This window comes from Mesoplodon mirus (genome assembly GCF_964341445.2).
Source record: "Mesoplodon mirus genome assembly, chromosome: 4".
In the NCBI taxonomy this organism is placed as follows: domain Eukaryota; kingdom Metazoa; phylum Chordata; class Mammalia; order Artiodactyla; family Ziphiidae; genus Mesoplodon; species Mesoplodon mirus.
In genome coordinates this window covers 9,347,675-9,419,763 of record NC_138979.1, presented here as the reverse complement: position 1 = coordinate 9,419,763, position 72,089 = coordinate 9,347,675, and the positions used below count along the sequence as shown (strand labels likewise).

Sequence of the window (72,089 nt, the reverse complement as noted above, 5' to 3'; positions counted from 1 at the left end):
AATCAGCTATTCAACTACTTTAAAAAATATATTTTATAGTCATTTTTTCATGTTTTAAATATTTTGATTCGACTTTAAATTTTCTAAAAAAACACATAATGTAAACCAAATTTTTCTTGCTCTTCAAGAAAATTACAATTATTATGTAATGATGATGATGATAGCATTTATTATGTGCTGGCCAGTAGGCTGAGCTCATCTGTATTTTCTCATTTTGTTCTCATAGCAAACTTAACATGCAGATAGTATGGTATTCAAATTATGTGGATGAGGAAAGTGAGTCTCAGAGGCGTTATCAACTTGGGACTGCTATGACAAAAACCCAAATCTGCTTGACTCCAAAACCATGCTGGTTATCACTGGACCATAACATGGTGTTTCCAGAGCTGGGTAACACTATCTGCGAAAATACTGAGTCCAAAGAAAGTCCTAAAGTCTCATGTGACTTAGAATTCCAGACTTTAGAGCCAGCAGTGACCTTAAACTTCACTGAAGCTAACCTGTTCCAGTAACTACGTACACACTCACTTGCTCAAGCTAGAAATAAGGGCCTTTTCCTCATTTTGCTCCTGTCCATCTAATCTGTCACCAATCTTGCTAATTTGACCTATGGAATGGAATATTTTCCATTCTGTTTATATTTCTTCAGCTTCCTGGTAACTGCCTTAGTCAAAGACGATACTGTCATCTCCAACCTGAACTACTCTCACAGCCATTTAACTTTCTCCTTAAATCCTCTCACTCTCCCCAGCTCTGCTACTCGAAAGTGTTGTCTGTGGACCAGCATCAATGTCACCCAAGGGCTTGTTAGAAACACAGAATCTCAGACTCTCAGGCTTACTTCGGACATGTAGAACTAGAATCGACATTTTCAGGTCTCCAGGTGATACCTCTGCACATTGCAGTAGAGTGATTTCTGCAGTCTTTTAGGCAATTTGCTAGGGGTCGGGGTAGGGTGGATGGGGGGGAGGGAGGAGGGAATGCAACTCCTGGATTTATTAAAATTGGTTAAGAATAAACCAGGGTGAGAAAAGCAGGTCTGCAGTACCACCAGAAGCTTTGAAGCCAGCAGACTCAATTTAAACTTTTTGTTCAAATTATCAATTCCTCCCCTCCTGATATCATCTTTTATTTGAGGCACCCACCTTTCCTCGGGGAAAGCTGACCAGACTGTATGTAGCTCTATCCTTAATTACTATTTTCTTCAGGGGCTTTGGTTTTCTTCTCTTCTTTTTTTTTTTTTTTTACATCTTCACTATCAAAGTGCGGGGCCTCGTCGTCAGGGCAACTGGTCCTGGCCTTTTCACAATTTTCCCAACACTGTAATTTTGCTGGCTTCCCTTTATTCTCACTATTGAAAGAATGAATATCATTCTACAGCTCCTATGGCTTCCCCCTGATTTGTCCGTCTCTCTATAAGTTTGCATTGCTCTTCTGGCTAAGCGTTTATACGAACTCATCTTCTCTCTACTGGTTGACTTTGTTTCCTTTCCTACCCTTCTGACTTCTAACGGAGTCCTTCTCTGAATTCCTCCTCTGACTTGCTATCAGCATTTTAAAATATGTTTGGCTCCTCACAACTCCCTGCTTCCGGCTCTTCCGCTGAATTGCACTGCACGTGTATTTCAAAAAGTTTAATCCGGCTCCTCATAAACTTTGCAGGGATTCGTCCGCACCTCCTTGCTGCTGGCAAGTTTGGTTCTGTTTTGCTTTGCTCTCCTCTGTCACGTACTACCTCTGAACACAAAGGTCTCTTTTCGTTCCTCCAACTAATACATATGCTCCTACATGCTGTACCTTTCGTCCTCTTCATATTTCTGTCTAACCATCACCTCCTTGGAGAGAGCTTTCCTCTCTCTCTGCTATCCTTTCTTAGAGAACCCTGAAGGTAACACAGTAGGTAATCATCTCTAAGTGTGCATGTATTTGTTTGTTTAGACTTGAGATCCCATAAAAACACAGTCTGTTTCTATTTTGCTCATCACTGTATATGCCATGCGGATTGTAATCTATCATATCTATCTATCTATCTATCACCTATTTTTTCTAAGGAAAGGATCCAATCCAGTTTCATCACTTGACAGATGAGAAAACTCAAGTCCAGAAGCGTTAAGTTGACTGGATAAAGGCTACAGTCTTGGGTGTAGCAGAGCCAGATTTTCTGGCTCTCAATGCAGTATGCTTTTCATTACACCTCCACTGCACATATATAGACTCAGCAATCTAAGACAGAGCCCTACTAATTGGAAATGACTTGGGAGATGTCAGCTTTGATTGCATAGCTTAATTCACCACTCTGAAGTGATCATGGACACTGGACTCCACTGGCCAACAAAGGCAGCAGTGTGAAAATGGCTGTATTTCATTGACTGAGGCCGGGAAGTCTGAGATAAATAAAGAAGGAACACTGCACTGACTCATGAATCCATGCTCAGCGAAGTTGGTGGAAGTGAAAGGAATAGTGGTAAACCAAAATCTGACTCACCAGCCACCAAGTCTGATTCCTCCTACTGGGGCATATCTGCTCTCAGGCTCCACTGGCCCACTTCTAAGCAAGACAAGAGATCCAGTATCACACCCTGTCAGCCTCCATCAGCCTTGCTGGGTGATGGCTGTGGATGAGGTGCAGCGAGGAATGTGCCCCTCCCTTCCTCTACACGCAGGAGAGGCAGATCCAACAATGCAGGAAAATGAGGCTGAAGAGAATATTTTTTTCCTAAGAACAAAAAATAAAATAGTTTTTAAACACCAAACTGTGGGATGCACTTAATCTTACTTACAAATTTGCTCATCAAATTAAGAAAATGTCTTTGTTCTAATAGCATGGATTAGCATGTTCTAACAGCATGGACTGGGTCAGGTCAACATATGTCCATTTCTCCAAGAACGAGCAACAACAACAAAAAGTCAAATAGAATAAGAGAGGCACTGTGCTCAGGAATTATAATGCCAATACCACCACTAAATACTAAAAACAAGGAAAATATTTCTCCTAAAAGGACCCAGTTTATGATCTTGAGAGCCAACACAGAACAATGAAGACAGTATTTGAAGGCTTTTGGCAAAAGTAGGTAAAAAGTCAGCATAAAACCAGTTATACTGCTAACCTAATTCATCTAGGACATCTCCTGTGCTTCCTGCCGAGGGCCATGATTTTGGGGCTGGGTTAGCATGGGGTCTAACCTGGCATGTGATAAGCACCGTGGGTAAGTGGCTGCAGCTGTGAGGGTCAGCGCATTGCAGTGGAAAGCAGCGAAGCTGGAAATGACACGGACTGCACGTGTGCACCTCTGCCATTCATCATCTGTTGCTGAAGACCCTCTCCTCCACTGAATCAGGCAACCACCCTTGCTCTAAACCAAAAGCATATGTGGTAGGCACGTCCTTCTCAGCAGTGATAAGGACAGTTGCTTGTGTCATGGGATTGGCCATTAACAAACTCAACACATCCTGGGGGTGTCCCTGCACGGAGCAGGCTCTGTAATGAGGGTTAATTGTGGGGTTAATAGAATGATAAACTTTGCTATCCTCAGCAGCTGCAGGTAATACTGTAGCACAACCATTCACACATGGAACTAATTTAGGAGCTGCCCCAACCTAGGCACCTTTAAGGGCTAATAATAGAGAGCACATAATTGCATGTGTGGTATAAACAGCCTTTTAATTATAGATCCGAAAAGCTCTTCTTCCTGCTACATGATTCAGAGCATTCATGACTGGCCAGTACGTGATTTCTGAGGAATTAAAACCAGATTAGGAAGAGTGTTGCAGCCAAGCATGCTCTTCTATGATAAAGCCTAATGAGGGTTAATTGAACTTTCCTGTTCACCAAGTGCTTACTCAGTGCTTAGCGCTCTGTGTGTGTGTGTGTGTGTGTGTGTGTGTGTGTGTCTCACTGGTGAGAGGTTAGACAGTTCTTGAAAAACCCTGCCAGATATACATTGCTCTGTTTCAGTTTGAAAGATGACACCATTAATACAGACTACTAATTCTGAGCGTCTGTGCAGACCCAGGCAAGAACAGTAGTTTTCACTTACAGAGCAAGAAAGTATAATACAGGCAACAGAGAGTCAGTTTAGATTTCTTTTTGATGAATGCTAAAAGCCATGGAATAAACCATAGAGAGGATAAATAGCTTTCCTTGGCACTTTCCTGACTGTTAGCTTCAGGCTGGTAAACAGATAGGATGGGAAGAGTGGTCACGGAATAGGCTCTCCCCATGGTTGTATAGTGTGTTTATCTACTTCCCCAAATGACACACGTGGGAAGGACACAACAAAGGATGTGGCTGAGCTTCCAGAGGTAACGTTGAACATTTTGTACAAACAGCGAGTGGTAGCATTTGTTCCACCAAAGAGAAGATGCTATGTTGTGGTCAAAAAACAGTGAACTCGGTGGAGAGTTACAAATTCCACTTCAAGTAGAGTGTATGTACTCCCTACTCCTCAAGTCAATTTGCCAAATTACTTGAGCTCTCTGGATTTCAGTTCAGCTATTTAGTAAGATCATTCTTTAGACTGATTACATGATACAATACTTCTCCCAGATTTTCAAGAAAATGAGTTAGTCATTTGCTTCACTGCAGACCACAAAATTTTGGGACAAAGGAATGATGTCTCTTTATTAAAACTCTATGAAAAAGACATCCCTTTGTTTTAGGATTTATTGGTTAAGTACGTTTAAGTCAAATCAATGATTTTATTATACAACTTATTGGGACATTTTATAAGCAATTACTTTGAATGAACATGTGCAGTTTTACAAAAACTAAAGCCTATCTTTTTCAACCATATTCAATAAATACCTAACATGCTACTGTTTCTAAATTAATTCAACATCTAAATTGAATCTCCATTCCTTGTGTCTTCGATTTTGTTTTAAATCTTACAATAGCGTCTAGAAATATTAAATAACTTTTGAACTTCTAGGCTCGGACCCATTTATGACATTCTTTCCCATACACACATAAACTAATTCACTTATTGACTTATCCGTTAATTCATTCAACACATTTGCTTTTTGGTTTTTGCACACTGTGCGTTTGGCACTGTTCCAGGAGCAGGGTGACTCTGAAGAGAACAAAATAAAGTTTCTGTTCTTGTTAAGCTTACATTCTGGTCGGGGGTGGGTAAGTTGGGGAAGGAGATTATGTATATAATAATACAATCATATATAACTATGTTTATATATCTCATATATATGTATATTTACATATATATGTGTATATGTGTGTCTAAGTATGTATGTATGTATCTAATTACACACCTACCTAACTTCAGATTTGTGGTTACTGCTAGGCCTCTGTGAAATTTTAAAAGGTTCCCCTTTTTGGCAAAAAAAAAACCCTTTTAAGGTGTTCTTCTGGGTTGACTTCTTATGGAGCTAGAGGAAAGGGCTTGGCCAGCAGAGTGGGCGCAGCCCTGGGCCCTGGCTTGCCTCCTGCCCCAGGGCCCATTTATCAGGCACAGCTGGGACCACCATACCTGGTGGGCCTGCTGGGAATGATCTGTGGGAAAGCGCTGTTTAACACAGGCCGTGAGGGAAGGACTCTCGGATAAGGTGGTATTTAGGCAGAGACCTAGGGGGCGAGGAAGCAGACCCTGCAGGTCTCCGGAGGAAGTGCATCTAGCCTGAAGGAGGCGTTTTCTCAGAAGAGCAAGGGAGCCAGTGAGTCTGCGTCACACTGAGTGAGACGGAGCAGGGAATTCAAGTCGTGAAGAGACACTGACAAGCCTTTGGATTTTATGTTATGTAACATGGAAAGCCACTGACAGGTTTGGCGCAGAGAAGTGATACGATCCCACTTATTTTAAGAGGATCCCTCTGAGCTATTGCACAAAGGACACACAATGGGGGTGGCAGGTGGAAGCAAGGAGGTCTGTAAGGAAGCTATTGCAACAGTGCAAGTGAGAGGTAATGGTTTGATTAAAGATAATATTGGAGGGACTGATGATAATCAGTCATAACCTGAATATATTTTGAGGAAAAAAAATGAAAGAATGTATATATGAGAGAAAGAGGGGACCCAGGAAGTTTCAGGGTTTATGAAGAAGCAAATGAATGAACACAGAGTTGCCACTGATGGAGATGGGGAATACTGGCGTTTGGAGCAGGTTCTGTGGGAGAAATCAAGAGTTTGGTTTTGAACATACCAAGTTGAGCTGCCTCTGTAGATACCCATGTGGAGATATCAAGTAGGCAATAATATCTAGAGTTCAGGAGAGAGGTTGGAGCCAGAAAGCACAGTAATGGCCTCGTGTTGTTACCACTTAGGTAGATCAAGTCTTCCAGCTGGTTCTACATGACCCTGTTCTGGAAGATTTTCTTATCTGGAGTTCATTCACACACAGTCAGTAGCATTTAAGAAAACCCCTTAGGGTAACTGAGTCTTTCAATTTGTTTAGAGAATGTGGAGGCTGTAAAAAGTTGTTTTGCTTTCCTTCTCATTAAAAAACACGACTATTCTATCAGGGTTGCAAGTCAGCACATGAGATGTGATGAAAAGCATGTTCCCAATTAGGAGGCATTCCACGGCCTTCAGAGAGAGGGTATACCATTCTTCCAGGAATATGCTAACCTCCAAAAGGTCTGTGTCTGAAAGACCGAGTGTGACACAGCCTGTTCTCCCTTCTCGCATCTTCCAAGTACATCCATCTTTGGTGCACAGTCCAAATCACACCTCCTGCATCAATAATGCCTTTGACAGCCATGTTAATCATGCCTGCCTTCTCCTCTGATCTCCTACATCACCTAGTCTGTAAGCTTATACTTAGTCTTTTCTGACTGTCCCGTGGCCTCTGTTTGAATGGATATGCCCCTTAATAGGCTTGTGCCTTCCCGAAGCTAATCTCTTGGCCTCAGTTTCCTCATTTGTAAGGAAGCAGAAAGCCTAGCATGGACTCTATGACATGAACCTACAACATGCAGCCTTGCAGATGTGCTATATTCTAACATTAGTGAAAAGTGTTCTAGATTATTGCTCAACAAATGATGGATATAATTTCATGAATATGTACATATAATTATTTTTACTCCTTTAGTATTTTTATGAATCTTGTCTTTTTTTTCCCCATCTTTATGGTGACATATCATGTAATAGCATGCAAGAGCTCACATGTTGTGAGAAGAATTAAAAATGAATAAATAAAAGAGAGACTATTTTTGAGGTAATTATATATTACCTCAAAAGAATAAAATATATCCTTTTGAAATGGCAACTTACTTGGAAAATTTTGGAGGACTCACTAATTTGGCAATACCTATGCTGTATCCCAAAAAAAAAAATGACTACATCAAGTAAAAGCATTCAAAGAAATTAACCTTCTTATGGATTTTTGCATGAATAGTAGCTAAACTCACATTTAAAAAATTTATTAGTCAGATACACCAGAAATACAGCTACACGTGGAACAACTCCTACAGAACACCTACTGAATGCTGGCAGAAGACCTCAGACCTCTGAAAAGGCAAGAAACTCCCCACGTACCTGGGTAGGGCAAAGCGGAGAGATTCCCGCACAGAGGATCCGTGCCAACCGGCACTCACCAGCCCGAGAGGCTTGTCTGCTCGCCTACCGGGGCGGGCGGCGCTGGGAGCTGAGGCTGGGGCTTCAGTCGGAGCGCAGGGAGAGGACTGGGGCTGGTGGCGTGAACACAGCCTGAAGGGGCTAATGCGCCACAGCTAGCCAGGAGGGAGGCCGGGAAAAAGTCTGGACCTGCCGAAGAGGCAAGAGACATTTTCTTCCCCGTTTGTCTCCTGGTGCGCGAGGAGAGGGGATTAAGAGCGCTGCTTAAAGGAGATCCAGAGACGGGCGCGAGCCGCGGCTGAAAGCGCGGACGCCAGAGACGGGCGTGGCACACTGGGGCTGCTGCCGCCGCTGCCACAAGGTCTGTGTGCGAGCGCGGGAGAATGCATGGCACGCCTCGGGCTGGTGCAACGTCACGCCGGCCTCTGATGCCGCACACTCGCCCCGCCTCCGTGCCCCTCCCTGCCCCCCCCCGGGGGCCTGAGTGAGCCAGAGTCCCCTAAGCAGCTGCTCCTTTAACCCTGTCCTGTCTGAGCGAAGAACAGATGCCCTCCGGCGACCTACACGAAGAGGCGGGGCCAAATCCAAAGCTGAGAAGCGGGAGCTGTGAGAACAAAGAAGAGAAAGGGAAATCTCTCCCAGCAGCCTCAGAAACAGGGGATTAAAGGTCCACAATCAACTTGATGTACCCTGCATCTGTGGAATACATGAATACACAACGAATCATCCCAAATTGAAGAGCCAGGAGTCAGTGCTGTGCCTCTGAGGTGGGAGAGCCAACTTCAGGACTCTGGTCCACAAGAGACCTCCCAGCTCCACATAATATCAAATGGCGAAAATCTTTCAGACATCTCCATCTCAACACCAGCACCCAGCTTCACTCAACAACCAGCAAGCTACAGTGCTGAACACCCTATGCCAAACAACTAGCAAGACAGGAACACAACCCCACCCATGAGCAGAGAAGCTGCCTAAAATCAGAATAAGGTCACAGACACCCCAAAACACACCACCAGACATGGACCTGCCCACCAGAAAGACAAGATCCAGCCTCATCCACCAGAACACAGGCACTAGTCCCCTCCACCAGGAAGCCTACACAACCCACTGAACCAACCTTAGCCACTGGGGACAGACACCAAAAACAACGGGAACTACAAACCTGCAGCCTGCAAAAAGGAGACCCCAAACACAGTAAGATAAGCAAAATGAGAAGACAGAAAAACACACAGCAGGAGAAGGAGCAAGATAAAAACCCACCAGACCTAACAAATGAAGAGGAAATAGGCAGTCTACCTGAAAAAGAATTCAGAATAATGATAGTAAAGATGATCCAAAATCTTGGAAATAGAATAGACAAAATGCAAGAAACAGTTAACAAGGACCTAGAAGAACTAAAGATGAATCAAGCAACGATTGAAAACACAATACATGAAATGAAAAATACTCGATGGGATCAACAGCAGAATAAATGAGGCAGAAGAACGGATAAGTGACATGGAAGATAAAATAGTGGAAATAACTACTGCAGAGCAGAAGAAAGAAAAAAGAATGAAAAGAACTGAGGACAGTCTCATAGACCTCTGGGACAACATTAAACGCACCAACATTCGAATTATAGGGGTTCCAGAAGAAGAAGAGAAAAAGAAAGGGACTGAGAAAATACTGGAAGAGATTATAGTTGAAAACTTCCCTAATATGGGAAAGGAAATAGTTAACCAAGTCCAGGAGGCACAGAGAGTCCCATATAGGATAAATCCAAGGAGAAACACGCCAAGACACATATTAATCAAACTGTCAAAAATTAAATACAAAGAAAACATATTAAAAGCAGAAAGGGAAAAACAACAAATAACACACAAGGGAATCCCCATAAGGTTAAAAGCTGATCTTTCAGCAAAAACTCTGCAAGCCAAAAGGGAGTGGCAGGGCATATTTAAAGTGATGCAGGAGAGAAACCTGCAACCAAGATTACTCTACCCAGCAAGGATCTCATTCAAATTTCATGGAGAAATTAAAACGTTTACAGACAAGCAAAAGCTGAGAGTTTTCAGCACCACCAAACCAGATTTACAACAAATGCTAAAGGAACTTCTCTAGGCAAGAAACACAAGAGAAGGAAAAGACCTACAATAACGAACCCAAAACAATTAAGAAAATGGGAATAGGAACATACATATCGATAATTACCTTAAATGTAAATGGACTAAATGCTCCCACCAAAAGACACAGAGTGGCTGAATGGATACAAAAACAAGACCCATATATAGGCTGTGTACAAGAGACCCAATTCAGACCTAGAGACACATACAGACTGAAAGTGAGGGGATGGAAAAAGATATTCCATGCAAATGGAAATCAAAAGAAAGCTGGAGTAGCAATTCTAATATCACACAAAATAGACTTTAAAATAAAGACTACTAGAAGAGACAAAGAAGGACACTACATAATGATCAAGGGATCGATCCTAGAAGAAGATATAACAATTGTAAATATTTATGCACCCAACATAGGAGCACCTCAATACATAAGGCAAATACTAACAGCCATAAAAGGGGAAATCGACAGTAACACATTCATAGTAGGGGACTTTAACACCCCACTTTCACCAATGGACAGATCATCCAAAATGAAAATAAATAAGGAAACACAAGCTTTAAATGATACATTAAACGAGATGGACTTAATTAATATTTATAGGACATTCCATCCAAAAACAACAGAATACACATTTTTCTGAAGTGCTCATGGAACATTCTCCAGGATAGATCATATCTTGGGTCACAAATCAAGCCTTGGTAAATTTAAGAAAATTAAAATTGTACCAAGTATCTTTTCCAACCACAATGCTATGGGACTACATATCAACTACAGGAAAAGATCTGTAAAAAATACAAACACATGGAGGCTAAACAATACACTACTTAATAACGAAGTGATCACTGAAGAAATCAAAGAGGAAATTTAAAAATACCTAGAAACAAATGACAATGGAGACACGATGACCCAAAACCTATGGGATGCAGCAAAAGCAGTTCTGAGAGGGAAGTTTATAGCAATACAATCCCACCTTAAGAAACAGGAAACATCTCAAATAAACAAACTAACCTTGCACCTAAAGCAATTAGAGAAAGAAGAACAAAAACACCCCAAAGTTAGCAGAAGGAAAGAAATCATAAAGATTAGATCAGAAATAAATGAAAAAGAAATGAAGGAAACAATAGCAAAGATCAATAAAACTAAAAGCTGGTTCTTTGAGAGGATAAACAAAATGGATAAACCATTAGCCAGACTCATCAAGAAAAAAAGGGAGAAGACTCAAATCAATAGAATTAGAAATGAAAAAGGAGAAGTAACAACGGACACTGCAGAAATACAAAAGATCATGAGAGATTAGTACAAGCAACTCTATGCCAATAAAATGGACAACCTGGAAGAAATGGACAAATTCTTAGAAATGCACAACCTGCCAAAACTGAATCAGGAAGAAATAGAAAATATGAACAGACCAATCACAAGCACAGAAATTGAAACTGTGATTAAAAATCTTCCAACAAACAAAAGTCCAGGACCAGACGGCTTCACAGGCGAATTCTATCAAACATTTAGAGAAGAGCTAACACCTATCCTTCTCAAACTCTTCCAAAATATAGCAGAGAGAGGAACACTCCCAAACTCATTCTACGAGGCCACCATCACCTTGATACCAAAACCAGACAAGGAAGTCACAAAGAAAGAAAACTACAGGCCAATATCACTGATGAACATAGATGCAAAAATCCTCAACAAAACACTAGCAAACAGAATCCAACAGCACATTAAAAGGATCATAAACCATGATCAAGTGGGGTTTATTCCAGGAATGCAAAGATTCTTCAATATATGCAAATCAATCAACGTGATCCACCATATTAACAAATTGAAGGAGAAAAACCATATGATCATCTCAATACATGCAGAGAAAGCTTTCGACAAAATTCAACACCCATTTATGATAAAAACCCTGCAGAAAGTAGGCATAGAGGGAACTTTCCTCAACATAATAAAGGCCATATATGACAAACCCACAGCCAACATCGTCCTCAATGGTGAAAAACTGAAACCATTTCCACTAAGATCAGGAACAAGACAAGGTTGCCCACTCTCACCACTCTTATTCAACATAGTTTTGGAAGTTTTAGCCACAGCAATCAGAGAAGAAAAGGTAATAAAAGGAATCCAAATCGGAAAAGAAGAAGTAAAGCTGTCACTGTTTGCAGATGACATGATACTATACATAGAGGATCCTAAAGATGCTACCAGAAAACCACTAGAGCTAATCAATGAATTTGGTAAAGTAGCAGGATACAAAATTAATGCACAGAAATCTCTGGCATTCCTATACACTAATGATGAAAAATCTGAAAGTGAAATCAAGAAAACACTCCCATTTACCATTGCAAAAAAAGAATAAAATATCTAGGAATAAACCTACCTAAGGAGACAAAAGACCTGTATTCAGAAAATTATAAGACACTGATGAAAGAAATTAAAGATGATACAAATAGATGGAGAGATATACCATGTTCTTGGATTGGAAGAATCAACATTGTGAAAATGACTCTACTACCCAAAGCAATCTACAGATTCAATGCAATCCCTATCAATCTACCACTGGAATTTTTCACAGAACTAGAACAAAAAATTTCACAATTTGTATGGAAACACAAAAGACCCCGAATAGCCAAAGCAATCTTGAGAACGAAAAGTGGAGCTGGAGGAATCAGGCTCCCTGACTTCAGACTATACTACAAAGCTACAGTAATCAAGACAGTATGGTACTGGCACAAAAAATGATAGATAGATCAATGGAACAGGATAGAAAGCCCAGAGATAAACCCACGCACATACGGTCACCTTATCTTTGATAAAGGAGGCAGGAATGTACAGTGGAGAAAGGACAGTCTGTTCAATAAGTGGTGCTGGGAAAACTGGACAGCAACATGTAAAAGTATGAGATTAGATCACTCCCTAACACCATACACAAAAATAAGCTCAAAATGGATTAAAGACCTAAATGTAAGGCCAGACACTATCAAACTCTTAGAGGAAAACACAGGCAGAACACTCTATGACATAAATCACAGCAAGATCCTTTTTGACCCACCTCCTAGAGAAATGGAAATAAAGACAAAAATAAACACATGGGACCTAATGAAACTTCAAAGCTTTTGCACAGCAAAGGAAACCATAAACAAGACCAAAAGACAACCCTTAGAATGGGAGAAAATATTTGCAAATGAAGCAACTGACAAAGGATTAATCTCCAAAATTTATAAGCAGCTCATGCAGCTCAATAACAAAAAAACAAACAACCCAATCCAAAAATGGGGAGAAGACCTAAATAGACATTTCTCCACAGAAGATATACAGACTGCCAACAAACACATGAAAGGATGCTCAACATCTTTAATCATTAGAGAAATGCAAATGAAAACTACCATGAGATATCATCTCACACCAGTCAGAATGGCCATCATCAAAAAATCTAGAAACAATAAATGCTGGAGAGGGTGTGGAGAAAAGGGAACACTCTTGCACTGCTGGTGGGAATGTGAATTGGTACAGCCACTATGGAGAACAGTATGGAGGTTCCTTAAAAAACTACAAATAGAACTACCATATGACCCAGCAATCCCACTACTGGGCATATACCCTGAGAAAACCATAATTCAAAAAGAGACATGTACCAAAATGTTCATAGCAGCCCTATTTACAATAGCCCGGAGATGGAAACAACCTAAGTGTCCATCATCGGATGAATGGATAAAGAAGATGTGGCACATATATACAATGGAATATTACTCAGCCATAAAAAGAAACGAAATTGAGTTATTTGTGATGAGGTGGATAGACCTAGAGTCTGTCATACAGAGTGAAGTAAGTCAGAAAGAGAAAGACAAATACTGTATGCTGACACATATACATGGAATTTAAGAAAAAAAATGTCATGAAGAACATAGGGCTAAGACAGGAATAAAGACACAGACCTACTAGAGAATGGACTTGAGGATATGGGGAGGGGGAAGGGTAAGCTGTGACAAAGCGAAAGAGAGGCATGGACATATATACACTACCAAACGTAAGGTAGATAGCTAGTGGGAAGCAGCCGCAGAGCACAGGGAGATCAGCTCGGTGCTTTGTGACCGCCTGGAGGGGTGGGATAGGGAGGGTGGGAGGGAGACGCAAAAGGGAGGGGATATGGGAACATATGTATATGTATAACTGATTCATTTTGTTATAAAGCAGAAACTAACACACCATTGTTAAGCAATTATACTCCAATAAAGATGTAAAAAAAAATAAAAATTTATTAGTCAGAATATATAATAGTAAAGGAAACTATCGGTAGTTAAAATATAAATCTTGTGAAATTAAAAAGAAAAAAATTGGAAGCTAAAAATTATTTTCACTAAATGACTCAGAAGGTAAAATTGCATTGGTAAATGAATTTTTCTTCCTGAAATAAGAAAGACATGGCAATTCGAATAACTTTTTTCTTACAGTATATCAAGACACTTACACTGACCTTCAAAGAAAGCTGGACTTAAAATAACCTGAGACCAATTGCATTTTCATCAGAGCTATGCTGCTCTATTACCTTAACCATCATTCATTGTCTAAGTCAAACAGTTTATAGAGACAGAACATGAATTCTAACCCCAAGTCAGGGCTGCTATCAATGAGTTTGGAGGTTTACATTCTGTTGGTGTGAGGTCACTATTTGCTGTCACTGGTGATCAACGACCCAGCCCTGGGCTGTCTGACTTTAGCAAATTTCCCAGTTTTAACAGGTTTACTTACAAATCTTAGAAAATGATTTTCTATTGAAATTCACCAAATCACATTTTGGTGATTTAAAATAGCAAACTATTTTCAAAAGCAGTAGTAATCTAAATTGCCATACAAACAGTTGGTATTTTAGAAACAGTGATTGATGAAACAGATGGGAAAGGATTATTTCTATAAATAGAGACTTAAAACCTTTTAGCAAGATCAGTCATATTACCCTGCTTAATCTCTTATGGCAATTGTTCTAGTCTTCTGGCAATTTGACAATCTCTTCCAGTCACTGTGAAGGTACTATTTTCTTCCCCACATTAATACACAAAGAACTGGGCGTACTATGGTTAATATTTTACTGAATTGTGGGAAAGTAGTAGGTTTTCCTCAGTCCCAAAGGGTACTGACATTTTAACCCACTTATCTCTGATTTATTCAAGTTCTTGACAGTGCCAAAAGAAGGATGCATTTTGCCTGAAGGATCTATAGTTAAGGCAATTTGACATATGCTTTTCTTCTCTTTGAAGGGGGTGGTTCCAGCTGTACAATTGCCATTTCATGGTGCAGCAGTCATAAGAGTATTTCTTAGATGGTGAAGTTTTGTGCCACCACAGAATTGTGAAGATCTATTAAAACAGTAAAATGACATTTAACATTAAATTCTAAATTTTGTGGAAAAGCACTCAAAGCTTCAACCTAAAATTGTAATCAGAGATTATCTGAAGGACGAACTGGGGGAAATGCCCAATGATACATGATAGGGTAAATATAAAGCTAAGATGCTTATTAGATAGTAATCTCTTTTGTCAATGTATTTCTCATATTGACTGAATTTCTCCTTTAAGCGGCTAACTATAAGAATGGACACTCCCAAGGAATTTTCTTATCATTTTACAAAAGATAAAAGTAATAAGAAAATTCATGATTATGTGATGTACATGAATTTATGAATCCATGATTTACATGATTAAGCTCCGTACCCCTCAGTTAAAGGGTGATAGAGTCCTCATCTCTGGCTCCCCTATTTGGTCACCAGAGTAGAATCCCAGGACAGGAAGTTCCTGCATGTGGTCTTACTGAAGAGTGATGGATTTTATTTTCAAATAAGCATCACAGATATTCTCACAGAAATGTAGTGCCAAACTGCTGCATGATACTATGCAATTCAACTTGCTGTGCATTTCCCAGAACTACCACACGTATTCTTCACAGTCCAGGCAGCTGTCAGGCAAATGTGAGCTCTAGGTTATAAAGAGACGTGGCAGAGAGTTTGAAGGGGCTGGAATAAATCCATCACCGATGCCAGATAAACAGTTCAGACACCATGCCTTCTTGACAAGAGGGTCAGCATCATCAACTTTGTGAATAAAAGGACGAGTCTATGGCAATCTTAGTCTCTAAGTTTTCACTGGAAGGTGTTTTGAAAGTTCTTAAAATGATGTTTTTCAGCCGTAGATGCAGAATAAATGGAATGTGCTAAGAGTTCAAACAAAATGGATTTTTTTTTGGCATCAGCTTTTAAAAATGATTTATAATAAAGAGAAATGCAAACATAATGTTGTGTCTTCATTTTATTTATCATCCTCAGGACCCTCAGGAAATATCACATAATGAATGATTTTTCTTTTAAATTGTATTATTAAAATGAAGTTACTGCATTTCATATATATATATATATATATATTATACATATATATAATATATATATCTTAAAGTAAATGTTGCCACCTCTGTGTATCTACCTTCTGATACTATCAACTAATTTCAATACTGCACCTTGATCAAATCATAGTGGTAATTATTTTATTGTCATTTTATAAGCCACATAATTATCACATGACTATAATTTTTAAAACAGGAAAAAAAATCACATTGCTTAAAAGCATTCATAAAGTGCTACTTAAAATTTAGATTTGGCTGTTTTAAAAATAAAATCATTCCCTAAAGAATGAGAAAATTTTAGTGTGAGACTAGTCTCTTGAGGAACACTGCAAAAATTTCTAGAAATACTGTACGCAGTAACAGTATGACTAAAATTGCAAAAGCTCTCTAGGTAATTAAAGACAAAAAAACTCATTTGAATGTTAAAGTTCCACTGCATTTGTTGAAAACTAAGTTACATTCCTGTATATCATCCTTCATTTTTGGTGCAGAAGGTCCCTGATACAGATGCAAAACCTAGAGCTTTTCGAAGAGTGACATCTGGGCCACTAATAAACATAGAACACGATGAATGGGCCAGAGGTACTTCTAGAATCCACTGAAGCTTCTGTCTTCCCACTTGCCTGGAGTGAGACCTTTTGTTTCTTCAGAGTAGCAAAGGTTTCCAAGGTGCCAGTCTCCTCAGCAGCTAAAATCCAAAGTTTCTCTCTTCCTGCACCCCTACGTGTCAACAAGCGGTCGGGAGTTTGGGTTCGCATGTCTTTGGTTGTGTTGCAGGAGGTGTGGGAAAGGTGTCCAGGGAGCCGCACAGACAGGCAGGCCAAGGAGAAAGCCAAGGTGTTTCCTGTCTTAACAGAGCTGGGCTCCTCTGGCTCTCCATTCTCTTTCACCATCTCATTTATGATTAAAAACTAAAATATAGTTTTAGTGTGGTTTTCATTCCCCCACTGTCAACACCACTTCTCAGAAGAATGTACACTTTTTGGATGAAACATAAACTAGGAAAGTTACCATTCCTGACCATTCTCATTACATACAGTGGCCCCTTTTCCTGCCGTTCGTTCCTTCATCACACTTTACACAATTATTTTTTTCATAGACCTCAAAGGAAATCAACGTTTTATTAAATGCTTTATTTTAAAAAAATTTTTTCAAAATGTAACAGTGGAGTGCATCCAAAGGATTTATCTTAATTCCTAATATATGTAATAATTTCCCATACACCAGAGAAGAAAACTGTCCAGTCAACACTCCTCTGAGTGAGTTGTGAGAGGAGATATGAAGAGGAAGATTGGAAAGAAAGGGCTCAGATTTATTTCTATATCATCTATTTGACTTCTCGGCTAAAATAGAATTAGTTTAAGTCACCACAAAATCAAGTTATAAGTCTAAAGAAACAGTATTGATTTTTCTTTCCATCATTATAGACATGTATATTTAGTTTATTTTAAACCAGATTTCTCTTATTTTCTAGCACAAAAAAGTACCTTTTAACAATTCATACTCATGGAAGATCAATCTGGAATTTTCAGTTTCCTTACTACTAACGTAATTTTTAGACCTCTGATACTGGTGAATCATAGTCATTTAATTAATAAATTTGGGGAAACATTTTCTCATATTTTCTAATAGTTTTATATTTTAGAATAAAAAGAGTTTAGCCCTTTAAAATGTTTTCTACTTGATGAATGTCTTCTTTTTTCAATTTTATTTTCTAGTTCAGCAATGTGAAACAGCTCAATAGGAAATACAGTAAGTGTTTGCCTGGGGATAACTGGCCTTGATTGCTATATTAGCCACTAGGGAAAGTGAGCATGATGACCTCTTCTAGATGTTGTTTTAGCATATCACACACCTACTTTGTAATCTACATAATTGCTAGTGTCTGCACCAAGCTTGTTAAAATAAATGTTTCCAAGTGTCAGGATCAAGGTTCTTTTTAAAAGGTTACCAACTGCAACATCTAATGAATATATTTAGAGGAAAGGGAGGAACAGTGCTTGTGAGGAGTAATGGAATGTTGAAATTGGATGAAAGCCTAGAAGATTACACAGGTGCCCTTGCTAGTTGATGAGAGAGCAAGGACCAGAGCAGCAAGATACATCTCCATCCTACTAGAAATTATTCACTAGAACTGTACACTTCAATATAATTACTAAATATCCGATATGTGCTGGGCAATGTTCTTGTCACTGGCAAATAAAAAATGAAAACATAATAATCTCTAAGAAAAACCAAGAAAGTCAGATACAAAAGCCAAGAGAGAAGGGAGTGGCCAAGTCAGTGAGTGATGTGGAGACCCTCAGTGGGGTGAGGCCAAGAAGTGTACGTGGGGCTGGAAATACGGAGGTGACCTTGACAAGCAGGTTTAGTGTTGTGCTCAGAAGGGAACGCAGCATGTGTGTAGGTTCAAGGAATTATGGGAAACTCCCCAAACATAAAAACATGAAAGAAACCAATCAGAAAATGGGCAACAGGTATAAACAGGCAGGTTTACAGAAAATGAAACCCAAAATACCTCTAGAAAAGTAAAACATGGTTCATCCTCAGGAATCAAGGACACAAATGAAAACCATGAGATGCCATATTACTTCCATTAGATGTGGTGCTTGCAGTGGAGGGAGTGTCTGACCACAACAACGCATATTGGGAGGATATGAAGAGAGAAATTCTCATAATTGGGCTAGTAGGAGTGTAAATTGCTACAATTTGGAAACCAATTTGGCAACATATTGACAATTCAAAATGTGCCTGTGCAATGACCCAGAAATTTCTCTGCTGTCTTCCCTAGAGAAACTCTTGCACATATACACCTATACACATGCATCAAGTTCACTGAAGCACTGAAATAACATACACGGAACAGCAATCTTTGGGAGAACAGATTTTTAAATTCTCCAGCCACTGTCTGATTCTGGTCCCAGACGCAGCAAGGCAGAAACCTCAGCTCTTTTACCGATTTTCGTGTTTTGGATCTATTTCTTGCTGTGGAGATATCTGCCTTATATTTAAGTGTGGCTATGTCCTTTGGTTTTCTATTTTTATATTTTATTCATCATTGCTGCTTTTATCTCTACCCAGAAGCACCAAAACCATATTTTATATATATATATTCGTCACTCAAAATTAGGGAAGCATCTTTGTAGACTAGAAATGGAAAAGAAAAACACAGCAGTTAAGTGGAGATCGAAGGTGAAGATTTACTGCACTGTGTGTCTAGCAATGGGAAAACATGGCCCGGAATTCCATTTCCGTGGGAGTGAGCAACTCTGAGTGTGCCTCACATATCCTACAGGGCCAAAACCTGTCTCACTCTGTGAAACTGAGATTCAGAAAGGCATCCCACCAGGAAATGGAGGCAGAAAGAGTTTCTCAGCCTGCGCCAGCAAAGACCTTCTCCCTGGTGGTAAATGAGAGAGAAACCCACACATACACATGCGCATACACACACGCACAATCAGAATTTAGTCTAATGTGATAAGACTGTGTACAGAGACTCATAGGTAAAGAAAAGAACATCACCTTTGGGAAATGTCAAACCATTTGCTGAGCTGAAAGTTGAGTTTATAATGGGCACAAATAGCTGGTTTTCAACTAAAATGGGCATTAAGTATGATTTTGTTTTTCTCTGAGTGCCCTAGTCAGCTTGGGTTGCCACAATGAACATCAGAGACTGAGTGGCTTAAGCAACAGAAATATACTTTGCACACTCTGGAGGCTGGAAAGCTCTGGCAAGGGATCTCTTCCCAGCTTGTAAAAAGTGGCCTTCTCACTCTATTCTCCCGTCAGGGAGAGAGAGAAAGCTCTCCAGTGTCTCTTCTTACAAAAGCACTAGTCCCCCCAGCCCAGGGCCCTGCTAATGACCTCATCTAAACCTAATCACCCCCCAAAGGCCCCATCTCGAAAGACCATCACATTGGGGGTTAGGGCTTCAACATATGGATTTTGAGGGAACAAATAGTCTGTAACACTGAGTTTGATTTTATTTTATATCCCAAATCTACCAGATAATGGAAAGTAAATTTCAATCAATTTTGAGTAATCTCTGCCATCTAATGGTATATCCCCCCATCATTCTGTTTGCTGGGTCTAAATTCCAAGAGCTAACATAGTATCAGGGCTTGAGAGAGGTGAGCATACAGGGACGTCGATACTCATTCTCTCTCCAGATGACATCTTTGAAATTTCCTTATTCTGATCATGTCCACAGGGTAGGTCTCAGCTGCTTCATTCTTTTCTTCATAGAACCTCTTGTTGGTCTTGTGTGCTTTCCCCACCCCCTCTGTCTCCCTCCCCTCCCTCATCCCCACTCTGTTCAGTAACTTCTATACTCCTCTATACTGTGCATCAACATCTGTCTGCCGCCCATTCAGTGTCAGATACGGAGAACCTGACACTCTCGTAGGCCTTTCCTCCTGGACATTCCCTGCAGCTGTCTCTGCACTGCCACTCTCAGTATGTCATGGGCTTGCATCCCAGGAATCGAGCTCCTTGCTCTTATATTTCCTAGGACCAGCTGCATAATTTGTAGAGGCCAGGGCAAATAAAAAGTTAGAGTCCCTTGTTTAAAAAAATATTGGAAATTTCAAGACAGCAACAGCAAATCATTAAAACAAGTGTGGAGACCTTTTAGAGCAAGATCCTGGGCTGGTGCACGCCCATGAGGATGGTCCTGGTGTTTCTGTTGTTTCTCCATATACCCTGCCCATATCCTTACACACACACACACACACACACACACGAGCATGGTCCTGGTGTGTCTGTTGTTTCTCCATATACCCTGCCCATATCCTTACACACACACACACACACACACACACACGAGCATGGTCCTGGTGTGTCTGTTGTTTCTCCATATACCCTGCCCATATCCTTACACACACACACACACACGAGCATGGTCCTGGTGTGTCTGTTGGTTCTCCATATACCCTGCCCATATCCTTACACACACACACACACACACACACACACGAGCATGGTCCTGGTGTGTCTGTTGTTTCTCCATATACCCTGCCCATATCCTTACACACACACACACACACGAGCATGGTCCTGGTGTGTCTGTTGGTTCTCCATATACCCTGCCCATATCCTTACACGCACACACACACACAGACACACACGAGCATGGTCCTGGTGTGTCTGTTGTTTCTCCATATACCCTGCCCATATCCTTACACACACACACACACACACATACACACGAGGATGGTCCTGGTGTGTCTGTTGTTTCTCCATATACCCTGCCCATATCCTTACACACACACACACACACACACACACACACACACACGAGGATGGTCCTGGTGTGTCTGTTGGTTCTCCATATACCCTGCCCATATCCTTACACACACACACACACACACACACACACACACACGAGGATGGTCCTGGTGTGTCTGTTGGTTCTCCATATACCCTGCCCATATCCTTACACACACACACACACACACATACACACGAGGATGGTCCTGGTGTGTCTGTTGGTTCTCCATATACCCTGCCCATATCCTTACACACACACACACACACACACACACACACACACGAGGATGGTCCTGGTGTGTCTGTTGGTTCTCCATATACCCTGCCCATATCCTTACACACGCACACACACACAGACACACACGAGCATGGTCCTGGTGTGTCTGTTGGTTCTCCATATACCCTGCCCATATCCTTACACACGCACACACACGCACACACACACAGGGTGTGACTCAACTTTGTGGAAGCGGACATAACTCAAGCTCAGGGAGCTACGGGCACTGAAGTTTCTCTTGCCCTCTCACTCCTGTCTGCCATCACCCCAAAGTAAGGACGGAGCGGGGGTTGTGGGGGATGCTTACAAGGATTACTGGGGAGTGAGGAAAACACCATATTCTTCCAGAGGTTTTGCTTCTGTGTTCCACAGCTATCATAACTCAAGAGTTGAGATATTTAAATTATTCTTTCCTCCCTCTTTTTCTTTTGTTTTTTGGTTATTCCTTCCCTAGGTCAGAAATGTGAAAAGTTTTAAAGGGTAAAGTCATGGTAGACAAGCAACTCTTGGGAGGTATGCTTCAATTAAGAACTCAAAATATCTCTTGCTACACTTTCAAACAATAGGAAGGGAGGTGGCATGAGATAAAGACAGAAAGGTAAGGAAGAGCCAGGGGACTTTCAGTTTTAGCTCTAACATGTAAAGAGCTTGGAAGTTGTCCCTCTCATCTGCATAATAAGAGAGTAAGTTGAACAAACCGAGTATCAACCACTTTTCTCGGACCCCACTAGAAAAGAAGCCACAGGGGAAAGCACCACCTTGAAATCTGGAGAGACGGGAGCATCTCAAAAGTCAAAGCTGAGATCTGTTTACCTGGAGCAGAAGTCACTGAAGCTGTAAACTTATAGGACGACTGAAAAGGCCACTTTAAAGAACAGATGGAGCATGTGTGGACTCGTGGGAGAGTGAAAAACTCCTGGAGCTGCAGGTCTCACTGGGCCTCACATTTACTGGCTAGCTCCTCATCAGGTTCTCCTGAGAAGCCAGGACAGTTCCCCCTTGGCTCTGGCAGAAGGGGAAGAGAAATCCTTGTAAAATGCACCAGACTTCCCCATAACAAAGGCTTACCCTCTACAGGAAAGGACTTTGCTAGAGCTTTATTCCATTTGGGGGAAGGGAATTAATTCCTCCTGTTCTAGCCTTCCTGTCTCACTTGGGAGAAAAACAAAAGAACCATCAACAAACAAACAAAAAATACAGGACTTCTGCTTCTGTAAGACCCAACACATACATTTCCCCCTTTTCTTCCTCCTAAATACCTCTAAAATCTCTGGAAATTGTATATAAAACAATGTAAGAAGCCTCTGAAAAGTGGGGAGAAGAAAGCTGATCAGTTAGGGAGGTAGGGACACAGGGAATGATACAGTGGTAAGTTCCTGGGTTTACTTTTTGCCTCATGTAACCAAGACTTGGACCCGAAGAAGCCAGGAGATGCCAAGGGTCACAGACAACAAAAGCTCCAACTAAAACCTGCTCGCCTAACCAGAGGACCACAAAAGGGACAACACAGCAAGACTGGAAACTTTCGGAAAATACCTCTTTATTCCACACAAACAGCAGGAAAACAAACAAACATCCGACCCCAAACCTAACACCACCAGCAAAAGCCAAGTGGAGAGCCCAGACTTCCACCCTCATTAGGCTGTGGTGGGGTGTTCCAGCATTCCTGCCTCCCACCCCGTGGTACTGGTGGAGACCACGTGGGGAGCCTAGAGTTCTACTCTCACCCAGCAGTAACAAGACGATCCTTACCCTCCTGATGGATTGGTGTAGGGGGAGACCCATTGGAGAGTCAAGTCAGTCACCATTGCCCAGTGGTACCAAAGCCACCCTCTCCATCGTGTCAGTGGGAACCACATGGGGAGCTGGAATTCACCCCTACCTACAAGGTCATGTTGCAAGGCATCACTGAAGCAGTACCCTGTTAAGTATTTCACAGAGGTCATGGTTGGGGAGGACATACTGAGGCACAATTCGATGCAGAAAATGTCAAAAAACTGAGTCAACCTTGATGGGTGTGAGTCACAGATAAAGGTTTCAGAGTCAAGTGGTAATTGAAAGTGAAAAGGTAGGATGTGACTGCCTAAAGAATTTGGGTAAAAGTGAGAAAAGAAAAGGGGTAGAACTGAGGTTAGCTAGGTTCAATAGAAGGGATACAGGATCACGGAATGAACAGAGCGACTTCCTTCCAGAACATGTATTATATAGAAGCCCCGGAGCATACTTCCCCACAGTCCCAGTGACTTCTGGGTGCTGGGATAACTCTGGTCCAGTGCATTGATCTGTACCCTTAACTTGTCCCTGAATAAACTTTTGTTATTTAATATGTGCTACCTTCTCTTCCATTTCTTTATCTCCCCTCCTCCCCATGGGCGGGGGAGGGGGGAGGGGGGTGTTTAATCAAACTTAAAACAGAGGCTAGAAAGAAATCATTACTGTTAATTCTGTTCAAAAGCTAGAGAAAAATCCTTTTTAAAAATTCTGGATACTAATGTAGTAAACTTATTTTAATTTATTTTCACCTAGAGGATTTTATGTTTCTTTGAATTTTCTGAAGACTTTTTCTATGGTAAAGTCTTTTATTTTTTATCCTTTCCAGCTTTATTGAGGTATAATTGATGAATAAAATAACACACTTAAAGCGTACAACGTGATGGTTTGATATATGTACACACTGTGAACAGTGAAGCATTCTTGACTAAGATTAAATAAATGGAGTGATCAGTTTGACTTGAATCCTAAAGTTTTAGCTTCATCTCTACATTTTAAATGCCTCCACTCTACCTGTTCAATAAGGTCTATTTTTAGTTAACTCAGGAGATCTCATGACTCTGAACTGTTACCTACCAAAAATTCCTAAATCCAAAAACTTTCAAAAAGCTAATGTGTCTTGCTGTCATGCATTTAGTCTCAGCTTAAATTCTTTAAAGATAACCACTTTAAATTGACCGTGTCTTTTAATGAACATACTAAATAATGAATGTGCCATATAATTCTCTGCATAGTTTCATGAAGTTTGAGAACTGAGTTGAGTGTTGTACAGCTAGTGATAGTAATCAGTTTCAGGATATCCCTACTCTTTGACTGAAATGGGGACTCCACAGTCCTTCCTTTGTGACTAATATAGAATTTGAAACTAGATACCCAGAGGTAAATAGGAAATATTTCAGTCTGCTGAGCTTCTTCGTATTAATGACTGAAGCAAAAAAAGGAAGGATTGATTGTGCTTCTTTTACAGGAAATGAAGCAATGGGAATTAGCAGGATTCCAAGCCTGTGTAGAAATATCACAGAGAAAAAAAAAATAAAGCAATATATTTGCATTATCTACCAGGGATTTGAAATCTAAGACAGGTAAGGAAGACATATGCAAAAACAGATTATGGCTACTGCAGGATTGTTAGCTTTCAATAAAGCACAATTTATTGTCTGTTTTACATCAAAATGGATTTCCTCTGGAAGAAAAGTACCCTCTTGCTTTCTGGAGCATAGTATGTAAGAGAAACATTTTAATTTTAACTCCCTCAGTGACAGTGACCCCTCTGCCCTCTCCATTTTATAAATTATTGACAAAGCATCAGGATGATTCCAATTGTGCAACAGCTAATTGGCCCCTCTGGTCATTTCTCAACAGCCCTGAAAAGTTCATTGGTTTTAGATAAAGACTTTCCCGGAGTTGCAGGCTCAGGCATTCCGAGAGTTTGAATAAGTTTGTGTTCTTTATTTGCTTTTTAAATACAACATTTTGAGGCCAAGGCTTGGCAAAGAACTATGAGGTTGGGATATCTGCTGGCTAAGGAAAAAATGAGAACTAGAATTGGTATTTTAAATGGAATTAAATTTGAAATGTATATTTTAAAGCAAAAATAGGCTTTAGCTGATTTTTAAATAAGGGAAAAATGAAGGTTGATATAAAATGAATGTTGATGAAATTAAGTTATGAGGAAAGACTTAAAGGTAACAATATTTAAATAAAATATTGTCATCCTCAAGCAATATCTTAAAATGTATTTTAGAAGCCTTAAACCGGTTTCAAGACTTTGGCTTTCAGAATACATTTTTTCTATCTATGCAAAAAAAAAAAAAAAAAGCTTTTGCTGTGAAGTGGTCAAATGTAAGATGAAAATGCTTACAGCTTGTATTTGAAATGGAATATTTTCCATTCTCTTTTTGGAATTTTATTTTGGTTGAGAATTGCAATGTCAAACCAACACCTTTCCTCCTAGCTCTGTTACCTGTGACCTCTGAACTGCGTGAGGTACATCACTGCACCTGTGGAGTGAGCTCTTCACACAGAATGAAGTTAATCCAAGCAGATGGGCGTTTCAGTCCACAGACTAGACTCACAGTTGTCCACATCTATGACTAAAACTAAACTGCAATTCTTTGCCAGGCTCTCATTTCCATATACATTGTTTTTCCACTACAGTGCTGTTACTAAATTGTGGTCTTTGGCGGGGGTGCAGGGGGAATATGTGTGTGTGTGTGTGTGTGTGTGTGTGTGTGTGTGTGTGTGTGTGTGTGTGTGTGTGTACAAAGATGAGAAGAGACTGAAGTTTTTTCCCTTTCCTACCTCTGCAAACTTTGTTTTTAAGAATATTATTTCAGTTGTTTATGACAATTCGGTCTCAGAAACTGTACCAAGTACTTTATTATAGTAGGATATGTTCAAGAACTTCTGCTTATCTCAGTATAAGATATACTCTGGGATGTAACTATTTTTTCTATTTTATCTTCTTCTTTAAACCTTTGGTTTTCCTTACCTGTTAAGTTTCTGTTAACTGATAGGTAATTCATGCAGATGGAAAGGGAACACAACACAAAGGGAAATTTAGGGGAAAAAGAAAAATTAAAAAGAGGGGAAAAAAGAATGAGAGGGAGAAAAATATTTGAAAATTTAATAAAATTAGATTTCCATTCAGGTCCACAACATTTTAAAAAAGTTTCTCAAACATTCTTCTAGGCAGTATTTTTTCAAAGCAATGATTTTCAGAAAAAAGGAAAATAAAAGGGGGTAAATTTTATATTATTCCAACCCTAATTCAAATGAAGATTTTTTGAAACTCTAAATAAGAATATAAACACATCTGAAATTATATTCATAATGTATATCAAGGAAAATCAAACAGAGGCCTGACTCATAGTCTAAGAGTTAAAAATGGATGCATTTAGGAAACAAAGGTAATTATCCAGTTTTAATCTAGACTTCAAACTGTCACTTGGGAATCTTCCCACCATTTCAAGCTATATCGTACACTACACAGTGAAATGTTAAACACAGTACACAGTTTATTATTCTTCATTTCTCCGATATATGTTGCATACATTCAGGACATATAAAGAACACTTGTATTTTTATCCTTTCTTGAGTTTTAGAACTGTAATTACTGAAAGTAGACATTTATACTTATTTACCCTAGCATTTCAAACCTTTCCAAAATTATGGACACATTCATATTTCCATACTTTCCGTTAAAAATCAACTCCTCAATGTTCTGTTTGTTCTAAATGAGGAATTTTGTTTTGCACCTGGTTTGGACCAAGGTGTCATAGGCTACCACATTTCCAGATGTCACCCTTATCCTCATTATAAAATCTGGTGGTGGAAGATTTGTTTTTCTGTGCTTTAGTTTTTATGATCTCTGGTAGCCAGAGGTCACAAATAATGATTCTATGTGCTTGGCACATATTGTCCTCAAAAGTTGTGTCGTCAGAAAGGAAGACCGTCCACAAGAGGAACTGAAATAGAGTACCACGCATCTCTACACATCAGGGGGTGGACCCCAGCCCTGCTCTCAGGGCAGTCAATGTACACGGCCACGTGTGTAACCAACCGCATCAACGCGTACAGAGCTCACGTTGAACACCATCCAAACTTTGCTTTGCACCTGTTTATACAATTTTCTTTTCTTTCTTTCTTTTTTTTGGGGGGGGGGGCACACCATGTGGCTTGCGGGATCTTAGTTCCCTGACCAGGGATGGAAACCAGGTCCTCAGCAGTGAAAGCATGGAGCCCTAACCACTGGACGGCCAGAAAATTCCCTATACAATTTTCAATACTGGAAAATCCTATCTATGATTCACAAAACATCAAATCACCAGACACTGTTGCTATATTACTTTGCAAACAAAGTTGTGAGACCATTACTAGACAGAAAGTAGAAAGAAAACAAATTCAACAAATCATTCAATTGTCTCTTAACTTGCACGGTAGCACTGACTACTCTAAGTCTAAGTGTCACTATGGTAGAACACCAATGCATCTCTGTACTAGAGAAGCTATGAGGGTGTATATGATAAATTGGGGAAAAAATTGCAAACACAAAAGTGCAGTATTTTTCCACCTCTGCCAGCAGTAGAAGAGAACTTTTAACCAGTGCTACTTCTCTGTGCAACACCAACACGTAAATATCGATTCTATGCTATACTCCAATAAAAGGACCCCAGACTCCTTGAGTCTAGTAAATTTTTTTTTTTTTTTTTTTTTGGTCATGTAGCATGTGGGATCTTAGTTCCCTAACCAGGGATTAAACCAGTGCCCCCTGCAGCGGAAGCACATAGTCTTAACCACTGGAGTGCCAGGGAAGTCCCAAAAATCACCACGAATCTGAAACATTTTGTTGTAAAACATCAAAAGTACTTTGCAAATTTTAGGGGAAGTATCGAGAAGTGTCAGTTTAAAGACTATCCTACTAATGAATCTGTAAAAGTCTGAATATAAAATAATAAACAGTAATAGTTCTATTATGTTTTATTTGATAATGAGATATATTTTGTTAATATAAGCATTAAATTTAATCAGACAAGTTGAAAGTTTAAAAAAGCATGAGCTCATAATGATCCTCAAAAGAAAGAAAATGTTCATATAAATTGTTCACAAAGAAAGCTGTAATATAAGAGTAGATATAATAGAAACATGAATTGGAGCATTCATTAAATGTTTTATTTCTTCTGTAAATATGTTTATAAATGCATTATTCACTATTTAAAAATTCCTAGAACTCAGAGTTTAATAAAGAATTTTTTCTCTCATGTCACAGTTAAAATCTAGCTTCACTCACATTCCAATAACTAGAATTCAACCACCTGACCATAACTAACTATAAAAAAGATGAGAAATATAGTTCAGCTTCGTGCCCCAGAAGAGAATGGAAATTGTGTCTGAATAATCAGCCAAGTCCTATCCTAATAAGACAGTATATTTCTACCTCTGTAAACAAGGAAAAAAGGCATACAGGGACTTTTGAGTAACCTAAATTGTTCCAGAAAAATAAGTACTGTCCCCTAAAGGAAGGTTGGGCAAAATTTTTTAGTAAAGGGTGAAATTTTACTTTTTGTAGGCCATAAGGTCTCTGTTGAAACTACCCAGATTTACTGCTATGCTGTGTCAAATGAAGGAAAAACAACAACAACATAAGAGCAGTGAGTTTCAATTTTATTTGGGGACCTCTCTGAGGACTACAGCCCAGGAGACAGCCTCTCAGACAGCTCTGAGGTACTGTTCCAAAGAGGAAGGGGGAAGAGCCAGTATATATATTAATTTTCCGGCTATGGAAATACATGTGGCCAAGCACACATCATGGTAAAAGATTACTGTTAATCACAAAAAACAGGTATCTCAGGTTAATGATTTTAATGATTTTCTATGTATGGGGAAAGGCAAGGATCCAGGGTCATTAAAATTCTTCCTTCAATATGCATCTTAACTGTCTAGGGGCTGTGTATCCGAAACACAGACCACTTCCTCCTGCTTTTCTCCATCCTGAATTCCCCACAGGCTGTACCATCAAGGGGCACTGCATGGGTTTCGACTTAACCTTTGATATAATCACATGATGAGTGAGACTCTGTTTACGTGTGCAAAAGTGGCCATAAGCAATACCTAAATGAATGGGTGTGGCCGTGTTCCAATAAAACTTTATTTATAAAAACAGGTGTCAAGCCTGGGATAGTTTGCTCACCCTCGCCCTAACTGAAGGATGACTGATCAACAATGATTGACACACGTATTAATTAGTTACAAAGAGAGTTCAAGCGTTAGCACTAGTCATCACACATAGCAAATAAGTAGAAAGAGCATTTAACAATGTTCTAAGAAAACCAATTAGCCAAATGTCTTAAAATGCAGAGATAACTTTATCTCCTAGGGGGAAAATTCTCCAGCTAGATCTAATAGTAATAATTAAATTTCTTTTTAAATATAGTTTTACTAGTGGCAATAGAGCATGTCAATATAATTACAAGAAAATGGGTAATGATAAAAGCATATCATTTAGGGATGAACCATGGGTTGCATAAAACCAAAGCTAATGTAAACGCATAGATGTTAAGTATTATTGATTTGGCACAATTTAGGCGTAACAATAAATTAGAAGTTCAGCATGATGCTCAGTAACATGGAGTTAAATAACTTTGACATGCTTGTCAGGACCTGGGGCTTAAAAAGAAATAATTGATTAATAACCCAGATCTTGAGAACTGACTTATCTAAGACAACACTTATTTTTCATTTTATTCCAGTAAGATTATTAAGACCATAGGAAGATAAAGTTAGACAGGAATAAAAACAATGGCAAGGAAGATGCAAATTTAGGTAAGTGGCATTTATAAATAATGCTTATCAATAACACTGTAGACTCTGTTATTATAAATATTCCAATTGGTTTTATAATTACTTTTTATAATTTGTCTGCTTTTAAAATGCTAAAGCTGTTAAGAGAATATATGTTGGAATTGTGATTTTAATTAAAAATTTTTAAGTGATTATGTTTGCTTCCAGTAAATATGTAAATGTTAGGGAAATTTTGACTTTTTAAATCCATAAAGATCTATGATATGTTTTAGTAACGTGTAACTATTTAAAGGAACTGATTAATTTTTTAAATGGTAGTTGACTAACAAATCAGTAATACTGGGTACTATACAAAGTTCAAATGTTTTTCTGTATTGTTTTCACCACAACCTTTTGGCAATTAAATAAGCTATTAACAAACTGCAGCACACAAAATATACCAAACACAAAAACCCTATCATGAAGTAAATGCAAAATATCCTTCATAAAAAAAAATTTAAATTGTATCATCAGCATTTAAACAGTTAAATATTTTTAAAACCGCTCTCTGTTCACCAATAGCACCTCTCCATCTATAGTTTATTTGATGAACCCTGAAGATAGTTCATCTTTACCTTAGCATTTTTAAGCACTTAGTATACTGAATGGTATTTTAAGCGACTGATTTCAACTAAATCAACAAGTAACGCTCAGAGCAGTTCACGGTGTTGGGGGGTCTGAGTAATAATTTTCTGTTCTTCATTTCTAAAATTGGCGACAGGTTTGAGGCAACCATGAAAAAATATTTCCCATGAGGCAGAATAGCTGCTACTCTGATTACATCTGCTGCTGTTGAAATTATTACCCAAAGGAGAGAAATGATTTGTATTTGATTATTTCTATATAGTACACCTCTTATCATGAACTAAGCTCAGTAGAGGGAGAATACCACAGTTTTCATAAAAAATAGTTTTGCTTTAGTTTATTAATATATTTCTGTATCAATGTAAATGTCTGGAGATACATACTCATCACCCCATCCTTCCACCTAAGAAATTTTAAAATACTGGACTGAAGCTAACAAATGACATGAGAGAATTCCTGACCTACGTTCAGTTCTATATCAGTGCATATGAGACACCTTATTTTCTCATATGCTAAGATGATTGGGTTTTGGTCAACTGGAGATGTTCATCCTAAGGTGATGTCATAATTTTCTGTGATAGAGAGAAAACTGCCTTTAGAGAGAAACCTAATCAAAGGCAATTCTCTACTCTGTTCTTGACAATCCCCAGCACTACAAAGAAACAGCCTTTATCCGGGATCCACAGATGATGTGGTTATTGCTTTCTCCCAAGCCCTGTTTGATTAAGGTTTTCATGAGAGGCATGGGTTATTTAAAGGTTATTAAGTTATTTAACTTAAAATAGTTAACCACTAATTTTTACATTGTGGTAACATACACGGCCTTTTAGGCATTAGAGATTAAAAAAGAAAAATAGCCTCACTCATGTATTTCAGCGTCATAAATTCAGGGACTACTAAACTGTAGTGTCGGAATCACATGAGGAAGACAAGCCTTGGGTCCTCTCTATTCTTAGTTTTAGAAGCTCATCAAGGTCTTTGTTACAGGGTTTTCTTCAATGGCTCATTTCCTGAAAATGGGTCCTGAAGATCTTTATAGGGAAGCTGCAGTTCCTGTGCTTAACGCAAATAAGGAGAAAACACTAATAAGGAAACACAAGATGTTTTCCATTAAGATTTTTAAGAGACATGAAGCATTTCAAAGAATTATGCAAATATATCATGCTGTGTGCCATTTAGCACATTTTATTATCTCACAGATTAGTGTAATTTAGTGCTTGAGCAGTGAAAACCTCTGCCAGAGTTGTTGAAAGCATGAGGCATCTGTAGTCAAAATGCTGACATTAGCAGCCTACAAAATGTGGACAACTGTAACCATAAATTACAGAAATTACCAAGGAGATCCTTCCAGAGTAAGGCAGAGATCTGATGAAATACAGATGTCTCTGAAGTTCCCTCATATGTGCATAATTTCATAGCTGCACATTCTGATATTCTGAAGATTTTATTCCCATTCCTTTGGGTACTAACACTTTTAATACTTCCTTGGTCAACAGGTGGAGATGGCAGTAAAAGATATAAATCATTCCAAACATGATATTAAAAACTTATCCTGGCTCATTTTAATCAAGAGCTCCAGGCTTGCAAAAAGTTAAACTGAACAGGTATACACTGCCATAAAAGAGAAAAAATAAATGATTGTTTCTTTGCAAATATATGAGATATATACTGCCCCTCTTCAACTGTAACAATGAGTTACAATTTAAAGAGTGAGAAGAAGGAGAGGTGAAGTCAGTTTATTTAGTCTGCTTCTCAGTGTTTCCTGAAGCCAGTGACCAGGCCAGGGGCAAGGGTGTGTGACCTGCGCCCTTACACAGGACCCTTCCCTTGGAAGGCCTCTGCACTTGGCTTAGGCTCTGCTTAACCATTTTTGAACAAGGTGTTCCTTGTTTCATTTTTCAGTGGCCCCACGATACACAGTTAGCCCTGTCGGTGGAGTTCCGGGTCCTGTGGACCCTAGGGAAGTCTATTTCAGAGGCATCCAGGATTTGAGAGCAGGGAGAAAGAGAACTGAAGAAAAATGAACTGACACTCAATATGTACTTTTTTTAATATTCAGACATTTGCAATTTCCTGTATAGGGCAAGAAGCTGAGAACTGTTAATAGAGAGCTGCTTCTAAGGGGGGGAAAACTTATCAGAGATTCAACAATCTGACCATTCCGAACAGAAAAAATTGGATGACAGGCCTGTTGAGGTAGCCAGAGGCTGCTCTTTCTTTGGGTCCACCTATAATTCTGACTGAGGTCTGGGCTTGGACCAGGCAGATGCTGCTGCTGAGGAACCTGCAGAGCTGTTGGTGGTTGTGGGGATTCTAAGAAAGACAAGAGGCTCAAGGTCCTCACCATCTGGCTGACCTTCCGCTTCCAACACTTACTGAAGTCTGAAGCTTGAGGGGCTGGAGGATAAAGAGTTAAGACAAAAGTCTCTGTAAATCACAGGGTCATTTCTCAAAGCCTAAAGATGCAAAAGAAACAAAGATTCACTGGGTGGAGGGTCAGCTCAGGATTCACCAGGCAATGATGGAAAGGCCTGTGAGTGACACCTGCTGGGACAGATCTGACAGAAGGGCTTGTAGATTTGCTTTTCTTCAGCTGCTGCCTCTGTCAGACCCGGAGTCCACAGCCCACTCTATTCCACACTGACACTTGGACAGCTCAGGTTTGAAAACTCCCTTTCCCTTGGGCCGACTGCTTTCCAGCCTCCTCATCCTTCTTAAAGGAGAATGACCTATGTGTCAGCAGGACAAAGATCCAGAAATGCATAGAAGCTTCACTGTAAGCCTCAATCCTTAAAGGGACTAACTCCAAGTGAAGAGAAGGGGTGAGCAGAAAGCAGGAAGTCATTACAGTAATGAATCACCAGCTGGGCTTTGAGCTCCTTTACCACTAATTCATTTTTTTTTAACTTTTTATTTTACATTATAGCCGATTAACAATGTTGTGATAGTTTCACGTGCACAGCAAAGCGACTCAGCCCTACATATACATGTATCCATTCTCCCCCAGACTCCCCTCCCATCCAGGCTGCCACATGACATTAAGCAGAGTCCCCTGTGCTATACAATAGGTCCTTGTTGATTATCCATTTTAAATATAGCAGTGTGTACCACTAATTTAATGGAAAGATTTATTATCTTCACAATTTACACTTTTGAAAAATCATTTAATCTTCACATAAATAACTATCTTTGTGTTTTATCACAGAGGAAATTATAGGTAGCAAATCAATATTTTATTTTGGCAAACTTGTACCTTACAGCTAAGAAAAACTAAAGTCTTGTTTTAAATTAAGGCAGCATTAATAAAGAGATGGCATTTTTCTCCTTTTTGTGACTACAACACTTAATGATTCAATACTTTCTCTGCCCACTTTTGTCTTTTAATATTGATAGGCTGTTTTTCTGTAATAAGCATTTAAATAGGAATTAAAACTTTACTGTTTTCTTTGAAAAGTATGATTTGACTAATAACGAACTGACTTGAAATTTATAGCTTCCAAGTTTGGAAATTCTTTGACATTTCATTTTCCTTTATCAGAAGTGAGTGGGATATTTGTTTCTGCTGCTGTTTTCTTTTTGTTTACTGATCCTAAACTAAACATAATAGAGCCCCGGGGCTTCCCTGGTGGCGCAGTGGTTGAGAGTCCACCTGCCAATGCAGGGGACACGGGTTCGTGCCCCGGTCCGGGAAGATCCCACATGCCGTGGAGCGGCTGGGCCCGGGAGCCATGGCCGCTGAGCCTGCGTGTCCGGAGCCTGTGCTCCGCAACGGGAGAGGCCGCAAGAGTGAGAGGCCCGTGTACCGCAAAAAAAAAAAAAAAAAAAAAAATAGCCCCAAAGTTATTCTCTTACTCCCCTTTCAGCAATCAGACTTTTTCTGATTTCTAGATTTCACTTGATTTTTTTTTTTTTGTTTTTTGTTTTTGTTTTTGCGGTACGCAGGCCTCTCACTCTTGCGGCCTCTCCCGTTGTGCAGCACAGGCTCCGGATGTGCAGGCTCAGCGGCCATGGCTCACGGGCCTTTAACACATAAATCTTGTTATAAAAGTATTTAGAAAAGTATCAAAAAAGTTAAGAAAAGCAGAGAAAATAAAGCTTAGAGATAATTCCATCATCCAGAATTAGCACCAATAATATTTTGGAATATTTTCTTTTAAAATGCATTTTAGGATGGTTTAGTTATATTTCTATGCTACTTTCTATCTGTGTCAATAAATCATTTTTCTAAAAACATAAGTTTAATGTGTAAATCATATTAATTCTTATATACTTGCTGTAGTTAACAAGTTACCTTGTTGTGAGGTATTTAGATTATTTCCAACTATTTAGTACCCTAAATAACAATGCAAGAAATGCCCTATTACTCATTTAATCTGAATTCATTTGTGCACAATGATGTCAGGAATGTGGAGTAAAACTGGTCCTGCTTCAACTCTCGAATTTTCCTTTAGAGATGATCCTTAGTTTGAGTTAGAGAAAGAAGGTCTTTTCCTGGTTGTTTATGTAGCACTCAGAAATTCCTAACTTATGTGCTTTACAAAACAAAAAGTAAGATGGAGTGTGGCAGGCAAAGTCAAGAACATGTTTATTAAGTGTGAGAGCAGCCTGAAACATTTCACTCAGTCAGGTTGGCTACCCGTGATCTAACCCTAACCCTAACCCTAACCTCTGCTTGTCTGAGTATTTTTTTTGGGTGGGGGGGACTAAAACAAAATTTCAGAAGAAGAATGAGCTATTTGGTGTATGTCTCCAATAATTAACAAGTAGAAGATATATTCCTGCATTATAAAAAACTGTTACGAATTTATCCATGACCCTGGGGATAAGGAATAGTATATTTCTTTATTTTTCTATTTCTAGTCATATCTGATTTAAACACACTACTTGCCAAAGTGAGAGAGAAATTCACTATTAGTTCATTTAAACTTGTAACTTAATTCTGGAAGTTTAAGCATCACTCCCCCCAACACTGGGAAAACTCCCTTTCTAAATCAGTCTTCATCTCTGATATAGCTTTCGCTCCTTATATTCATGGTCTCACTGTGGAGCACTTGTCTTCACAATACTGTGCACTGCTTACGCCTGTCTGTTACCTCTGAATCCTTTCCAACCCTTGTCTATGAGAGAAAAAAACATTTTAACAGTCATAGAATGCCTCTGCTTTTTCAATCCACACTTTGAACTGAGAATTGTGGAATTTAAGCCAGTCGTCTTCTTTTGTAGTATTACAAAGAACTGGATTTCCGCTAGGAGATCCTTAGAGAAATGAGAGGAATACAGAATCAGTTACTTGACCAAGTTGGGGCTAGTGAAAGTAAAAATATTTACTCGGAGATGAGACTCTGCTAGCTCATGGCATGCAGTCGTGAAGGCTGGTCATGCCATCATCGGTGCACACCAACCAGTTAGGAAGTGCCCACTGAAGGACAGATTCGGAGCCAAGTGACAAGAGGAATGTGGAATTTGAGCTAGTCACTCATGACTTCCTCTTGGATTATATTTAACTTCTATACTAAAAAAATTAATATGAAAGCAATCACCTAGCATTCAGAATTCAATTACATAGTTAGAGAAATTAAATATCATAGATTTTCTTGTTTGCTAAATCCTTCTTTTGCTTTTCTCCTCTTGATATGGATGTGGCTCGTTGCTTCTATTGAACACAGCACAACAAAAGTTAGTTCAGTCCCTCTCCTGGCGTTCTTTATAAAAGTTGCATATCTCAGAAATGAACAAATAGACTAGTTTTAGCTTACTTTCCAGCTCCTTTATTAAAAGTTACAAATCCCTTTTTTTTTTTTAACTACCAAAAAAAACCATAGAGGATATTTTGGTTTTATGTTTGCTGTGTCTTTTACAAAGAAAATAAACAGCTAATGAATTGGATGTCAGAGTCAATTTCCTAAAGGACTGAGACACTTTTGTTGAAATCTCTGTGCGTGTAGGTGGCATGGTAAATCCTTTAACAGACCTGGTACCTACACCTTGCTCTAGAATATTTTTGCCTCCACCTGCCTCTTTAGCTTCTGTTTTAGCAGGTGTGGGTGGCTTGCGGTTGAATAAAAATAATGACCCACAAAGCCCCTCATCTTTGACACTGAATCTGTCATTTGAATCATCCTTACGTTATAAACTTGACTATTGACAAAAAGTTTCAGGGAGAGAATATCCCCATTTGCTTTGCTTGTAAGGGTCTCCTAATTAAAAAAAACAAAGAAGCTCAATTAAACAAGATTTTAATTTCTCCATATCCAGTAAGAATTTCAGAGACAATTCATCTCAGGGATTTTAAGCTTGCATTCAGGTGTCCTCTCTGGTCTGGTCCTTAAGAAATGTGCATTCAAGAGCTAGTGCCCCATTGGTATTCCACTGTGTGTGTATGCATGTACGTGTGTGTGTGCGCGCACAGGTAATATAACTGTTGCTTTTTAAATAATTGTCTTACCCAATTTGACAGTGACTCTGTTGTGTTTCTCTGTTGATGATAAACATTACACCCATACAAATACATTTATACCCAGTGAGAATTCTAGGTTTTCAAGTTGGATTTAGGCTTTCATTTCTTTTTGAAACTTTGAATTAAAATTATATCTTTTCAACATATTAAAACATTCACGTGCCATTTGTAAGAAAAGTAACAGAAAGTGTAAAAGCAAAGTGTCTTTATGAGTCACTAATTTTTATTTTACTTTAATATTCCTTAAAATAAAAATAGTATTTTTTCCATGAGGCATTTTATAATGCTTTAAGGTTTCATAATTTCAAATACAGAAAGAATAATTTTTAAACATCTAATTAAATTAAAATTTTATTTTATAAGATTTACACGAATACAAAAGTACTATGAATAAATAAAAACTCTAAGCCAATGTATATAAATGTATAGAACATTTAATAAAATGCCTGAATTTAAAGGAGGTCTGCCAGCGGTAAAAAGCTACACTGTAGAATGTTTGGAGACACGTATTTAAACTGTGCCTGATGGCAGGTTTTTTTCTTTTTTTGGCTGTGTTGGGTCTTTGTTGCTGTGCGCAAGCTTTCTCTAGTTGTGGTGAGCAAGGGCTACTCCGCGTAGCGGCACGCAGCCTTCTCACTGCGGTGGCTTCTCTTGTTGAGGAGCACGGGCTCTAGGCGCAAGGGCTCAGTAGTTGTGGCTCGCGAGCTCTACAGCACAGGCTCAATTGTGGCACACGGGCTTAGCTGCTCCGCGGCATGTGGGATCTTCCTGGGCCAAGGCTCGAACCCATGTCCCCTGCTTTGGCAGGTGGATTCTTAACCACTGAGCCACCAGAGAAGTCCTGAGACAGAATCTATTTAAAGGAAATTCTTCTTCTTTTGTATTTCTTATTGCTTTTGCACTTATTTTTCTGTATATATTTTTGAAATGATCATATTCATGCAAAGTGTTTAGCACACTGCCTGGCAGACAGAAAAGTTTTGCTATTTTTTATATCCCTTCACAAATGTTCAGTTATAACTTTCTCATATTCAGAAGTAATTTCCTAACTTTAGCTAATTCTACTGATAATATGTTGAAACAGTTTCCTAAAAAAACACATAACTGACGCTTTACAAAGATGAGGATTGTATCATACACACACACAACAATAATCCTGCTTGGTATTAGGTGATGCCTTTTTAATCTGTGAATGTGGAATTATAAAAATAAATTATTAGAGGAGGAGGTTTATATATAATATATTCATTTATGTATTTATTTTACTTAATTTACTTATATAGTTTAATTTAATTTACTTATTTTACTTAATTCATAATCTTGTGTAGTGTAATCTTGTATATTTCATGCTTTTCTTGACATTGATTTTAAAAACTATGTTTTTCTATTTTATAAAATTTAACTTGAAATGGCAAATAATTAAATAATATCTTCATTAAAATCAGTCAACAAAAATGGAAATGAGAAGTGTAATAAATTGAGAAAAATAGAAAAATAAGGCATCTTGAACAAAATATGAAAAAATAAAAGTTACACTCTACAATTAAAAACAACTCCTCTCAGATTGTTCAACTATTTTATATGTTATGTTGTAAATGAGACACCCTGAGCACATGCAGAAAGGATTAAATTAGAATAATAAACAGCTGTGACTGTGGATATATTAAAAGAAAGAAAAAAGTTTTAATTGAGAAAATGTATAACTTATAATTTTAAAATGTTGTTTTATTAAATATCTATTTAAATATAAAAATAAAAATTTGTAAAAAGGCCAACATAAATATTTCTGATTTTTAACAGATTTTGTGGGAAAAGAAACATTATTAAATTATAGAAAGCATAAATAATTGTTGTTTTGATAAAAAAAATCTAACTCTGTACCTTCTAAATTATAAATACAATTCTTTTTTAAAAGCCAACAAAATATTTCAATTTTTTCAATTTATTTAAGTGGCAGAAATTACTATAAGGAAATAAAACTAGATTTAATAAACAACCTATAAATAAATAATTTACCATTTGGAAAAGCTTAAAAATGTTTCAAAACTTTATAGGATTAAGAAATATGATAATGAACTAATTATTAGAGAAATGCAAATCAAAACTACAATGAGGTACCACCTCACACCGGTCAGAATGGACATCATCAGAAAATCTACAAACAATAAATGCTGGAGAGGGTGTGGAGAAAAGGGAACCCTCCTGCACTGTTGATGGGAATGTAAATTGGTACAGCCACTATGAAAAACAGTATGGAGGTTCCTTAAAAAAATAAAACTAGAACTACCATATGACCCAACAATCCCACTACTGGGCACATACCCAGAGAAGACCATAATTCAAAAAAAAACACGTGCACCCCAATGCTCGTAGCAGCACAACTAACAATAGCCAGGACATGGAAGCAACCTACACGTCCATCAACAGAGGAATGGATAAAGAAGATGTGGTACATATATACAATGGAATATTACTCAGCCATAAAAAGGAATGAAATTGGGTCATTTGTAGAGATGTGGATGGACTTAGAGGCTGTCATACAGAGTGAAGTAAGTCAGAAAGAGAAAAGCAAATATTGTAATAATAACACATATATGTGGAATCTAGAAAAATGGTATAGATGGTCTTATTTGCAATGCAGAAATAGAGACACAGATGTAGAGAACAAATGTGTGGATACTAAGGGAGAAAGGGGTGGGGTGGGAGGAACTGGGAGACTGGGATTGACACATATACATTATTGATACTATCTATAAAATAGACAACTGATGGGAACATACTGAATAGTACAGGGAACTCTACCTAATGCACTGTGGTGACCTAAATGGGAGGGAAGTCCAAAAGGGAGGGGATATCGGTATGTGTCTGGCTGATTCATTTTGTTGTGCAGTGGAGGCTGATACAACATTGTAAAGCAGCCATACTCCAATAAAAATTAATTAAAAAAAGAAAAGAAATATGACAATGAGAAACACACACACACACACACACACACACAGGTGGAGTGGTGTCAAACCTTACAACATAGAAATTTCAAGGCTTCCAATATTTTTTTAACAAAACAGAATAAATGAGTTATCCATTCCAAGAAGTGAATAAAAGATCAGAAAACATGCCTAAGAGAAGGAAATTAATGAAGAAAAAGCAAAAATGGTGATTTAGAAAATAAAAAATACAAAACAAATTGTAATACTTTAAAAATTTTTTTCTTAAAGAAATAATCTCAAGCTAGAATAATCAAGAGGAATGAAAGAAGACAGACATGAAAAAACGATGAAGGGGAAGATGTGAACACTCTTACTGCAAATTAATTTTAAGGAACTTTTTTTATAAACAATAAACATGAGTGTCATTCACTCATTGAGCCTGGATTCATTTTTATTGTTTCTGCCCAGCACTTGTTTTGTACTTTCAGAGGCCTCAAGTATTTCTTCAGCTTTGGAAATGTTGAGGCATAATGTAAAGTATAAAATTAGTGCGGGAATGGCCAATTTTTTCTTGTTTAAATATTCTCTATGATTAGAAGAAAAACTTATCCAGGTGGACCTTTCGTAAATATTTGTTGAGTGGATGAAACTTCTCTTTTTGTTTTTTCTCGTGAATTTGTTTTTATTTTTATTGGGATACAGGGGATGGGTTGAGAAATATCTCTGCAAGTGATGCCCCACCAGGGAAATGTCCATTCTACTCTTCCCGGGATAATGTTTAGAGCTTTTTCTTTTTGTTGGAGCTGCTGCTCTTGCTGGCAGCAGCCTCTTCGGACCCACTGCTGAGTGGCTCCTCCTTGGAAGAGAATTTCCTCTTTTTTGGGGTGGGGGGGGACGTTCTTGTTTCCTGACTCTCAGGGTCACTAACTGGTTCCTCCTTAGGGAAAGACTTCTTCCTCCTGGGAAGACTTCCACTGCCAGCTGTCTCTTCAAGATCATTATAACCAGCTCCTCCTTGGAAAAAGATTTCTTTTTCTTGGGTTTGGAGAAGGAGACAGATGGGTCTTCCATTCCATTCTCCTGAGGAGCCCCCTGGGGCTTTTGCTTTTACTTCTTTTTTGTGAACCTTCTCTTGAAATATGCTTCTCCTTCATTCTCTCTGTCCTCCTTTTGGAACTTCTATCAAACCTGTTAGATGCTGTCTTCACTGGTCTTTTTGATCTTTCAATCTCTTTATCTGGATAAATTCCTTATTATTATCATCAAGCTTCCTAATTCTCTCTTTGATTGTATTTCTTGTTTTTATGCTTCTTTTTCTTATATACTTTTCATTTCTAGAGCTGTTACTTATTTATACCTGTCTGTACTTTATTCTTTTTTTGCATGCTATTTCAAAATCTCCTGCTCTTTTTCATGGGTTGTATTCTTTTGTAAAACTCCCATTAAGAATTCTTAACATACTCACTTTAAAATCAAATGTAGATTGCTATAATATTTGTAATGTTTCCTATGGTGAATTCAACTCCAGAATGCTTGTATATATAAGTATTTTATTATCTCTCACAGTTAATTTTCCTTACACATTTTGTAATATTTTTGCACACTCATCTTGAATGGGAGGTACTGTATTCATTCTTAGTTATAATGTTTCAAACAGAATTCATCATCTTTCTCCACTATTCTACATAATGTGCAGTTTCTCTTGGATGTTCTTTATGAATCGTTTAACCAGGGACCCTTGTCAAAAACAATGTATCACTAACTCTTCCAACTATTGTATCTCCTTTCCAATATATTGTCCAGTTATTGATTTTTAACATTTTGCTATTTCTGTTCTTCCCATCTCTACATAACCCAACTGAGATTAGCCTTCTATAAGCAACTTCAAATCTCAGTCCACACTAGCTGTGAACATTACTCAAATTGTTATTGTATTCCCAGAACATAAATTTACTTCACATGTAAATTTGAGTTATATGAATTTTACAAAATGTATACACAATTTACAAGCAAAAGTGAGTTATATGCATTTTACAAAAAATTCCATAAGAGAGATAAAACGAGATGATGATATATGTTGGAACACATCACAATTTTTCTCCAAAGTAATTTCCATTAGAATTCCCTCCTTCCAGAACCCTCCTATACTGGTGGTGGGAATGTAAACTGGTGCATCCACTATGGAAAACAGTATGGAGCTTCCTGAAAAACCTAAAAATAGAGTTGCCATATGATCCAGCAATCCCACTCATGGGCATATATCCAGGTAAAACTACAATTCAAAAAGATACATGCACCCCTATGTTCACAGCAGCATTATTTACAATAGCCAAGACATGGAAACAACCTAAATGTCCATCGAAAGATGAATGGATAAAGAAGATGTTGTACATATATACAATGGAATACTACTCAGACATAAAAAAGAATGAAATAATGCCATTTGCAGCAACATGGATGGACCTAGAGATTATCATACTAAGTGAAGTTACTCAGAAAGAGAAAGACAAATAACATATGATATCACTTATACATGGAATCTAAAATATTACACAAACTTATCTACGAAACAGACTCACAAACATAGTGAACAGACTTGTGGTCACCAAAGGGGACTGGGGGGTGGGGAAGGGATGGACTGGGAGGTTGGGATTAGCAGATGCAAACAAGTATATATACAATGGATAAACAACAAGGTCCTACTGCTTAGTCCAGGGAACTATATTCAATACCTTGTGATAAACCAATGGAAAAGAATATGAAAAAGAAAGTGTGCAGATATATATATATATATATATATATGTATATAACTGAATCACTTTGCTGTACAGCAGAAATTAACACAACATTGTAAACCAACTATACTTCAATAAAATAAATTTTTTAAAAAAGAATTCCCTCCTTTCTAACCCCATTCAGAGCTCTCCAATAATACATAATGAATGAAAATTTAGTTCTTTTTCATCTTATCTGTTTACACAGCTTGCATTAAAGTTCAGGTTCACTGAGGAGCGTATACCAAGATGAATTAGGAGTGCAAGACATCTATTGGAGGAGTGAATAGGAGAAGGTGGAAAAGTCTTCAGATTACAATGCCAGCCTTACACCTGAGGAAGGAGAGAGGGAAGGAAGAGGCATGGACTCCACACAAAATGATCATGGTAGCAATAAATTATCAGTTTTGTTTGCTTTCCATACCAGTGTTGATCAATTATTTATCTGTTTATCTCCCTGTGTAAAACTCATATTGATTATATTGCCATGAAATGCAATTACACAAACTGTATACTCTTCCACTCTAAAGGGGGAAGTTATACATGGGACAGAGACTTGAACTACAAATACTATCCTCCAATTCCCTTCCAAATTCTGGATACCATAACTCTATTGTGAAAAATGATTCAATAGTCCTGTTTCACTCCACTCTTCATACAGACACTCTTCATATGGTTTCTGAAGTGAAACTCTTAGCCATATCTTATGTTCTGAGAGTAGCCTTTTGACTGGAGATTTCTACCTTTCAGAAAAAAATGTGTTCAAATCATGATTAACTCTTGTGTGGATGGACCAGAACCAGGGCAAATGGAGACCAGCTTTTGTGACCCAGGCAAGATAAAATCATTTCCTCTTTGATGACTCAAATGATATACGTATTGCATATTTCAGGGGGCTCCGTAAGCAACATAATTCTCCCCCAATATGTTGCTATTGTTTCAAATCAAACTGTATAAGTTTTCACTTTATTGGGACGAGGTTTTATAATTCTCAAAGCATTTTTAGGAATATTTTCCTCAAATGAACCCTGAATCAACCTTGTGAGATAAACATAGGTGGGATTATTACCCCCGTTTTACAATTGAATAAGTGGAGTCCAAGAGCTGTTCAATTTTTTGAGCTCGATTTTGGTCCACCATTTCATGTAACCAAGCTTTGATTCCTTGTGCATTTGCCTATCAATTTTGCAAAGAATTTAATGATGGTTATAACATGTAAAATAATTAATTTTTCTCTTTGCTTGAAAACAGAAACAATGGGAATTATTTGTAATACGCATGGAGTATCTACAGATTATTTTGACTGGACAAGCACTTTCTCAGACATCATTCCAAGAACTAAAGAAAAATGATGAAATGTTCAAAAGCTACATTATAGTGCTTTGGGAGGGAAAAGAGAATGTTGCAGTATGTTTTCGTATTTTACCTACTCAAGCTACATTATAGGAGATGTTTTAAACAATGGATAAAGTCTCTGTCTCTTACAGTCCAAAAACAATGAGCCAAACCACAATTTTCCAAGGATATCTGAAATAAATACCTACATACAGCCTCCTAGATATGATTTTTTTTCTTACCTAGTTTATCAAATGTGTCTGCTTAAAGTTTTCTTACCTACCCTACCTACCACCTTTTAATTAAATAAGATGATAAAATTTCAGCTTAGTGCAGAATTTCCTTTGCTTGGCCTTGATGCTTTGTTCTGCTGCATATCACCTGCCTTGGCTTTCTATTGTATGGGTGTTTACACAGGGATGTGCTGTAACTCAAGAATAAGCAGAAGGTGCTTTCATTGTTATAAATCAAATTGGTTTAACCTGTGATTGGGGTAAAGGCAGCCCCAGCTTTCTGATAACTGTGCTCCCTGCTGAAAATTGCTAGGTTGCTCTTTTTCTCTTTTTTCCTGTCACTTTAACTGGGTTTGGAGGCCTTTACAAGTCCAGAACATTACTACTTAGGCAACCACAGTTTTCTAGTGTGAATTAATAGGCCAAATGTATTGAGCAGAACCGACCTTTGCTTTTATATGTAATGCCGTTGTAATTGATGTGAACTTCTTTAGCTAGGTTGCAGGTATTGGATTACTTCATAGTTCTTTATTGCAATCAGCAGGGTGTTAATTTGATTTTTTTAAACTCCTGAATTCTGTCATTCTCATTACCAGTTTCCTAATGAAAATCGATGGATTTAAAAAATGAAACCTAAATATCATAATCCTAAAAATCCTACTATTTTAGAGTTCTATAGTCATTTGCTTTTGGCATTCATTGAACCATGTCTGGCTTGTAGAAGGATAATCAAGGGGTTTTTTGCAACAGGTATAGAGTACAAAATACAAAACTAATCACCAATTGTGTACGTGCTCAGAGTAAGCATTCATCAAAGGACATACTATTCCTTAGCATAAATTAGGCTTATGAAAAATATTTGTAGCACAGAAAATATAACTAAAGTTTAGAAATCTATTAAATTAGCCAAATGGTACTTAATATTTCTGATGAAAATTTGGGCCTATTATGAAACTGGTTATTTTATGCTTAATAACTTTAATTATTCCTGTAATTTTCTGAGACAAACATTTTCAACAGCTGCTCTTAAAATTGGAGAATTGGAAGGGGGAAAATGCTATTAATAATTGCTTCCTGAGAAGCATGTTTACAAAGTTCTCTGTTCTCCTCTCTTCAAAATAAATATCTTGGCTTCCCATTTTAATTCTGGTCACCAGAACTACCTAAAGTTTTCACTGATAATATCATCAAGCCCTGAAGGAAATTCAAGATAATACAGCGATATCCTTAGTTGAAAAGAGTATGAGACTATGATTTTCAAGCCTGCAAATGTAAAGGTAAGAAAAATTATCCTGGGTAAACCAACAGCAAAAGGAACATATTCATATATCCTATGTAATTCAGAGCACTTACTTCAGGTATATGAATATTTGTATAAAAGGCAAATGTCTCGAAAATTTTCTTGAAATTAATAAATGTTGGCAACACAATAATATCCTTTAGTCAACTGACTAACATAATATCAATTTTCACCAACATCGGATCAAGAAAATGAAAATGTTAACAATAACTGCACACTAAGTATGTGTGAATAAATAACAGCAATGTTTAGTCCTTCTTTTAAGTTATGCCACATTAACATACAAATATGTTATTTTCAGTTTATACGGAGAATTAACTAGTATCTTGTATTTTCAGGACATGTTGAATAATATTATATTGATTATATTAATAAAGTTATAATAAATGCTAACATCAAACTTTTGTTATGTGCCACATACAGTTCCTTGACCAAAATGAACAGAATTTTAGCTGCAGATTTATAACTAGGACTAGTCATTCAGGCCAGACATTAAACAACTTATGGATACCAGACAACAGTGTGTATGTATTCAAAACTGGGCTCCTTTTCCCTTTCTTAATGCTGTTTAAGCACCCTTGCTTAATGGGTGTCATTAGATTTACAGACCCTGGTATCTTACCATAAAATCACACCCCACATTCGAGAAACTCATTTTTAACAATTCTAGTTACCTAATGCTTACATTTTTCTCATCAACAACTACTTAGGTTGTTTCAAAGCTTAACCCTTTTGTTTGGAAATAAATAGAGGTCAGTCACACAGATGATTTACGATTAGGGCAGATCGAGCCCCCCACCTCCTACTCGCACCCGGCCTGGGAGGCCAGGTTCGGCTGTGGCACCAGGGAGGGAGTGGGTTCCGGGTTTCAATGAAACATGTGCCAAGTGCACCGTGTTCCCATTCTCCATCCCCACCTTTCACCCTAAGCGGAAGACTCCCAAACCCCAGGGCTGGCATCCCTGGGCCAAGGTCATTCTGCGAATGCAGAGTGCAGAGAGAGTACCAAGCGCGGCCGGGAGTCACTGGGGTGGCTGAGAGGCAGCTCATAGACCAGCTGCGTGGGACATCGAGAGCACGACCCCCCAACCCATGCCGCCCACATGCACCAGCCCCAGAAGTCGGCCTCGAACCCACGGCGCCCCGAGCCAGGTTCCAGGCCGCACCTGGCGCCGCGTGGTCCACCGGGCAGTGCGCCTCCTCGCGGATGCAGGGAGGCCCGGGAGCCCGCGGTCAGCGTGCTCCTTTTCCCACCACATACCTGTTCTTTACGAGGATCTGACGGGGCTGTGAGCGTTAACAACGCCGGGAGGCAACGACTCCCCTCAGTCAAGGGCGACCCGGGCGCTCTTCTCGCCGCAGGCCTGGACTGCAGCCCCATGCTGGGCCGACTCCGAAGTCCAAATTTCCTCCCTCAAACTTCTTGTGGTGAAAGACGCGGGAACTGAAACAGGCTTGTCCTTAGAGCCCACGACCTGGTGTAACCCCTGCCTCCGGCGCCGGGCCTGGGCTAGCTCCCCGGAACCGAGCGTGCTGGGGACATGAGGCACAGCCGGCACCGTCCGGAGTCCCGGAAGTGCACCCACCCGGCGCCCCGGAAGTCACTCCCCCGGGGCCGAGGGTTCGGGCGGCTGGCTGGTAGTGGCTTCCGGTTCCAACTCGAGGCCTTGCCTGCTGGTGCGTGGAGCAGCGAGATACTCCGGGTTGAGGTACGTTTTGACGACTGAGTAACGAAATGGTCTAAAATGAATTTTGAGTTAGAGTTTTGAACTCTAAGGGTGCACATGTAAAGCTTTCCCCTGAGTCCTTCTTGGCCACTAATCTAAACAAATTTGATAACTTTTGAGTTATGCTTGGTTGGAAATTTTCATTCATTCTTCCTGCTGTGGAAGTGGTAAGGTTTTTTTTTTTTTTTTTTAATGGGAGGCAGATATTTTGGGCAATTTTATATATATATATATATATATATATATATATATATATATATATATTTATATGTCCAACATATATGTCTAACGTATAGACATATGTCTAACGTATAGACATAATATATGTCTAAAATGAAATGTAATTTTGGACAGAAGAATCACATTAATTTTTTAAATTTTAAATTGATCCAAGCCTCTAACTGAAATTCATTTTTCAACAGCTCTTGCTGATTAAGTTGATTATATTTTTAGTTTTCATCTGAGTTGGCCACTTGAAGCTTTAGAAGGCTTACAAGAACTCAGTCTGTTAGTTATCTTTTACCAAAATCATAGCCTTGTTTGGTCTTAAAATTGGTCATACTCTAAGGCCCTCTAATTTTGAGACGGAGGAGAAATGGAAAACTTGGTACAAACATGTATTCACCATTTTCAAGGACAAATAATTGGGTTACTTAAACCAGTAATCTTGATTTCTGCCCATTTTAAGAGAGCACATTGCTTTCTCGCCTTTTTTTCTTTTCTTCATATGTATTGATAAAGATGTGGAGTATGTACTCTTACTGGAAGTTGCCTGAGCTGATATCGTTTTCAGGAATTCTTAACCTGTGGTTCAAGTACCCTTTTGGGGATGGTTGTCCATGGATAGAGTTTAGAAGATGGGGGAATTCCCTCAGTTGGGTGAAAATTTCTTTGGTTTGTGTGTTAAGTGTATTTTTTCTGGCAGAAGATCCATAGCTTTCACCAAATTCCCAAAAGCGCTTGTAACCACCCAAAATTAAGAGCCATTAGTTTTTATGAAGTATAGGTTGCTAATGAAGGATGAACTTGGAGATGGAAACTTTTGTAGTTCTTGGTAACAACTGGACGAATGGCAGTCCTGTAAAATTTCAATCTACCCTTAACTTTTAGAAACCTTGAATTTTCTTTAAACAAAGTAATCTTAGAAGTCCCTTTTATTTCTAAGTTCTACCTAGTTAGGCCTAATTTGAATTATTATCCACGAGTCAGTTTATGTGTAACACATTAAATTAATAAATGAAGTAGACAAGATTTATTTTAATAGTGTCTATGCATGAAATGTCAAGTAGAAGATATAGGCAAATACTTTAATGATTCAGACCCAAAAGCTTCTTTAATCAAAATAAAACAATAACAATAATAACAAAATATTATCTGGCCCTAATTAAACATTCAGAAAATTTAATGTGAATTGGTTCTCTCTTCTCTCTCTGCACATATGTAAATGCTTGTGCACATACCAGCCATGCCTAGGTTCCCAAATTTTTCTGTTGAAAAGTTTTCCATTTTCCTTAAAGTTTGATGACTGTCAAAGTGGATGAAACAATAGATAAGGGAGGTGGGACCTTCTGACTGAGTCAGACTGTGCTATCCAGGAGAGGAATTCAAGATCATATGGTCTTTTATCTCCTGTAGAGGACCCAGGATAGAATTTAAATTTAAATACTTAGAGGCCTTTCGTCTTGAATAGCAGACTTTGCCCATTTCCCACACTCCCAGCTCCCCAGCTTACTTCCAACCTTGTCTGAGAGGATATCTTCCATTAATGCAAGAAGAAGTATAATATGTGGTTTATTTAGAATTTGCTCTTTGCACAGAGACTTCTATTTAGAGTACCCACTGCAGCTAAGATTTGGCTCTGGTCCCCCAAATAGCCTGAACCAGGCAACCTCAGCAAGTAGTGCAAGATACTAGCAATTTATTTCATCTCAGCTCCCAAGTGATCACCAGATGATAACAACCCTTGGACACTGTTAATCTCTGCTTGACTCAAACTCGTGACCGCAAGGTAAAAGGCAGGACGTTGTCTCTGAGCAATTCGCGTGAACTTCCACAGATTGCTGGTTGGGCCAATGTAAATGAAGCCTCTTCTCCAGTGGTTACTTTAAAAAATTCATATCCAAAGTCTTTGGTCTTTGTTGGACTGGAAGGTAGGAGGGCTTTATCAAGAAAAATGCCTGAAGGCCAAGATGTGGGAGCTTAGGATCCAATAAAAATTAGAAAGGTTGAAAAGGTAACCATGTGTGTTCCCTGCCCAGTAAACTTTGAACAACACCACTGTAACTATGACTAGAAAAAGCCTCTGGAAATGATAAAATATAGTGTGTGCGTGTGTGTCTATGTTTACTTACCGATATATACCATTGAGTGAAAAGCTGTTTCCGTGAATTGGCTGAGGCTGGGGCTCCCACCCCGGCAGTGCTCTCCATGTTGGGGAGACCTGGACAGAGCCACGAGGATAATCTCAGAACCATCACATAATCTCTTGTCCTAGACCCAAGATGAAAAATTTCCTTAAGATCAAGACTTGACAAGCATCATTTTTATTACAATAAGGTCTTCCTAGTATAAAAAATTTGAATATACATAGATTTTGTTCTGTTTTGCTCACACCTATGAGACTTATGCCTCTATTTTATGAAAACTTTACATTTCTTCTCAATGATTCTAATTAGACAAATTGAGCTGAAAAAAAAAGTGACACAGCAGAGAAGGTAAGGGACTCCTTCCATGCACTGTTTATACAGGGAAAGGAAACAGGCAGAGGTGCTTCCTTCTGTCTGGTGGTGAAAATTGCTGAGAGATGGGTCAGTGGAAAGACAGAGCTAGAGCACCGTCCTACTTTGCCCGTGTTTTCTGCATATATTTATCATCTTCAGCACTAAGACCACACAACCTTTTGTTTTGAGAAGGGTTGAGAAACACTTACTGGATCTGTGACAAGTTGAATAGGTTAAAGTGTTCTGAAGCTTCTCTGTACTATTCATCTAAAATGTCCTACATATTGGGGCTATTGTGGAATCCCTGAATTATGATGAAACAAGTACTTTTAAAATTTGAGTTTAATTTGTAATTCAAGTTTAAATCATAACATCATTTTGCAGTATGTGTCATGATAGTATATGTTGCTGACTCAGTAAAGGTTCTTATTTGAATATTACTGGAATATGAGAATTTTAACTTCTATGCTAAAATCTGGAGTATTTCAATTCAATTCAATTTAATAAACATTTATTGAGACTCCAGTAGGAGCCCTTCACTAATGTACTACTCCAAGTTTTGAGGATACAGTATGGTCCCTGCTCACAAAACCAGACCTATAGGCAAATAAGGTACCATATATTAAGGTCAAGAACAGAATTTTGCTTCAGATAAAATAGCAGCTCAGATGAGGGAATGGTTGACTTTTCCAGCAATCACTAAGATTAGAAAGGGCTTCTGTGGGGATTGATATTCAGGTCAGTTTTGGATAATAAGAATTCACCTGAATCAGGAGAAGACCTTTTGTGATGGAAAGCATAGTGTGTGCAAAGGAATACACACATAAGGTAGCATGTAGATTTTTAAGGCAGTCAAGTCGTGGTAGGTAAGTGGCAATGATAAGGAGCAAAGAGTAGATTAAGAATGGTTCATGAAAACCTGGTATGTTTTCAATATAATTATTTTTATAGAATAAATGGAGACTTGAATGGAAATATAAAATCTTCAATTACTGTTAGAACTTCTCAATGGAATTACAAAACCTGTTTAATTAACTGAACTTGCTAGCAGCAATTCTCTGTGTGGTAGCACTAGGTAAATTTTAAAGAGTGCAGAGAAATTGGGCAATGCATAAACAAAAGTGGACTTATAATCAGAAAACCAGGAGTGAAGAGTCCTAGCCTTCCCAGCCCTATTTCATATGAGCTCTGGAATATGCTCAAATCTCTTAGCTTCCCAGATATGATTTCACATCTGTACAATGGGCTAATGATAACCTGTTCTGGGGGGATTCGCACAACTCCAAAGGTTATTTTGAAGGTCAAATTGACATGCATATAAAGCCATCTTTTAAATTCTAAGTTTAGGGCTTCCCTGGTGGCTCAGTGGTTGAGAGTCCGCCTGCTGATGCAGGGGACACGGGTTCGTGCCCCGGTCCAGGAAGATCCCACATGCCGCGGAGCGGCTGGGCCCGTGAGCCATGGCCGCTGAGCCTGCGCGTCTGGAGCCTGTGCTCCGCAACGGGAGAGGCCACAGCAGTGAGAGGCCTGCGTACCGCAAAAAAATAATAATAATAAATAAATAAATAAATTCTAAGTTTAAAATATTTTATTCTACAGTCAAGGAGACTGTGGCCCTAACAAATTATATGTTTATAAAAAGTTAGTGTGTATTAACAGCAAGAACTGACAATTAAAACCATAAACTTCATATTCTTATCCCTGTGCTTTTCCTTTATTCAAGCAAAAATGTGTATCTCCTACACACCTAACTGTCCACTACAGGGCAGGGGACAGGGCAGGGACAAGTATACTGAGTTTTAATTCCTGTGGATAGCAGGAATGCTCCCTACAAAACCCAACCCGTACCAGAAATTTTATATGCCTAATGCATTTGCTTTCAGAATAACAATATATTTGTAAGGCACTGGGGAGTAAGGGAAAGAATGCTCTTCCTCTCTCTGCCCCAGAGCAACCTGAATTTTTTCCACCTCAGTTCTCTCTGGCAGGGAGTTCATTTCTGCTCCCATCACACCCCAAGCACCATTCATTCAAGGCTGTTACGTGGAGGAGATGAGAGAATTATATCAAACGAGGGTAGCAAAATATTCTTACACACATTCATAGGTACATACATATTTTGCCACCACTGTCCTGAATTTCCTCATTTATTCCCATCGGAAGGAATTTCTCCAGCCCGATTCTAACGGTGTATTCTTGGAATTTCTTATCTAGACCTTTCTCCCATTTTCGTCTCCGCATCTAGGTCTGCCATGTTCCCACTCCAAACCTCTCGTGTTAACTTGATATTCCTCTTCATTTATTATGCAGAGCTACAGCTAGTTCTTTCTTTTACCTTTGTGTTCCTGGTTAGGCCTGAGTGAATGTAGTAACTTCACATATCAGTAGAACTTTTACACTATAATGGGGAGTTTGAAAATTTTTAGGGCAAACACTGAGCCACTAACCCGAGGGGAAAAAAAATGATCATTTTTAATAATTTAAGTTAATCATAAAGTCTTGTGAATTAAGATGTTTTTAGCCTTTCAATTCAAAGGTAATAATAACTGAGCATGCGTTTGTCCTTTTTCCACATCTGTCCATCTTTATTTATTGTATCTGTGGTCTCTGATAACTCATTGCAAAACTGAGCTCCTATCTGCTCACCCATATTTTGTCTTTATGGATCAGGCAGGACAACTGCGTATAAATTCACAAAATTTTTTGGTAGCTTACTCTACTGTTAAACAAATCTTCCTGAAATTTGACCTAAACAATTCATGTCATATTCCTTCATGAAAGATGAAGAATAACTAGAGTATTCTCAGTGTAATTGTCTTGATGGCAATAACAGATTCTATACTTAATATGGTACCCTAGACAAACTGGCCCTGATTTCTTGGGGGGTTTTTTTTGTTTTTTTTTTTTTGCGGTACGCGGGCCTCTCACTGTTGTGGCCTCTCCCGTCATGGAGCACAGCATCCGGACGCGCAGGCTCAGTGGCCGTGGCTCATGGGACTAGCCGCTCCACGGCATGTGGGATCTTCCCGGACCGGGGCACGAACCCGTGTCCCCTGCATCGGCAGGCGGACTCTCAACCACTGCACCACCAGGGAAACCCTGGCCCTGATTTCTTAAACTGCGTCTTTTAAAAGGTTTAATGTTTCATTTATCTGGTTTCTTTACTCATTTCAAATGTCTTATAGCTCTGTGTATAATTTGAATCCTAAATATCAGCTCAAGATCCTCCTGAGGACCCTGCTGTGTTTTTCTTTTTAATTTTATGTCTCTATTTTAATAAAAAGAACTATATACCTTGTTTATGTACAAAGTACATATTTGTGTAGGTACTGTCCTTTTTTTTTTTAAAGTGTTGTTCTCAGGTGTGGCCTTCAGGGATATTCAAGCTGTAATTGGAAGGATTCAGATGAAATGAAAATTTCATTTTGATCATGACTTGGAGTGTGTGTGTGTGTGTGTGCACTTGTGTGTGTGTTTTGTGTGTGTTTATGTGCCTTTAGCATTAACAGTTATAGGGAATCCCTTCTCTTGTTTCTTTCTCTCCCTTCATTTCTCACCTTTTATACTCAATAAAGGATTTTTTTAATATCTTAGGTTAACTTATTTTGTTTTTCATTATAAAATCATAGGCTCTCAGAGCCAGAAAGAACTTTAGAAAGTATAGCAGAATGATTAATAGAGATAGCTCTACAGTTAGATTAAATCCTTTTTCTCAGTTTCTAGTTATCTGATCTTAGGCAAGTTGCATAAGTTACCTGTGTTCATTTTTCTTATTTGTAAAATGGGGAAAATAATGGTGCCTATCTCTGAGATCAGACTGTGGTAAGGGTGAATTAGTTTGTGTAACAAGCATAAATCAATGCCTGGGACATAGTAACTATTCTTTCCTCTGCCTCAGTCTCTCTATCTCTGTCTCTGTTTCTCTTTCTCTCTCTCTGTCTCTATATATAGAACAATATGGGTTTGAACTGTACAGGTCCATTTATATGTGGATTTTTTAAAGTAAATACATGTTATAGTACTACATGACCCTGGTTGGTTGAATCCATGAATGTAGAACCTCGAATATGAGGGCTGATTGTAAAGTTATACATGGATTTTCAGCTTTGCAGAGGGTTGGCACCTCTAAACCCCACATTGTTCAAGGGTCAACTGTGTATGTGTGTATTTATATATAAAATCTTCAGTCCCATAAAGACCTCCTATGTCATATCTATCCTCATTTCCAAAAGTAATTAGCATTTTATTGTAGTTCATTATAATAATTTGCATGCACAAAGCTTGTATAATTTGCAAAGCATTTTACATATGTTACCATATTCTATCCTAAGAAGAATTTTGAGACATTTGTGGACATACAACATTTATTCCTTATGGTAATAACATAAACATTCTGATAAATGACTATACATTGTGTATCTTGAATATAACACTAAACTTGGAGTTTTTTATGAAGTTACCATGTCTCCTTCATAACTAATAATAATATTTTGACAGAATTCAATATTACTTGAATATTTTGCTTAAAAGTCATGATATAAATAGTTTATATACAGCTTCCCTGGTGGCACAGTGGTTGAGAGTCCGCCTGCCGATGCAGGGGACACGGGTTCGTGCCCCGGTCTGGAAGGATCCCACATGCTGTGGAGCGGCTGGACCCGTGAGCCATGGCCGCTGAGCCTGCACGTTTGGAGCCTGTGCTCCGCAACGGGAGAGGCCACAACAGTGAGAGGCCTGCGTACCGCAAAAAAAAAAAAAAAAAAGTTTATATAAAACATTTATGTGTCCACATCCTATTACATTGTTCCTACTGTAAAAAATAAAAAAGATAGACTAAAAACATCATATTTTTTCAACACACTGAAGAGCTTTGGATGCAAAGAGATCTAAAGGAAATAAATTCCAGGGAAAAACAAGCCCTTCCAAGAGGGTCAGCAGTCTAGGACAGCTAGGAGTGTTGCCAAGTCTGAGACTGTGCTGGCAGAGAAGCAGGCCTTTCACGGGTGGAGGAAATTTGTTTCTGTCAAGAAAGATCACTCATAGCCTTGGAATTCATAGAATCCCTATATGCAGAACAGAGTTAGTTCTCCCTGCCTACCTGCTAGTTCTCCACAAGGATAGAAATGCATGTTAAAAAACAAAAAAGGTTACTAACGTTTTAAAGCAATTAGTGATATCAATATGTTGAAGGATTTATAGTATATGTAGAAGTAAAATATATGGCAATATTAATAGGAAAAGATTGAAGGGTATATAAAATAATATTAAAAGTCTTACATTATTCATGAAGCTGCAAATTGCTAACCACCAGAAATATACTACAAAAATATATAGTTAAAAAGCCAATAAAGAAGGTAAAAGGGGGGCTTCTCTGGTGGCGCAGTCGTTGAGAGTCCGCCTGCTGATGCAGGGGACGCAGGTTCGTGCCCTGGTCCGGGAAGATCCCACATGCCACGGAGCGGCTGGGCCCGTGAGCCATGGCCGCTGAGTCTGCACATCCAGAGCCTGTGCTCCGCAACAGGAGAGGCCACAACAGTGAGAGGCCCGTGTACAGCAAAAAAAAAAAAAGAAGGTAAAAGGGAATAATAAAAAGTTGATTAAAAGAAGATAGAAAAAGATAAACAAAGAACAGATGGGATAGCCAGATAACAAGATAGCAGACTTAATTTCAGCCAAATCAGTAATTATTTTAAATATAAATGGACCAAATTCTCCAACTAGAGTGATTTTCATTAGATTGAAAAAGACCTAATTTTTATACTTTTTCTTTTTGTACATGGAGGGTTTTACTTGAAAGGTTGACAAAATGAAGAAAGATACAAAATCCAACAAACCACTTAGTTAAAATGTTACTTTTTTTGGGAAACAGAGTACATATAGTACCACAAAGTATAAAAAATTCAGAAAACAGTTTATATGAACTTTTTGACTGTTGACAATGTCATTGTTAAGAATAAAACTAACTTCGTTTTGAGGTATTTTAGAATATGGATTGGGCATTTTTAGAAAGTGAAAAATACAGACATATATGAATTCAGTATTGACTCAATCTCTTCTGTTCATAGTATGATAAATTAACTGACGTTTAAACTGGCTACATTTTATTCATAACATATCCAAGGTAAAGATGATGCCACAGAAAGTTTTTAAAGTATTTAAAGTTCTAAAATAAAACAACATGCTTACAATGGCTCAAAGCTGCATATGTTAAAAGTACTTCTGGAAAATGTAGTTATCTAACATGGGCCTAGCTATATTTTTATAACTCTAAACTTACTTCTATATGAAAAATAAGCAATCTACTCTTAAGATTTCACTGATTCCACTAATTCAATTTTAAGGATACTAACAGAACTTTATAATAAAACACTTCCAACGTGACAACATACATAAGAAAGATATAAGAAAAGGTTTTAATTCAAACCAAAACCTGCTATAAGTTTTTTTAAAATTCACTTAAAAATTAGTTGAAAAAAATACACTTAAACACTAGAGTACCGTTCTGAAGAAAAGCTTTTTATGACTTCAGTGACACATTATTTTTAAGCAGTAGCAGTCTTAAACACCTTTATATCCTTCAAAATACTGTTGACAATTTGTTTTTTAATAACCACATTAGGTGCCACTAAAGGGATTCTTGTTCTTTGAGAGTCAGCTTCCTTGTTATTGTAGGAGATACTGCCAAGCAGGAGCATTAGAGTCGTGTAGGCAGTACTGAAATACTGTGATCCTGCAATACTGCTGGCGTCTGGAAGGGCCTCCTGATGCCTGGGGTGACAGTTACACATCTGAAGAGTCACTCCAATCAGTCTTGGTTACTAAGCTGCTTTTCAGTGTGCTGGATTCATCCTGAGGTCCTTCTCACTTTGGCCCTTTCAGGTTAGTTGCACCCCAGGCACTTGGCACTTAAGTAGAATTTGACTCATTCTTCACAGGTGGAGGTTCCTTCTGTTCTCATCCAATTTTTCTCCCCAAAGATTTCTCTTCCTCTAAGGATGATATGTCCCAGTCATCATCGTCCACATCTGCACACTTTAGATCTTCTTTTTTTTTTTTTTTTTTTTTGGCGTTACGTGGGCCTCTCACTGCTGTGGCCTCTCCCGTTGCGGAGCACAGGCTCCGGACGCGCAGGCCCAGCGGCCATGGCTCACGGGCCCAGCCGCTCCGCAGCATGTGGGATCCTCCCGGACCGGGGCACGAACCCGTGTCCCCTGCATCGGCAGGCGGACTCTCAACCACTGCGCCACCAGGGAAGCCCCTTTTTGTTCTTTTTTGATGAACGCCTCAGCAACATTAAGCCCACCAACTGGCTTATTCACATTTCTGTGATTTGAAACTGTCTTTTCAACTTTTCCAGTTAATGTTTTAATGGAGGTTCCTGTGGGCTTGGGAGAAATATCAGAGTCCTCAAGTTCACTTAGTCCAGTCAGTGTCACTTTTGACAGTGCTCCTTCCAAAGCTACTCTTGTTGCTTTTAGATGACAGCACAGGAAGTAAGTCTGGCGAGGCATAGGCCTGGATGAGGTCCTCATCATCCAGCTCTTCCTCTGAACTGAAGGGAGGGGTCGCAGTAGTTGAAGACTTTCTGGGAAAATGATCTTCTGTGATATTTTTCTTAACTTTTGGAACAGATGTCCTATCAGTAAAAACAGGTCTTTGTCTAACCAACTGTCTGCTTTTGGGAGGAAGATGTATTGCTTTGGGTATTTCTCCAGTTGAAAGGGTGTCCACTTGAAAAGCACTATACCTGTCTGTGGACAGTAGTGTTCTCTCCTCAGTTTTACAGGTGACCTGACGTTCAAGGAATTCACGAATTTGCTGAATGTAAGGTACTTGTCATTCCCGCTCATGTCTTGCTGATACTATGGTTCTTAGCACTCTATTCAAGTGGTCACTTGGAATACCACATATATCTGCATTAATCCCCAAGGTTTCCAGTTACTCCACCAAACTCTCCTCCAAGACTGTTCTTATTTCCTTAGCGAGGGAAGGGTTATTCTTCAGTTTTCCTTAAATGTATCTTGTTATTTAATTTCTGTGCATTTTCCTTTCCTTTTTCTTCTTCTGAAAGTTCTTCTGTTGGTTCCAGTATGTGCAGTGAGAATGCCTGTTCATGTGCCATTGTTAGACTTGACTTAGCATCCAAAGTCTGTGGTGCTGGGGTATTCATAGGTACCGTTGGGGTAGTTGGCTTAGATTCAAAGGTTTGCCAGGTTAAAGGATTCCCTCTGGCTTCACTGACACTGTTTAATGGTTTACTGGTAAACTCTTTAATCTTTTGTCTCTGAGTGATGATCAGCTCTTTCTGCTCCTGAAGCCTCTTCCCTAGCTCTTCTATCCTTTTCTTGTAGAATACATTACTTGCATTTAGATCATCTATCATTAGGCTTCGAAGTTTCTCTATATGTGACAGGAGCCGGCTCTTCTCTTTCTTGTGTTCTTGATGAAGAGCCTGAACTCAAGCTGTCCACTTGCTTTCCTGACTATGAGGAAGTTGCATCACATTTTGGAAATCCTGGGGTTGCTGAGGACATTCTTCTTTAAACTCATTTGCATCTTTTAATGGGCCTGTGCCTGACTTGATCTGCATGTTGGACTTCTGACAATTGATATTCTAATGCTGAATTCTTAGAAGTTTCTTTAAACTCCATCATAAACATTTCCCTGACTTTTTCCATTTCATCAACTAGTTTCTCCTTTTCTTCTTTCCATCTATCGAATAACTTCAGAAATTCTTCCTCTTTTGTTTTCTACATTTCATATTCCTTAGAGAATCTGACTGCATGGGCATGCTGTGAAGCCTCTAGCTGAGACTTGGTGAGCTCCTTCAACATGTCGGTCTCATTCTGGAGCTTCTCAGTCTGTACCCTTGTCTTATACTCTGCAAGATGAGAATCTTCAGGGTGGCAGCACTGAATATGACTTTGTAGAAAAGCTTGGTTCATAAAGACCTTGTCACAAAAACGGCACTGGTAATACCTGGCTTTGGCCTCAGTCATCAGCTGCTGGGTGGAAATCAACTTTTTCTTGCGTTTACACTCTTCCTTGAGTAACTTGATCTCACTGGCCTGCTTGGTGAGGAGTTTCTTGCTCTGCTCGCACTAGGCCAGGCCCAGGCGCAGCCACTCCTCCAGGTTGTGCAGCTGCGAGGTGAGGAACTCCTGTGAGTGTAAGTCGAGTACAAGTCTCTTATACTTTTTATAAGAGACTCACTTAAGAACATATATAGATTGAAAGTTAAATGATGGATAATAACATGTAAACTATAAGAAAATTAATGTAACATAAAGGAAAATTAAAATTAAGACCACACTGAGACATGACTATCCATTACAATGGCTAAAATTAAAAAGATGGACAAAACTATGTGTTGTCAAGAATATGGAGCAACCAAACTCTCATATACTAGTTGTGGGAATGCAGACTGCTACACGCTCATTCAAAAACTGCTTGACAGATATTATAACTAAACATATTCAAGAAAAACTAGTGCATATGCTCTAAGTAAATAAATAAAAAGTACCTTACTAAATGGTTCATAGCAGCAATGAGGTTATCACCTCCACCAGTCAGAATGGCTATCATCAAAAAGTCTACAAATAATAAATGCAGTGGAGGGTGTGGAGAAAAGGGAACCCTCCTACACTGCTGGTGGGAATGTAAATTGATACAGCCACTATGGAGAACAGTATGGAGGTTCCTTAAAAAACTAAAAATAGAGCTACCATGTGGTCCAGCAATATCACTCCTTGGTATATATCCAGAAACTATGAAAACTCTAGTTTCAAAAGATACATGGACCCCAGTGTTCATAGCAGCATTGTTTACAATAATGAAGACATGGAAGCAACCCAAGTGCACTCCAACAAACAATGGTCTTAAGAAGATTGTGTGTGTATATACACACAATGGAACATTACTCATCCATAAAAAAGAATGAAATATTGCCATTTGCAGCAACATGGATAGACCTAGAGAATATTATGCTGAGTGAAATAAGTCATACAGAGAAAAACAAATACTGTTTGACATCACTTATATATGGAATCTAACGTATAATACAAATGAACCTATATACAAAACAGAAACAGACTCACAGACATAGAAAACAAACTTTATGATTTCCAAAGGGGAAAGGAATGAGGGAGGAGGGACAAATTAGAAGTATGGGATTAACAGATACAAACTACTATTCATAAAATAGATAAGCAATAAGGATTTACTGTATAGCACAGGGGATTATACCCAGTATCTTGTACTAACATATAATGGAATATAATCTGCAAAAAATGAAAAACAAAACTGAATCATTCTGCTCTACACCTGAAACTAAAGCAATACTGTAAATCAACCATACTTCAATAAAAAAATTTTATTTCTAAGTTCACCATACAATCTTTATTTCTTCTCTTCCAATATTTCCTACATTTTGCTGTAATTAACTTTTCTGAAACATAAATATCTGATTATGTCTCTTGTCTACTCAGAAATCTCTAGAATCTCTTCATGGCTTAGAAAGAAAATTATGATGCTTGGCACATTGTAGACACCAATTACCAGTCCACATGCACATGCCTTTCCTTCACCCCCAGTCTTCTCTTCCATGTTCAAACCAGTTCTCAGTGTCACAGTCACATGGAATTCATTGTTTCATAATCATAGCCATACTTTTTAACTTGCATTTATTAAAACCATCTGACCACATGGAATTGCCTATCCCGACCTGAAACTTAGCTCAGAAAATTCAGTGTTATGCCTTCCATGAACATGTCTTTAAACACTTTTGAAATTAAGTAGCATCTCCCGTGATCTCACAGCCTTTGCTGTATATGTAGTAATCTAGCACTCACCTTGCGTGGAGTGATCTAGTATTCACCTTACTCTGCTTTTTCTTTTTCTTTTTCTTTGGGGGGAGTTAGTTAATGACCTCTCTCTCCTATTATGAAACAATATTGTCTTTTTTTTTTAAGTTTTTTTTTTTTTTTTTTTGGCGGTACGTGGGCCTCTCACTGTTGTGGCCTCTCCCATTGCAGAGCATAGACTCCAGATGCGCGGGCTCAGCGGCCATGGATCACGGGCCCAGCTGCTCTGCAGCATGTGGGATCTTCCCGGACTGGGACATGAACCCGTGTCCCCTGCATTGGCAGGCGGACTTTCAACCACTGCGCCACCAGGGAAGCCCTGTCTTTTTTTTAAACATCTTTATTGGAGTATAACTGCTTTACAATGGTGTGTTAGTTTCTTCTTTACAACAAAATGAATCAGCTGTACATATACATATATCCCCATATCTCTTCACTGTTGCGTCTCCTTCCATTTCACCCTCCCTATCCCACACCTATAGGTGGTCACAAAGCACTGAGCTGATCTCCCTGTGCTATGCGGCTGCTTCCCACTAGCTATCTGTTTTACATTTGGTAGTGTATATATGTCCATGTCACTCTCTCACTTTGTCCCAGCTTACCCTTCCCCTCCCCATGTCCTCAGTCCATTCTCTAGTAGGTCTGCGTCTTTATTCCCATCCTGCTTCGAGGTTCTTCGTGACTTTTTTTTTTTTTTTTAGATTCCATATATATGTGTTAGCAGACGGTATTTGTTTTTCTCTTTCTGACTTCATATGTATGACAGACTCCAGGTCCATCCACCTCACTACAAATAACTCAGTTTCATTTCGTTTTATGGCTGAGTAATATTCCATTGTATATATGTGCCACATCTTCTTTATCCATTCATCTGTTGATGGACACTTAGGTTGCTTCCATGTCCTGATTATTGCAAATAGAGCTGCAGTGAACATTGTGGTACATGACTCTTTTTGAATTATGGTTTTCTCAGGGTATATGCCCAGTAGTGGGATTGCGGGGTTGTATGGTAGTTATATTTTTAGTTTTTTGAGGCACCTCCGTACTGTTCTCCATAGTACCTGTATCAGCTCCCTTTTCTCCATACCCTCTCCAGCATTTACTGTTTGTAGATTTTTTGATGATGGCCATTCTGACCGGTGTGAGGTGATACCTCATTGTAGTTTTCATTTGCATTTCTTGAATGATTAGTGATGTTGAGCATCCTTTCATGTGTTTCTTGACAATCTGTATATCTTCTTTGGAGAAATGTCTATTTAGGTCTTCTGCCCATTTTTGGATTGGGTTGTTTGTTTTCTTTAATGTTGATCTGCATGAGCTGCTTGTCAATTTTGGAGATGAATCCTTTGTCAGTTGCTTCATTTGCAAATATTTTCTCCCATTCTGAGAGTTGTCTTTTCGTCTTGTTTATGGTTTCCTTTGCTGTGCAAAAGCTTTTAAGTTTCATTAGGTCCCATTTGTTTATTTTTGTTTTTATTTCCATTTTTCTAGGAGGTAGGTCAAGAAGGATCTTGCTGTGATTTTTGTCATAGAATGTTCTGCCTATGTTTTCCTCTAAGAGTTTGATAGTGTCTGGCCTTAACATTTAGGTCTTTAATCCATTTTGAGTTTATTTTTGTGTATGGTGTTAGGGAGTGTTCTAATTTCATTCTTTTACATGTAGCTGTCCAGTTTTCCCAGCACCACTTATTGAACAGGCTGCCTTTTCTACATTGTGTATTCTTGCCTCCTTTATCAAAAATAAGGTGACCATATGTGTGTGGGTTTATCTCTGGACTTTCTATCCTGCTCCATTGATCTATATTTCTGTTTTTGTGCCAGTACCATACTGTCTTGATTACTGTAGTTTTGTAGTATAGTCTGAAGTCCGGGAGCCTGATTCTTCCAGCTACATTTTTCTTTCTCAAGATTGCTTTGGCTCTTCGGGGTCTTTTGTGTTTCCATACAAATTGTGAATTTTTTTGTTCTAGTTCTGTGAAAAATGCCATTGGTAGTTTGATAGGGATTGCACTGAATCTGTAGATTGCATTGGGTAGTATAGTCATTTTCACAGTGTTGATTCTTCCAATCCAACAACATGGTATGTCTCTCCATCTGTTTGTAACATCTTTAATTTCTTTCATTGGTGTTTTATAGTTTTCTGCATACAGGTCTTTTGTCTCCTTAGGTAGGTTTATTCCTAGGTATTTTATTCTTTTTGTTGCAATGGTAAATGGGAGTGTTTCCTTATTTTCACTTTCAGATTTTTCATCACTAGTGTATAGGAATGCAAGATATTTCTGTGCATTAATTTTGTATCCTGCTACTTTACCAAATTCATTGATTAGCTCTAGTAGTTGCCTGGTAGCATCTTGAGGATTCTGTATGTATACTATCATGTCATCTGCAAATAGTGAGAGTTTTACTTCTTCTTTTCCGATTTGGATTCCTTTTATTTCTTTTTCTTCTTTGATTGCTGGGGCTAAAACTTCCAAAACAATGTTGAATAATAGTGGTGAGAGTTGGCAACCTTGTCTTGTTCCTGATCTTAGTAGAAAGGGTTTCAGTTTTTCACCATTGTGGACGATGTTGGCTGTGGGTTTGTCATATATGCGCTTTATTATGTTGAGGTAAGTTCCCTCTATGCCTACTTTCTGGAGGGGTTTTAATCATAAATGGGTGTTGAATTTTGTCTAATGCTTTTTCTGCATCTATTGAGATGATCATATGATTTTTCTCCTTCAATTTGCTAATATGGTGTATCATATTGATTGATTTGTGTGTATTGAAGAATCCTTGCATTCCTGGGATAAAACCCACTTGATCATGGTGTATGATCCTTTTAATATGGTGTTGGATTCTGTTTGATAGTATTTTGTTGAGGATTTTTGCATCTACGTTCATCAGTGATATTGGCCTGTAGTTTTCTTTCTTTGTGACATCTTTGTCTGGTTTTGGTATCAGGGTGATGGTGGCCTCATAGAATGAGTTTGGGAGTACTCTTCCCTCTGTTATATTTTGGAAGAGTTTGAGAAGGATGGGTGTTAGCGCTTCTCTAAATGTTTGATAGAATTCGCCTGTGAAGCCATCTGTTCCTGGGCTTTTGTTTGCTGGAAGATTTTTAATCACAATTTCAATTTCAGGGCTTGTGACTGGTCTGTTTATATTTTCTATTTCTTTCTGGTTCAGTCTCGGAAGGTTGTGCTTTTCTAAGAATTTTTCCATTTCTTCCATGTTGTCCATTTTATTGGTATGTAGGTGCTTGTAGTAATCTCTCATGTTCCTTTGTATTTGTGCACTGTCAGTTATTATTTTTTTCATTTCTAATTCTATTGATTTGAGTCTTCTTTTTTTCTTGATTAGTCTGGCTAATGGTTAATCAATTTTGTTTATCTTCTCAAAGAACCCCCTTTTAGTTTTATTGCTCTTTGCTATCATTTCCTTCATTTCTTTTTCATTTATTTCTGATCTTATCTTTATGATTTCTTTCTTTCTGCTAACTTTGGGGTTTTTTTGTTCTTCTTTCTCTAATTGCTTTAGGTGTAAGTTTAGGTTGTTTATTTGAGATGTTTCTTGTTTCTTGAGGTAGGCTTCTATAGCTATAAACTTCCCTTTTAGAACTGCTTTTGCGGCATCCCATAGGTTTTGGGTCATCATGTTTTCATTGTCACTTGTTTCTGGGTATTTTTTGATTTCCTTTGATTTCTTCAGTGATCTCTTGGTTATTAAGTAGTGTATTGTTTAGCCTCCATGTGTTTGTATTTTTTACAAATTTTTTTCCTGTAATTGATATCTAGTCTAATCGCACTGTGGTCAGAAAAGATACTTAATGCGATTTCAATCGAGGCTTGATTTGTGACCCAAGATATGACCTATCCTGGAGAATGTTCCATGAGGACTTGAGAAGAAAGTGTATTTTGTTGTTTTTGGATGGAATATCCTATAGATATCAATTAAGTCCATCTTGTTTAATGTATCATTTCAAGCTTGTGTTTCCTTATTTATTTTCATTTTGGATGATCTGTCCTTTGGTGAAAGTGGGGTGTTAAAGTCCCCTACTATGATGGTATTACTCTCAATTTCCCCTTTTATGGCTGTTAGTATTTGCCTTATGTATTGACATGCTCCCATGTTGGGTGCATAGATACTTACAATTGTTATATCTTCTTCTTGGATTGATCCCTTGATCATTATGTAGTGTCCTTCTTTGTCTCTTGTAATAGTCTTTATTTTAAAGTCTATTTTGTCTGATATGAGAATTGCTACTCCAGCTTTCCTTTGATTTCCATTTGCATGGAATATCTTTTTCCATCCCCTCACTTTCAGTCTGTATGTGTCACTAAGTCTGAAGTGGGACTCTTGTAGACAGTATATATATGGGTCTTGTTTTTCTATCCATTCAGCCAGTCTGTGTTTTTTGGTTGGAGCATTTAATCCATTTACATTTAAGGTAGTTATTGATATGTATGTTCCTATTACCATTTTCTTAAGGTTTGGGTTTGTTATTGTAGGTCTTTTCCTTGTCTTGTGTTTCTTCCCTAGAGAAGTTCCTTTAGCATTTGTTGTAAAGCTGGTTTGATAATGCTGAATTCTCTTAGCTTTTGCTTATCTGTAAAGGTTTTAATTTCTCTGTCAAATCTGAATGAGATCCTTGCTGCGTAGAGTAATCTTGGTTGTAGGTTTTTCCCTTTCTTCACTTTAAATATGTCCTGCCAGTCCCTTCTGGCTTGCAGAGTTTCTGTTGAAAGATCAGCTGTCAACCTTATGGGGATTCCCTTGTATGTTATTTGTTGTTTTTCCCTTGCTGCTTTTAATATTTTTTCTTTGTATTTAATTTTTGATAGTTTGATTAATATGTGTCTTGGCCTGTTTCTCCTTCGATTTTTCCTGTATGGGACTCTCTGTGCTTCCTGGACTTGATTAACTATTTCCTTTCCCATATTAGGGAAGTTTTCAACTATAATCTCCTCCAATATTTTCTCAGTCCCTTTCTTTTTTCTCTTTTTCTTCTGAGACCCCTATAATTCGAATGTTGGTGCGTTTAATGTTGTCCCGGAGGTCTCTGATACTGTACTCAGTTCTTTTCATTCTTTTTTCTTTATTCTGCTCTGTGTTAGTTATTTCTAGTATTTTGTCTTCCAGGTCACCTATCTGTTCTTCTGCCTCAATTATTCTGCTTCTGATTCCTTCTAGAGAATTTTTTGATTTCATTTATTGTGTTGTTCATCGTTGTTTGTTTGCTATTTAGTTCTTCTGGGTCTCTGTTGCACATTTCTTGTTTTTTCTCCATTCTATTTCCAAGATTTTGGATATCTTTACTATCATTATTCTGAATTCTTTTTCAGGTATACTGCCTATTTCCTCTTCATTTCCTTGGTCTGGTGGGTTTTTACCTTCTTCATCTGCTATATCTTTCTCTGTTTTCTCATTTTGCTTAACTTACTGTGTTTGGGGTCTCCTTTTCGCAGACTACAGGTTCATAGTTCCCGTTGTTTTTGGTGTCTGCCCCCAGTGGGTAAGGTTGGTTCAGTGGGTTGTGTAGGCTTCCTGGTGGAGGGGACTAGTGCCTGTGTTCTGGTGGGTGAGGCTGGATCTTGTCATTCTGGTGGGCAGGTCCATGTCTGGTGGTGTGTTTTGGGGGTGTCTCTGACCTTATTATGATTTTAGGCAGCCTCTCTGCTAATGGGTGTGGTTGTGTTCCTGTCTTGCTAGTTGTTTGGCATAGGGTGTCCAGCACTGTAGCTTGCTGGTCATTGAGTGGAGCTGGGTCTTGGCGTTGAGACGGAGATCTCTGGGATTTTCGCCGTTTGATATTACGTGATGCTGGGAGGTGTCTTGTGGAGCAATATCCTGAACTCGGCTCTCCCACCTCAGAGACACATGCCTGATGCCCGACCAGGGCACCATGACCCTGTCATCCCCATGTCTCAGAATAAAAGGGAGAAAGAAAGAAAGAAAGAAAGGAAGGAAGGAAGAAAGGAGGAAGGAAGGAAAGAGAGAGAGAGCGAGGGATTGAAGGAGGGAGGAAGGAAGGAAGGGAGAGAAGAAAACAAAGGAAAGTTATTAAAAAAAATCATTATTAAAAATAAAAAAAATTTTTAAGTAATCAAAAAGAAAAGAAAGAAAGAAGAGAGCTACCAAACCAAAAAACAAGTCCACCAATGATAACAAGCACTAATATCTATACTAAAACAAAAACAAACAAAAAAACCCTGACAGACAGAACCCTAGGACCAATGGTAAAAGCAAAGCTATATAGACAAAATCACACACAGAAGCATACACATACACACTCACAAAAAGAGCAAAAGGGAAAAATATATATAAGTATCGTTGCTCCCAAAGTCCACTGCCTCAGTTTGGGATGATTTGTTGTCTATTCATGTATTCCACAGATGCAGGTACATCAAGTTGATTGTGGAGATTTAATCTGCTGCCCCTGAGGCTGCTGGGAGAGATTTCCCTTTCTTTTCTTTGTTCGCACAGCTCCCGGGGTTCAGCTTTGGATTTGGCCCTGCCTCTGCGTGTAGGTCACCTGAGGGCATCTGTTCCCCATCCAGACAGGACGGGGTTAAAGGAGCAGCTGATTCGGGGGTCTGGCTCACTCAGGCTGGGGGGAGGGAGGGGTACAGATGCGGGGCGAGCCTGCGGCGGCAGAGGCCAGCGTGACATTGCACCAGCCTGAGGCACGCCATGTGTTTTCCCGGGGAAGTTGTCCCTGGATCCCGGGACCCTGGCAGTGGTGGGCTGCACAGGCTCCCGGGAGGGGAGGTGTGGACACTGACCTGTGCTTGCACACAGGCTTCTTGGTGGCAGCAGCAGCAGCCTTAGTATCTCATGCCCGTCTCCGGGGCCCGCGCTGGTAGCCGCGGCTCGCACCCATCTCTGGAGCTCGTTTAGGCGGTGCTCTTAATCCCCTCTCCTCATGCACCCCGAAACAATGGTCTTTTGCCTCTTAGGCAGGTCCAGACTTTCCTGGACTGCCTCCTGGGTAGCTGTGGCACACTAACCCCCTTCAGGCTGTGTTCATGCTGCCAACCCCAGTCCTTTCCCTGCGCTCCGACCGAAGCCCAAGCCTTAGCTCCCAGCCCCGCCCGCCCTAGCGGGCGCAAGCAGACAAGCCTCTCAGGCTGGTGAGTGCCGGTCGGCACCGATCCTCTGTGCAGGAATCTCTCCGCTTTGCCCTCTGCACCCCTGTGGCTGCACTCTTCTCCGTGGCTCCGAAGCTTCCCCCTCCGCCACCCGCAGTCTCCGCCCGCAAAGGGGCTCCTGGTGTGTAGAAACCTTTCCTCCTTCACAACTCCCTCCCACTGGTGCAGGTTCCGTCCCTATTCTTTTGTCTCTTTTTTCTTTTTTCTTTTGCCCTACCCAGGTACGTGGGGAGTTGCTTGCCTTTTGGGAGGTCTGAGGTCTTCTCCCAGCGTTCAGTAGGTGTTCTGTAGGGGTTGTTCCATGTGTAGATGTATTTCTGGTGTATCTGTGGGGAGGAAGGTGATCTCCGCGTCTTATTCTTCCGCCATCTTGAAGCTCCTCCCCAATATTGTCTTTTTAATGTTGATACTCCCTGCTGTTTCACAGAGTACTGTGCACATATTTGTAAATTAACTTTGAATTGAATTAATCTTATTGGTGAATTCACCTATCAATTATCCTTTTCAAGTATTTTCCTTTAGAAATGTCTTTGCCTTGATATATTCTGATTTCTAAAGGAAAACAATTTAATTTTGACCATAACATTTTTCAAAACAAAATAATGGAAAGTACCATGAAATTCTAATGCCAGTTTTGAATAACACTTTAAATGGTACATCAAATGTAAAAAAATGAAACCCAATTCCCCTGAAAGCCAGAGGAAGAAAAAAATCCTTGATAATGCTATAACTAAAAACAGAGGAAATTAATACAATGCACAATTTTAATCCCAAGATTGCCATTTTTTTCCTTGGCTTTAGGACAAAATGAACACATTCATAAACTTTGCTTCTTGTTTTTCCTTATATTAACCTTACACATAGCATACTGTGCAACTGAAACAACAAAGGAGTAAAATGATGCTTGAAAAATCCAGCACTTTCTTGCAACAATTCCTTAGGTGAATTTTAAATTGAATTGGCACCATTCTTTAATCACTAGGAAAGATCCTGTGTGTGCCAGTATTCCTTTCAGTTCAGATAAACATTGATAAGATCAAAGCTGGCTCTAAGTTATCTGCCTTTACCGTGCCTTGACTGAATCTCAGAGTGAAATCATTTAGTTTTTCTTTATTTTGGTTAAGCCTTTGATCTTTTTAAAATACATGTCTGGCTAAGAAAATAGCTACAGAAGGCAAAAAGACATGCAAAAGAAAATGTTAACCACCAGTTGTGTTGTTAAATGGGTTCAAGTTTAGGGTTTTGACAAGTATTTGAGGTAAACATGAATTCAGCTTATTTCCTGTGGAGCATATAGGTCTCCAGGCATTTATTTTGGGTGAAGTAAATACCTAAATCTCTCTAAATTTTTCAAAGACCTCAGTAATGTAAGTAAATGGTGTTCTTTTTAGTTTGGATTTCTGCATGTGATTCTGTGTGGAATCTTAGGAAAGAAGGAGTAAAATAATAAAATTAAATGCTATTTAAATAACAGTTCAGTGTGTATCTTAGGCAGAAACATAATATTCTGCTTTTTAAAAAGGTGTAAGTTAGTATTCTTTTTTCTTTAGTTACTAATAATCATTTCTATTTTCACTTAATTTACTCCCAGTCCCATATATTATATTTGGAGCTAGAGTTTGGGTTGAAGGAGAGGAGAGCAAATCAATTTACAATATGATTTTAATCAATAAATATATTACTCAAAAGTGTGACCTTTAACTCTTGGTTAAAAAACCCATACCAAGCAAGATGATTAACAACTCTTTATACAAACAAGTGCCTTACAATACTCAAACATTAAGAGTGCACTAAAACCATCTTCAAAATTATTGGCAATCAGTATATCATGAGTTCACTTTTCCAAAGCGGTAGAAGTTACTCCTTTTACCATGGATCTGTCTTTTCTAACTACCAGATGAAATAGCTGCGTATAACTCAACCACCTGCAAATTTGATGCTTTAGTCTCTTTATTTGCTTTTGTGTTATGTTTACTGTCCCCCTTATATCAATCAGTAGTTCTATTCTTTATATATCTCTCTTCCTTAAAAAGTATGCTTTCATTTAAATGGAAAACATATTTTTAAGGGAGACACTTACTCATGCCTAGACTTGTGGGGGATTTTTTGTTTTCTTTTTGTTTTGTTTTTTTCCTCAATTGCTGATCTGCCCCAAGGAAATGAATGTTGCTCTCCTTATGATGCTATTCTTTTTGTTGGATGTCTGCGGTTTATTACAGCTGGGGATTTTATAGGTGTCCACACTAAGCCTTTTCCTTGAGAGCAGAGATTACTTTGCCCAGTGCTTTGCTCGCAGAAATATATTTTAGAAATCAAGACAATATCTCAGTATTTCTCTGGTTAATTCTGATTTGTTTCCACTGTTCACAAAGAGTGAGTCTAAGCTTTTCTCATGATCTGAAAGCTTTAAATCATTTCATGAAACCCTACTGTAAATACCACCACTAAACACCTACAGAGACATAATTGGGTATTTCACATTGCACTATTTTTGCTTTTAAACCTCCTTGAGATCAATCAAGTTATCTTTCATAGTAGAGATAAACTCAGAATAAAAAAGTGGGCATAGTTATGTACCTTGAGAGAAGAGTGAAGAAAGAATGGACACACATTCTCTGTCAGTAACGATTATTTTGTTGTTTGTTTTTTTAAATCTGTCTACTGCCCCAGCCTACCGATGGACAGTGGTCATCCGATCATAACAGTGCTGTGTGATAGTTCAAATCCCATAAATCCTCTTTATAACATGAGAAGAAATTAGGGCATTCTGCAGTTAATAGAATGTGAATGTTTACACAGCTCAAGTATAATTTTCCAAAATCTTAATAATAGAACGCTCATACAAATACATGAACCTGTGTCAAAATTAGTTTACCCATTCATAAAGGAACCAGTGAGATGGGAAAACTGGTTAGAAAAATTCTGTAGACTTTTTTTTCAAAAACAAGAATTTTAGAATAAGATAGCTAGATTAGAGTCAAAACTGGTTACTATCTCTCAAATAAATGGTGCTGTGAAAACAGGCATCCACATGTGAAGAATAAAGTCAGACTGTTACCTTGCACCATACACAAAAATTAATTCAAAATGCATCAAAGGCTTAAATTTGAAAACTATAACACTTTTAGAAGAAAACATAGAAGAAAAATCTTCCCAACCTTGGATTTGACAATGATTTTTTGGATATGACAGTAAAGACACAGGGAACAAAGGAAAAAATAGATAAATTGCACTTCATCAAGATTAAAATCTTTCATGCATCAAAGGACACTGTCAAGAGAATGAAAAGACAACTCACAGGGGAGAAAATATTTGCAAATCATATATATATATATATATATATATATATGATTATATCTAGAATATGTAAAGAACTCTTACAACCCAACACAAAAAACAACTCAATTAAAAAATGGGCAAAGAACTTGAATAGACATTTCTCCAAAGAAATACACAAATGGCCAATAAGTGCATGAGAAGATGCTCAATGTCACTAGCCCTTAGAGAAATGCAAATCAAAACAGAGAGATACAACTTCACACCCTTCACGGTAGCTCTTATCCAAAAAAACAAAAAACAAGGAAAAAAAACCCAATAACCCAGAAAATAACTAGTGTTGGTGGAGGATGTGGTGTAGTTGGAACACTTGTGCATTGCTTACAGGAATTTGAAATGGTATACCTGGTATAGAAAACAGTTTGGTGGTCCCTAAAATAGTTTAATGTAGAATTACTGTATGATTCAGCAATTTCATGCCTAGGTATATATATAAACAAAATGTTTATCCATATAATAGAATTCCACCTTATAAAGGAATGATATTCTTATACATGCTACAACATGGATGAAACTTGAAAACATGCTCAGTGAAATTA

General features: G+C 38.5%; 1 pseudogene across 1 annotated transcript; it reads right to left on the bottom strand.

Moving 5' to 3' along the window:
* Positions 1–47,236: 47,236 nt before the first annotated feature.
* LOC309802290 (cilium assembly protein DZIP1-like) lies at positions 47,237–60,827 on the bottom strand (annotated as a pseudogene). Its single transcript has 6 exons — positions 60,780–60,827; positions 57,459–59,416; positions 56,789–56,990; positions 49,854–49,992; positions 49,498–49,679; positions 47,237–47,515 (listed from the first exon to the last, which is right to left on the bottom strand). The product of its transcript is annotated as a cilium assembly protein DZIP1-like (transcript).
* Between the last annotated feature and the right edge of the window lie 11,262 nt (positions 60,828–72,089).